This window comes from Delphinus delphis, chromosome 19 (genome assembly GCF_949987515.2).
Source record: "Delphinus delphis chromosome 19, mDelDel1.2, whole genome shotgun sequence".
In the NCBI taxonomy this organism is placed as follows: Eukaryota; Metazoa; Chordata; class Mammalia; order Artiodactyla; family Delphinidae; genus Delphinus; species Delphinus delphis.
The window spans coordinates 49,218,097-49,289,106 of NC_082701.1; the positions used below are offsets into that span (position 1 = coordinate 49,218,097).

General features: G+C 52.9%; 1 protein-coding gene across 1 annotated transcript; it reads right to left on the bottom strand.

Annotated features, from left to right (window-relative positions):
- Nucleotides 1–18,106: 18,106 nt before the first annotated feature.
- On the bottom strand, nt 18,107–55,555 carry WSCD1 (WSC domain containing 1). Its single transcript, XM_059998453.1, has 9 exons — nt 55,440–55,555; nt 45,630–46,330; nt 39,110–39,224; nt 38,584–38,768; nt 34,272–34,393; nt 24,442–24,601; nt 23,570–23,734; nt 20,745–20,945; nt 18,107–19,330 (listed from the first exon to the last, which is right to left on the bottom strand). Exons 2-9 carry the CDS (start codon nt 46,054–46,056, stop codon nt 18,978–18,980), a joined length of 1,728 nt encoding a protein of 575 aa, XP_059854436.1. The 5' UTR covers nt 46,057–46,330; nt 55,440–55,555; the 3' UTR covers nt 18,107–18,977.
- Nucleotides 55,556–71,010: the final 15,455 nt, after the last annotated feature.

Below are 71,010 nucleotides of genomic sequence, written 5' to 3' on the forward strand. Positions count from 1 at the left end.
GCAAGTGTCCAAGGATATCATTTGGAAGTCAAGTTCCTTCCCGATTTCTGCTCCACCATCCCAAGCATGTAGTTTCATCCTCAGAGTCTCAAAGTGGTTGGATGTTCCATATATGTGTTTCTAACAAGAAGATGAATGAAAAGTGTCTCTCATGAAACTTTGTCCTAATTATTCAGGAAGGAATGCCCTTGCCAAGACTTCTGTCTACTTCTCACTGGCTAGAACTGAGGCACATGCTACCATAGCTGCAAGGGAGGCTGAAAAGTTGAGTATTTTGGCAGGATGCCTCATCATTCCAACAAAATCATGGTTCTCTTAGCAAAAAAAGAAGGGGATCATGAATATTGGGTAGGCAACTGGCTGCGTCTGCCATACCATGTACTAATTTCTTTAATTCTCACAATAATCCCATGATGTACTTTTTGTAATTTTATTATTTTTAATTATTATTTTTGTAATTTTATGGATGAGGAAGTTGAGGGACTGGGAAGTTAGGTGAATTTTTTTTAAGATTACACAGTTAGTAGGAGGAGCTGGAAATGGTAAACTCCTATGAGACTGTAAGTGACCCAAGGACAGGACCGTGTATTTATTCTTTTACTTGCATTACTTTATCCCCATCACCTGACAGAGTATTAATTGGTTTGATGACTGACTGGGTGCTTTATTGACAACCTAAAAGAAGTCTGTACTCATTTCATAGCTGGCTTCCCTGTCTTCCATCTCATGACAATGCAAAGAGAGATCAGAAAGAAACTCCATCCTGACATGCTTTCCTCTTGGCCAAGGTCAGCTCAGATTTGGTACAAGGACTGAGGTCTGCCGGCTGCCAGCCCGTGCTTGGCTGACCACACCAGGACTTAACGAGGTCTGAATTGTTTCGAGGAGTGTTTTTAACAAGTTGTAAATGTATTTCACCAAGTCCCATTGCTGTATATAATTGATGCAGCTGATGGAAAGCAATCATGATCCTGTGAATCATTTGTGTCTGTCTACAAGTACATTTCATTCCCCATCTTCCAGAGCAGATGTGCAAAGCGAACGTTAAAGGGAATGTATTTGGTATTGACATATGGTCGGACTGTCTTGCATTCCACTCCCTCACTGGCTCATGTGAAATGTGAAAAACAAAAAGGCAAACTCAAAATTACTATCGATTTTATTTTTTTAAATACCCACAGATAATTGCTTTTAAGTATAAGCAAGGGCATTTGCAGCAATGATTACTTTATCCCCACTTGGTTTGTTTTAGGATAAATATGGCCAACACCTTGGGATGTAATTATTTGCTTTCATGTCTGTCTCTCTCACTTAAAGAAATGGAATGCATCTCATTCCAATTTATAACCTCCCCTTACTTGCCCCCCATTGCCCTTGCTAAGACTTAGCACAAGTCTCCATTTATTGAGTGTATGAACAAAATGAATAAAGGAATAAACCTTCTGGAAGAAAAACTGAAAACCCTGAAGGGGAAGATTTTATTGCTTGTAGTGTTTGAGGTTGTCTAACAGTCTATATGGCAGTTGGACTTAAGGAGTGAGAGTAGAGGACTTGAACTAGTGAGGTTGTATCAGTGAGCTAATGGTATAGTAATGCTGCATAACAAACCACCCCAAAACTCAGCGGTTTAAAACAGTAAGTATTTATTTTCACAATCTTGGATCTGCAGATTGATTATAGTATGGCTGATCTAGGGTGGGCTCAGCTCCAGGCTACAGGGTAGACTCAGGTCTTTTTCACATGTGATTCTTCTGGGGCCCAGTCAGAAGTGGCAGCATCTACCTGGCACCTAATCTTCTCAGGTGTATCACTGGAGTACAAAAAAGCAAACTCAGTTACACAAGAACATTTCAGGCCTCTGATTGTGTCACATTACTAACATCTTATTGACAAGTCATATGGTCCACCCAAAGGTCAAGGAGTGAGGAAGAACACGAGGCCATGGAAAGGGCATGCAAGTAAAATTTATTACAGAGCAGTGAAGAGTTAGAACCAAAAATTCAGTCTACCACAATGGAAGCTATAGGAGTAAGGAGGAGAGAACGGATACATGAGGTGATAGGCAGAAAGAATAAATAGAAGTTGGGAGCAGATGGGATGTAAGTGGGGAGAGCAGGGGGAAAGTCTGTGATACATCTAGGTTACTGAGTCAAGATTTTAGTACCATGAAAGGGTAAGAACCACTACGGTAGGCTGGGCATTCCCTAGCTCAGCACACTTCCTAAGGCATCTCAAAGACCTTCCGATGTAAAAATGTCATAGTGCCACATAACTTATTCTGTAAAATTGGAATTTCCTAAGAGTTATTAGGTCTGTTGATGAGAGTAGAGACCAAAAAGCAAAGTGGAGGTAAGATGGTGGTCAGGTCAATAGCCCACCCTGTATCAGCTGTGCGACTCCTTCCCCACACCAGCCAGCTCACTCCTCACGCCCCTGCCACCTGGCTTCTGCTCCCCAGGCCCCACTTTTCTGATGTGACTCTCACCAGCTCATCAGTGATTTTCTCCATGCTAAGTCCAACAGACACCTGCCAGCTCTCCTTTTAATTCTCTACACCATGTGACACTGTCAACAATTCCCTTCCTGAAATTCCCATTCCCTGGGATTCTGCTTTGTGATTCTCATTTGCATTGCTCTCCTATCTCCCTGAACATTTTTTTTCTCACTGTCTTTTCCTGGCTCTTTCAAATTTTCAAGGAGGGAAATTTTGGCGACAGAGATAGAGAAAAGAAGTATTTGGCAGTAAATAGTTCAAAAATTTTTTGCCTTGGAAGCAACTAGAACCTGACGCTACCAATGCCTGCTGTGCTGTGGAGCTGGACGGGTGGTAGGCTCATCTGGGGCCTCCTGCCTCATTTGAACAGTGACCCCCACCCACACCTCCCGCCACCTCCAATAATAAATTCAGGCGCGAGCTCAGCCAGTATTGGCCACATCAACATGTCTGACCCCCTTCTGAGTTTCTGAGGGGAGGTTTTGTAGCTAAATCGTCTGGGTCTCCCACACAGCCCTAGCGCGGGGTCTGGCACGTAGCGGGTGTGTTCTACCGATTGTGTCAAGTTAATACCTATCACACGTGCAGAGGGGAAGGGGCACAGCCATGAGTTAAAAAGTTAAAAATCTGCTTCTCCCACTTCACGACAACCTTCAACCTATCTTTCCACTCCATCTCTCCTCCCGTCACCTGTCTGTGCTCCACTGAAATTGCTCGCGTGTTTGTCCGAATGGCCGTTCACCTCCCCACCCCCTCCCACCCCTTCAGCATTCAGCTCAAACGCCGCTTCTTCCACGAAGCCTTTGCTGATTTTCCAGCCGGAAGCAAGCGCTTTGCCTCTGAACTCCAGTAGCCCTCTCTCTGCATCTCTTCTGGAGCATTTTTTGACTGTCCACCCTGTGTCATGTTACTTCTGTCTGCTGCTTATGTATTCCCTTACCTGATTGCACATTCCTTGTCATGGGGAATTTGGTCCAAGTTTTGCTTTTCCCCGGTATTTAGCTAATGATTCGAAAAGAGTGGGTCCTCAGTAAATCTTTCGGTAATAAACAAATGGGGGTGGGGGTGGCAATCTGGGGAGAAATCTGATATATTCTTGAAAACTCCTCTCTCAAGCTTGTCGTTTTGGAAGAGAGAAGACTAAAATCCGTTTTTATTGAATCTGTCTCCTGTTTGCAGAATTATTTTGTGGTCTCATTCACTGGGCCAATTATCTTTATGAAGATGAATTACGACAGGCGAGAACCCACTTGCCTGGATTACTGTGTGCTAACTGTGTAATTAGCGGCCGGCGTCTAGGAGGGGAGTTTGTTGGATATTTCCATCAGAAAAAAAAAAAACACATTATGTTCCATAAAAAACAATGAGCAATGATAATTTCATTTTTATTGGTCATTTAAAAACATTCACTGATAATTCTCCCCCTGTTTAATAGGCATATGTTTGCTTCCTTCAAAATATATACATAAAATTGTTGCCAAAAAACTCCCACTCTTACATAATCGTTCAGCCTTCTCCCATTATGAAACCTTAATGAAGGATTTTCAAAGATGGAAAGTGTAGAGTTCAGCAAGGGCATTAAACAAGTGGTCCAAGTTACCCTGAATGAACAGGTCTTTCCCGAGAATCTGGCTCGGGCCAGGCCCCAGATGAACTGCTGCCTTGTCCTCAAGCCAAGAGACTTTTCACACCTGAGAGGGTCTATCCTCTGTTTTGCCTTTGAATTAGACCGAGAAGAGTCCTTGTCACTAGTATCCCTTCCTTTCCATAGATAATCAAGAGGGGACTCCAGGTCCTTTCAGGGTAACTGGACTCCAGGACCAGGCCAAAGATAGACCCAAAACAGGTGATGATAAATGTTAACTGTATGAGCGAATGACCCTAGGCTGGCCGGCTGGATGGATGGATGGATGGATGGATTCCACTGAACTGGATGGGACTTCCCATATCTCATTCCTTGTGGTTCTTGCAGAGACTATATATGTAACTCACTGCCGTTGGTTCCCAGCTCTTACGGAAAGAGAACCAGAATCTTGAGCTCCCAGGGAGCTAGTTACAGCCTCTGGATCCATCTCCCAGGTTCAGAAAGGAAAACGCTTTCGTGTGTTTCCAAAACCACCTTAGGACGTTGTGTCCGTCTTCCTAAGTAGAAATTCAGTCCTCTGCATGAAATGTGTTGTCTTTTCCTCCTTGGTCCTTTTGGCTTTGCACCTTTGTCTTCCGGCCCCTGTCGGATCCTTGGCCTCTAGGTTCACTTTCCTATCATGTGCAAGGCCAGAAAATCGCCATGGATGAAAATGGAGACTGAAAATCCAATTGGCGGCCTCTCAGAGGGAGGAAGCTCAGAGACCTTCCGGACATACTGGTTTCTCTCCAGAAACAAGATCTGCCGACTCGTGCTGTGAAGTGCTGGAAGCCTGACCAGCCTTCCCAGCATGTGTGTTTGTGTGTGTGAGTGAAAGTCTGTGTGCTCCCATGTCTCCAGAATTCTTCCTGTGGGGGGGAAGGTGGGAGAAGGGAGGATGGAGAATGCTCTAGGGCTTGCCCCCCTACTTCTGAGCATCAGGCAGGGCTGGGTGGCCGCCAGCAGGCCAGTGGGCCACACCCCAGTCCGTGTGTTTGCTCCCGGCTGAACCCCAGGTGAATATGGCTCCCCCCGAGCTAAGCTTTTCTGCCGTGTGCCCACCCAGCACTCAAGGTGTCTCTGAGACCAAGGCACAGGGTATCCTTCCCACATTCCTGCACCATGACCTCCGTTTTGCTAGCACCTGTGGTTCCCCACAAGCAAAGCCCCAGCTGCAGCCTGGTGTCTGCTCTGCCCTGGCGGCTCTCCATCTGCCCGCCCTTTTGCTTCCTACATCCCATTTGGCTTTCTTGGGCTCTGCAAACACTTTCTGCCTGTACCACTCTCTGACACCATGTAGCAGTCTTCGAACCACTGTTTGTCCCCGGAGGATCATGGGAGGGGCTGTGAATGAGCCAGAGTCACCCACCCCTCCCGTCCTGGGTGCAGCTCTAAGTTCCTGTCCTCCTGGGATCATCACAGCATTGTCCTCTACCCCGAAAGATGAGACATTCTTCTCTATATCCCTTAGGAATATGTCTGGAATGACACCCACTGGTGTGGCTTCTATAATAAGTGTGTTGATGGAATTTTCCCGAGTGGCAGGGGGGCCACCATTGGATGATGAAGGAAAATGTTTATGATCATTACTTAGATGCTAGGAAATGCCTTGCTTTAGTCAGTGGAGTGGATAATTTTTCTATATTTGTGTGATTTTTCCCCTCATTACTCATTTGCTCATTGATGTGTTTGATTATTCATTCAACAAACATTTCACAAACACCTAATGAAGCCGATGGGTCAGAGAAGTTAGCACGGGAACTGGGCACCCTAGGTTCAAATGCCAGCTCCCTCATTTCCACACCGTTTTTCAAACCCCCAATTCCTTATCTGCTAACTAGGAGTAAATATAGTATCGGCGTCATGAGGTTGTTCTGAGGGATTCAGTAAGATCACGTTTTAAATCCTCCATAAATGTTAGCTACTATTACTGTCATTGATGTTGTCATTGTCACTATTACTTTTAGCCAAATGTCGAGTGGGATGCTGCGGAAACAGAGATAAATAGCATGGCCCCTGCCCCTCAAAAGCTCACAGCCCAGCTGCAAAGGCCGATATGAAAAGTGCCAGTGAGGGTCAGTGGCAGAATGATTGAAGGCGACTGTGGGGACTGCAGAGGAGAGACCTGTGAACTCTGCCTAGGGACACAGAGAAGGCCACTCGGAGGACGCAAGTCCATTCAAGTGGGCCTTTGAAGAGTATTTAAGATGCTAACAGTCAGAGAGTTGAACGAATGACATTCCAGGCAAATGGAAGACCACGAGCATGGGCAAAGGACAGCTAACCATCTAGGGTAGGTGAGCATCCTAGGACGAGGAAGAGGATGGTCATGTGGCCAGGTTACAGAAAGCTTTGAATGCCAAGCCAAGGCAGGGGCTGGGGGCATTTGGGGTTTATTCTGTTGGCCATGGGAAGTGATTCCAGCATCTTAAGCAAAGGAACAATGGGATCTGATCTGGGCCAAGGGTACAACTTGCCATTATAAAAATAAATACGTTCACCTGAGACTCTGAGAAAACTGGCAGGAATAAGCAGCCAGATTTTCAGCGCTTTGCCTGTGTGAGTTAGCTTCCTGCCACAGGCAAGGGGGCCAAGAAGAATGATGTCACGGAGGCTGTGGGATGCCTCGTGTTCAGAGCCGGCAGCCAAATGACGCCTACCAGGCACCGTGAGGCAGGGGAGGTAAACAGGAAGGCATTTAGCGCGACGCCTAGCTTCCTCCAATCCCTGCGGCCCCAGTGGGCCCCTGGCAATCTGGGGAAATTATAGATGGGACACCGAGGGGCAAAGCACATTAGAGCCAGATGGACCTGAGTCTGAATCCTCATTCTGCCACTTAACTAGCTGTGTGACCGTGGGGACCAATTGCTTAACTTTGCCAAGGCTCAGTTTCCTCATCTGTAAAATGGGAATCATGGTGACCATTTCACAAGGTCGTGGTAAGGACTCAGTGGGAGAATGTACGGGAAGTTTTAAGCACATGCCAGGTATGCAGTAAGGGCTCATCAAATGGTAGATGTTAAAAGGGGCTTTGGGGAACTTTGAAAAGACTCAGCACACAGGCCTTCTCCACTTCCCAGCACCCCTTCCTCTGTCAGGTCTTCTTGCAGTTCCTCTCTGCCCAGGCTGCAAACTGCCCCAGGACTGGCTGGAGAGTAGCATGAGTGGGAAAGCACAGCTGTCTGCCCTGGAGGGTTTACGGTCAGAGAAAACAAAGGCATATCATGCATTTTTTCACCACTTTTCTCTTAAGAGGGTAAAATACACGCCATACGTCTTTTTTTCCCCCAGAACCTTACACATTTTAGCTGTAAATGGTAAAACACATCAATGAATTTCCCCATGAATATTTATTGAAATTTCACTTTTAATACAAAGCCATTTGAAAAGTGAAACTCCAAGGAAAACCATTTTGTGCAGCCATTGATCTTAAAATATTTACTATGAATATGCTCATCCTAGAAATATCACACACTGCTTTTTAGTATTTGTTCTGGATGAAATTGCAGGGATTTAGCCTAGTTGGTTTTTACAAGCTGAACAGTGTTGTCAAGATGACCCTCTGGACGGCATTCAGCTAGCTTTCCTTCTAGTCCTGGATTCGTTGGTTTCTAGCAACTGTTCCACAGGTGTCTCTGGGATTCACAAACGGCTAGTCAGTGGGGACTAGAGACACACCTGGAGCAGGTAAGCTCTGAAAACAGATAATTAGAGAAGCATGGACACTTGAGCTGGAAGGAGCTTCGAGGTCATCTCGTCCAATGCCGTCACCTATACCTAATGGGCCCTTAAAGATTGGACGCCAGTTTTTAACCCATCCACTGGACTGGCAAACCCGAGAAAGACTGATAATTCCCAAAGCCCATGAAGACGCAGGGGAATAAGCATTTTATACGTTGCTGATGGGAATATGAATCGTTACAGACTTTTTTGAGAGCAGGCCACCAGTATTGATTAAAATTATAAGTACACACCCCCTTTGAATCAGCAGTTTAACTTTTGGGAATCTGTCCTATAGATCTAAAAGCACTCATATAGAAATGCATAGGTAGAGTGAGGCTTTTTTCAGCGTAGTTTGTAGTGGCCCTAACTAGAAATTGCCTGGATATCCATCAAAAGGGCAATGTGTGGATAAAGTGTTCTCTGATTCTGTAGACTGGTGGTCTCTAAGTATTTTTTTTGTTTGTTTTTGTTTTTGTTTTTGTTTGCGGTATGCGGGCCTCTCACTGTTGTGGCCTCTCCCGCTGCGGAGCACAGGCTCCGGACGCGCAGGCCCAGCGGCCACGGCCCACGGGCCCAGCCGCTCCGCGGCATGTGGGACCTTCCCGGACCGGGGCACGAACCCGTGTCCCCTGCATCGGCAGGCGGACCCTCAACCACTGCGCCACCAGGGAAGCCCTCTAAGGGGCTTTTTTTGGATTGCTCATTTAGTGATAGCATGCACCTCCCAAATATGGATATCTTAACTGTAGGATAAACACATACAAAATAGAAATTTTAAAAAGGTGAGATAAAAATAAAGAGAGCTAAAACTTTGAATAGTTTTTCCTTGTGCCAATGGGGTGTATGCACCCTGTTTTGGAGATCCTTACTAGAGAATATTATGCTACCTTCCTAAAAGAGTGAAATTGAATTTTGGGGGCCATCATTTGATTTTGCAAAAATGTGATTATACAATGCAGATTGTTCTTCCTTTTTATCTTCCACTAAATGATGCACTATGTTCATGGATATAGATATATGGATATAGGTATAGAGACGCACACACACATGCTTTTACATATTCATAGGAATACAGAGAAGGGTCTGAATGGATTACACCAGGCTGTCACTATTGGGACTATATTGGGGACAGGACAGGAAGGTTTGAAAAGAAAGGAAATTGGTGGGGGGGAAGATATAAAAAAGACTATAGCAAAATGGGGAAATTTTCGTAATACAATGCTAAATAAAGAGGAAAGTAAAAGTCTACATTAGTTCACATAGGTAAAAAATTAAATTAGCATATGATAAGGGACTAGAAAACTATATGGACAAATGAGGGTAGTGATTGGATGAGGTGCATAACTTTTGTCTTGTGTTTTGGTTTTCATTTAACCTTAATATTAACAGCTACCGTCTCGTCTCCCTCTGGGGTATTTACTCCTAGGTTCTCCTTCTCCCAGGACAATGACATCACCCATTGTTCTCTCTGCAGAGACCTTGTGCATACTGGTGCCCGTGCTCCATGGACCCCACGCTCCCGTGGTTTCATTTCACACACCTGGCAGACAGGCTTGTGTCTCTCAGGCCCAAGTCCAAGTGACCAAAAGAGAGAATCGGATCACCCCAGCTCAGGTTAGAGAGTCCCAATGAACTGTGGCTGGGAAGACAAGGTCGTGAGGTTAAACCCAGATGTCACCTCCACCGCCATGTGTGAGTGATAGAGAAGGGGACGGAATCTTCCACAGATGCTTGGATGGTTAGTGGCCCAGACAGTTCTGGAGCCCAAATTCTGCAGATCCCAGGTCTGGTGAGCTTTCCTCTCCTCAGAGTTGTCTTATTCTCCACATCCGAGGACTAGCTCAGTGATCTATGGGGTTAGGACATGCAAGAGGTATCAAACAGGGCATTTCTGTGGGAAAATGGCAGAGTAATTCACAGAAACAGCATGTGGGTGTTTAAAGGAGTGAGAATAGCTGAGCGTGTCTCTGGATTATTTCCATCTGTTGTTCTTCTGCAATCAAAAGTCTGCATAAAACGTTTCACTTTTGGAATCCACTGCCCAGCGCAGCTGTCAGATCTGAGGGTTTGCTGGCATCCTTTGCACCCAACATCCTCTTCCTGGCCCCATGACTTGGCCTGACCCTGAGCAGCAAAACAACCTCAGCCCAGTGATGAGAGAGACAGAGAGAGAAAGTCTGGGCAGAGGGTCCTTGGACGGGGCAGCCATGGTTGGATAAGCCCTGCTTGGTGCTCTGAGGGGCAGGAGACGAAGTCAGGTCCAGGAGGCTTCCTCAGTCAGAACTCAGTGGTGCCCGAGATGGTCCCACTGTCCTTGGCTACTGGGCCGTTGGAAGGGAAAATTCAATTATAATCCTAACATGCTTGGTACATCTGAAAATGTGTCATAGTAATTAAATGCTAATAAGGTGAGGGAGAATAAATGGGTAGTTTCCTTAAAGATTACACTCCACCACCCAAGGTCAGGGGGAAATTATAAGTAATGTAGTGGGGTAGTCAGATCACTCCGGCTGAACAAATGTCACAGTGAAGGCAAGGAGTCATTCAGTTTTCTATATTTGAACATCTCATTAGCGTCTGTGTCATTCAAAGACGTATTGGGTGGCAGAAAGGTGACATTTAAGGCCTCTCATGGAAAGCCAAGCCCTTAATTATCTGATGGAGGTTAATGTGGCCGTGGAGCAGGGGAGGCCTGGGCGGAACAGGGAGTAACGGATTATGCTAAGAGCTGGTTTCACGGGTGAGCCCAAGGAGTGGGCCATCCCGTTAGGATGTCTGGCTAGAGTCTTCCTGACTTGTTGGTTCCCTGCCAGGCTGAATGTGGGGACCAGGACAGTTCTCCTTGGTATCAAGAAGTGATGCCTGTGATTATAAGGGAGGAGACGGCAGGAAACGAGCCCTCACCGTTAACAGTGATGTAGGCAGGAGCCCCGCCAGCCTGTGGGTCTGGGGAAGCATTGCTCAGGGTGCTGAGGGCGGTGGTGTGGCTCTGTGCTGGGGAGACACCCAGCGGAAGCAGCCGCGGGGCAGACTGTGAAGGGACTGACTCAACGGTCGAAGGTCCTCCGCTGGAGTTGGCGGGCAGCTACGAAACGGCTCCCAGATGATCTCACCTTTCGGTATTCATGCCCCTATATACTCCCTTCCCCTGGATGTAGGCTGAACCTTCTGACTTGCTTCTAACGAATACAATACAGTAAAAGTGATGGGATGTGATTTCCAAGATTAGGTTACCAAAAAACAGTGGCTTCTATCTTGTTCACACTCTCTTTAGGTCTTCTCACATTCTTACTCTGATGAATCAAGCCTTACGGAGAAGCTCACATGGCAAGGAGCCAAGCGTGGCCTCTGGCCAACAGCCAGTGAGAAACGGAGGTCCTCGATCCAACAGCCCGTGGGAAACTGAATTCTGCCAATGACGACATGAAGGAGCTTGGAACTGAGTCCTGTCCCAGCTGAACCCTCAGATGAGGCTGCAGCCCAGCCAACTTCTTGGGTGCAGCCTCATGAGAGTCCTTGAGTGGGAGGACCCCGTTAAGCGGTGCCCGGATTCCTGATCCAGAGGAACTCTTAGTTAATGAATGTTTCTTTAAAGTTGTGGCTCTAAGCTATGCCTAAATTTGGTGGTAATTTGTCACCTGCTGATAGATAATGGATACAGTGAGCTTTAGACTCTGTGAGGCTGCTGGGTCAAGGAGCTCCAGGCTGCCTAGGAGGCAGACTCTCCTTGCTCTGTCTCTGCATTTCTCACCCTTGCGCCATCTCCTAGAGAGAAAGGCTCTACCTCACCTAACTTGGGAAGTGGGGCTGGGGGAGAAACCTTCCTCATTTCCTGCCTGAGCCAGGGCATGGGAGTCGGTCCAGGGAGGATATCCCCTCCATCCTTCCCTCTCTTGCCACCCATCCAAACTCTCCCTCTTCTATTGCTCTCAGGAGAAAAAGGAAGGGTGAATCGGGTGTTCTGTGTGCTACACCTCGGAGCCTCCAATAGAAAGGAGGTTTTTATTTAGAAGAAAAAAGTTTTGCTAGAGGTTTAATGATTAACTTTAAGGAATGAGCTGCAGATCTGGAGGAGGTAGAGAAGCTACCTGTCCCAAGGCAAACAAGAATGGCGTCCATCGGCAGTGGAGGCTCCCATGGGGAGCAGAGGTGGGGATGACACCATTAGACCATTTACCTGAACATCCAGGGAAGAGCTTTTGACAAGAATCCTGCCAATCTGTCTCCTGTTCTTCTCTATGAGTCAGGAGCAGATGGGTGACTGAGAACTTATGTAACAGTTCAAAACAACTCTCCAGTGGCATTTGGGGGCTGCCATATTTCTTCACTTTTTTTTACCTCTGGCAATGAATGCTTATAGATCAACCCAGTCCCCAGGCGTCTCAACAAACAGGGGATGGAAAAATTCACCAAGTGTCTCAGCAACATCTCCTCAGCTCACAAATACGAAGAAAAAGGTATTATTTTCCAGGAAGACGTTACTTTCCTGGAAACTTTACAAGCCAGGCGATTTAAGATTTTCATGCGTCCTCCTTCCTTCCACTAATGTTTCCTGTGCCTCTTGCATATCAGGTCATGGGCTAAGGGCTGAGGTTACAAAGATAGATACTGTTCCTGTCTTCACTGGTTTAAAAGCCAGTGGAAAAATACATAAATATAGCCTTTCAAGTGAACAAAAAATGTTGGTGAATTGATCATCAAATTTAAAAAAAAGAATGGAAGGAATAAACAAAAATCATTTGATGTTAAGAGGATTTTATTTCTCCTCTTTTCCATTTTGGAGGAGACCTGACGGAGATTGGCTTCTCAGGCATCCAGGCTCTTGTCACCTGTAGTGGTCAGGATGCTGGCATGTGAGTCAAAGGGGCAGCTGTTTGTCAGCAACTGGAGCGCACACCTGCACAAACACATATACATAAACACACAGACTGCTGGGCTCCGGTCCACCAAAGATGCCTATCTATTAATATCTTGGAGGAGCAGGGCCTTTCTGTTGCCTCGGGTGCTGGTAACTTAGGATGAAAACTCTGGGCTCCTATCTTGTGCCAATTACGGTGCCTCTCTTTAACCCCGGTCCTTTGAAAAGTGCTGCTCTGAGCAGATTTTCAAGTACTGGGGGTGCTTGATAAATGGCCCTTAACATTGAACTCAGGTACCCACCAAAAAGCATCTTGGCAAAGAATTAGCAGTGAAACGAATGGAGTCGCTTCCAAATGAGCTGGACGTGCACACGTGCCTCATGTTCAGCAACTTGTTGAAGAGTGATGGGGACGCCGTACAGGGGCAGTCAGGTGGTTCTGGGGAGGGAGCCCACATTCCGGCCCTAGTTCCCCCACCCATTCTCACAGCCGAACCTCGTAGGAAACCCGTTCCCATTCCCAGTCTCATTTTTCTTATCTGTAAAATAAAGGATTTGAACTTCGGGCAACTCGGTCGCAGAAACTAAATTTTTCTTCCCCGCAAACAGAAATAATGTCCACCTCACTGAGGCACATGTGGGGTGACATCTGTGACACTTTCTGACCTGTAAGAACACTATTTACTGTAATTGATCATCACTGGCTACATCATCAAGCCATGGATCTGTCTCAGCCTGAAAAGAATATCGCAGGTACCGAAGACACCTTGGAAAGTTCATTCATTCAGCTCGTGCTTACGCATCCAGCATCAGCTGGAACTGTTTTTTAAAAAAACTCCAAAACTGGAATTGTTTTCATTTTTGTTATCAAGATTCCTCCTTTTATAGAAGCAATTATGTTTGTCATCTGGGTAGATGTGCTCGTATTTCCCACGGCAGGGACCCAGATTTCTGCAATGCTTCTGCATAGTAGAAGTTCTCAGGAGGGCCCCAAATCTATCTTCAGTCACAAAAGGGAGTACTGGGGACAAATGTACTCACATCGATTTCCTGGGACTCCTGACTCCCTCTACATATTTTCTGGACCTCTGTCCTGCACACTGTATCATGGTCAGACTTGCCACGGAGAGTTTGAAGATAAGGGCCACATATAACTCCCTTTGTCCCTCCAATTTTTAGCACACAGTAGGGTTAAAGAGGTTAAAACAGAGGAGGGGACCTCTCAGTGGCATCATCCCACCTCTCCGCCAATGGCAGCGGTTCTGCTTTGCCCCAAGCTTGCGTGTCCAACTCAGCAAAACCGAAGCGGCAGGGCTACGCAGACCTACCCTCCTCCAGGTTACTGCCTCCAGTTTACTGCCCGTCAGCTGTTACCTGAACATGTCCCTCAGAGGGGGTCTCACGCTCAATCCAAGTAACTTGTCAACGCATTCCTTCCAACACGACATCATATTCTCCATGAAAGGAGTTACGGTAAATAGAACAGGACCACGGTTTTATAATCATCACAGATTACTATCCCAGTCCTCTCATCTGTCAAGTGGAGATAATCACATAGCATTGGTTAAGGATTAAAGGAGACAGCTTCTAGTGTGGGCTGGGCAACCAAGAGGAATGATTTTCTCAGGATATGCAGGTGACCTCATAATGTACTGACTTCAAGATGCTACTTGTCCTGGCTGACAGAGCACAGCTTCCTCCTGAGGATTTCACACCCATCCCCCATTCCCGTAAAAAGGAACTTCCTAATCGGACAGCTCATTCTTGTCCAAGCCTCCGTCTTCATCTACTTCAGCCATAGAGACAGAGAATGTCAGAACCCCAGGGCCTCTCAACCCAAGCCCTTTGTACACAGCTCTGGGTTGTAAGTAACAGAAACCAGACTCAACCCAACTTAAACAATAAAGGGACTATATTGGCTCATGTAACAAAACCATCCACGGGCAGGGCCAGTCACAGGCAAAGCTAGATCCTGTACTTAACAGTGTCACCAAGGACCTGGTTTCCTTCCCTCCCGACTCTCCCTTCAGTTATCAGCTTCATGCTGGGAGCGGTTCCTGCCCCAGGATCGCAAGACAGGTACCATCAAGACCCAGGATTACCCACTTCCTCGTTCACATCCAGCAGAGTGCATGAAAACATTCCCAGAAAAAGTCTTGAAATTCCATCTGGTTCCATTGCCTTAGCTCTTATGACCATACCTGAACACATCACTGTAGCCAGAGAGATGGGGGGGTGCTGTGGGCTCAGTCTAGGTCACGCGTCCCACCCCAGAAGTGACGGTAGAGACAGCTCCAGCACATCATAACCCACCCCTGCCAACGGACATCAGGGTCTGCTGGGAAAGGAAATGGGGCAACGAACATTGAGGATGCAACCAACAACCTTGTTCAGGCCAACTCGGCAAATGCTGAGTGGTCATCAACGTGGGTTCAGACCAATCAATTTCTCCCTAAAGGCTAATGAACTACTTCGGAGGCATCACATTTTAAACACCTCCAACAAGTTTCCAGCCAAAAGAAATCAAACTTCAGCCCCAAGAATTCTTGCAACCACAAAGATCAATCCCAGCACTTCCATCTCCCCTCTTGGGACCCCCCTAAGAACCAAGTAGCTCCTGCTACTTTTAAGGGAAAAAAGTGCATTCTGGTATGCAAGCATTATCGCATACTCACGCACTCAAGATCTAATTGTAGCTGTAAGAGACTTCATTATAAGATGCGCACGTAATTAGGCAGCTTTCTAACCAGGGTTTGGAAGCCTGTCTATTCTTCTCTCTCATTTACATATCGCGGGGATTATCAGAATGAGTTTTAGTTTTTTAAAATTATATATTTTGGTTTTTCCAAATCGATCCACAAGGGGAGGTGAAACCCATGAGAATTCCATGTTTTAACACAGGTTTGTGTAACTCCACAGCCTTACTATTAAAGTTGGAATCTGTGGACAGTCGGGGTTTCCCTGTTCTGGTCTGGTTCCTGATGCATTTGTCACGCTTCTAAATACAGAGCCTCTTTTACTCTGCGGCTGGTTGGGACAGTATCTTCTTTATGGAGAAGCTAAGAGCTATAGATGAGACCTAACATGGGGAGAGGCAAGTGGACTTTCCCAAAAGGACAAATTCCTTTCCTGTGTTTCTCGGAAGCTGGGCGACAGCTGCTGAGAACCGTGTACACACAGGACCTTAGCACCTCCACACACAGGGCCTTAGCACCTCCTCACCCAGTGTCTGGGAGCACGTGCCAGGGGTCAGGTGCCTTGCTGGCTGGACTGACTCAACACGACCTGGATGCACCCTGATCCCATCATTCCATCCATCTGTGTGCCTGGCTACGGTGCAAAGGAAACTACAAGGCCGTTTGAGCAGGTGGCCCTCCACCTGGAAGGACAGGAGGTTTCTGGGTACCTGGCAGCAGGGAACGGACTCACGCATCTTCCAGGAAGAACGAGCCGGTGCCGCTGTTCTCCTGACCCCCTGGGGTGATGCGGGAAGCCCAGGGGGCCAGGCCCTGGCTGCAGTCCTGGTCGGTCCTCCAGCTACTCCACTGCCCTTCACAGACTCCTCGGCATATGAGCCTCCTCCCTGGAGGTCGTCTGGGTGGCCAGGATGCCAGTCTCCAGAGGAGGCCAGCTTCCCTATTCTCCATCACTCAGTGCTACGGTCTCCTGTGAGACTTTAGGTTTGCTCTGGGATGCAGGTATCCCCTGGCCCCCCTTCCAAGGCAGTGTGGAAGCTCCTGGTGGGTTTCAATTACACCTACAACTCAGGAGAACTGGCCTCATCAGGGGCCGTCGCAGACTTGGCCACGGAGCCATGCTGTATCAATCATTGTTTACAAAGACCCTGGTGTTTCCAGCTTTGAGCTGAGCCGAGTGATGCTTCAGAAGGATCTAGAACAGCGTCGGCATCGGTGTGGGTTTGGGGGAGCCTCAGGAAGAACCTGGAGGCCACCAGGAACAGATACTCTAGGCCATTCACCGGCAAAACCGAAGGCGTGGGGGGCTTCCCTCTGAAGAAGGGCAGGTCCGCCAGGCCTCCGGGCCCTGCCTTCCCCACTGGGAGTGGCCCTCAGCTCCCACTACCAGCCAGGGAGCAGAGGGTCTGACATACCCATGCCCGGCTTTCCCAAACCCCTCACCCCCTTTTCTCCTGCTGATGCAGAGGTCAGACCAGCAGGCCCAGCGCAGGCCTGGAGAAGCTGCAGAGGGGCTCAGGGGCTGCCCAAGTTCAGGGCCGCCCACATTCCTCCCTCGCAGGGGTCAGTGTGCAGCTGAGCTCTCCACAACCCGCCTTGGGTCTCAGCTGTCCTGGGCTGTGCTCCTGGGCTCGACCCCACCCTCCAGACCTGAGCCCCCTGGTCTCCGCAGCCTCATTTCTGAGCCCAAGACATGTAGCAAAGGGCGACCCAAGAAGGTAATTAGCGGGCTTCCCTGGTGGCGCAGTGGTTGAGAGTCCGCCTGCCGACGCAGGGGACACGGGTTCATGCCCCGGTCCGGGAAGATCCCACGTGCCGCGGAGTGGCTGGGCCCGTGAGCCGTGGCCGCTGAGCCTGCACGTCCGGAGCCTGTGCTCCGCAACGGGAGAGGCCAGGCTGAGCACTAAGTGGCTGCAAGGAGGGTCCCTTTCTGTGTCCCCTCCTCTGTCCTCGCCCACCCACTCCCGTCCTCCTGCTGCACAGACTCAGACAGACACACGCCCCACACCCACTCACCTCTTCTGCAAAACATACAAGGGTTTTCTAAGCCTCTGAGCCTTTGTACATGCTGTTCCCTCTGCCTCAATTACCCTTCCCCTCTGCGTGGCTGGAATAATTCCTACAGGTTCCTCAAGACCAGTTCAAAGCCACTGTGATGCATTCCCTGACCCCCTGGGAGCCCGCACAGCACACACACTCCTCTGTCACCGGGTTTCTCACTCATTTGTGATAACCCCTCCCCAATCCCCACTAGAAAGTGGGGGAGGGGACCTTATGAATCCACCTTCTCAGGAGGCCCGTAGGCTTGTACACAGCAGCAGGCATCAGTGCCCGGGACTTCCCTTCCCCTTCTTGGATGAACGAGTGGGAAAGATAGCTTCACAGAAAACAGAGGGGGTGACAAAGAGGCCCAGTGACAGGAAGTGGTGGGTGAATAACAGAGAGACAAAGAGGGCTGGGCCAGTGGGGATCAGACAGGAGCTGCAGCCTGGTTGACAGGCCATGCCACCCCCCTTCCTCATGAACCCGGGGCAACCCCGTGGAGAGCAGGGGCCCGTCAACATAGGGGGGACAACCAGCGGCACCCAAGACTCATCCCTCCTGGGTCTGCCCATGCCCATCCCTAGCCCCCTTCTGCTGGCATTGCTGGTGTACGGGGCCCCCAGGTCTCGGGCTCCCCTGGAGGCCCAGCCCCTTCCCTGCCCTGCTGTCTCCTCGCCCCCACACCCTGCTTCTGGGACATGGCCCGAGTCCCCAGCGTTATGGGGACAGTCGGAGAAAGAAGCCAGGCAAGGAGGCGCCCACTCCAGGGAGTGCTGATTTTGGACGGGGGGTCGGGGGTGCACAGAACTTGTGGCCGGTCCTGAGGTGCGGGGTTTGTGTGGACAGCTCCGCTCCACCCATGGTGCCACCAGCCCACCCCCAGCGAAGGGAGCGGCAGGGCCGCAGAGCTGGCGGGGCCCGGTCATCACACCACACACACTGTGGGTTGCACGTGCACGGTCAGGGCTGCCCGGCCCGGCGGGCACAGGCTGGGAGCCCATCTCCAGGCCGGGCTCCCGGGTCCTCAGAGCACTAAGCTCGCCCAGCCCAGTATCCCCCAAAGCCCCTGAGCAGCAAGCCTGCACTGGGCTGGAAACAGGAAGCCCGGGGCCTCCGAGAGCCCAGGGTGCACGTGTGTGTCAGTGTGTGGGAGAGACGGACAGGCAGCCCCTAGGAACGTGCAGACGCCACACGCCTGCATCAACGTTCGCGCCTGCAAGTCTGGGAGTGTCTGGCACAGCCGGGGTGGTGGCGTAGGCGCGTTGGGGCACTGTGAGCAGCGAGTGGCAGGTCTAAGCGGGTCTGGCTAGGAGTGCGTGTTCCCTCGCATCCATCCTGTGACATCGGGTCTGCCTGGCCGGGGCTCACGTCCAGTCTCCCCGTGCGGGAGGCAGGCAGCCCTGGGGGCGGGTGGGGAACCTCCTTGCAGGTGGCATCGTCACCCGAGCATCCCGGGGGGCACCCGAGCGTTGGAGCACGTGCGTAGCCCCGCGGGGGCGGCCGGCTCCCAGCCGGGTGGGCAGAGCGGGCCGGGGCCTATCATCTGGGCACGTACTCCCGGGGCAGCCCGGCCCAGTTGTGGTCACGCAGGGCCCGGTCCACCGTCCGGATGTAGCCGTTGATCAGGTCCTTCATCGCGGGGGTGAAGGGCTCGAGGTCGTGCGGGCGCCGGCCACGCCGCCGGAAGCTCCCCTCCTTGTTGTTCTCCACGCAGAGCAGGCGCTCCTCGCTCACGGACACGTTGAGGAAGGCCACCATCTCCCGCAGCGTGGGCACCAGGCTGCGCCGCAGCTGTTCGTAGTGCACCACCAGCAGCCGCTTGCCGTACTTGAGCCAGTCCAGCACGTGCGAGGACCACCATGACGCGTAGCTGTTGACAAAGTCCGGCCACTCTGGGTGGGAGAGAAGGGGCGCCGTGTCAGGGCCCGGGCCCGATGGGGCTGCTGGCCTCCTGGGGGCCAGGATGCGCCATCGTCCACCACCCAGGGCGACCTACCCGATCTCCCACGGAGGAAGGCCCTCTTGGTGACCTCGTGTAGGGAAGGGTTACTGTCAGGCTAGGCTCTGAAGAGCTGCAAGCCCGCCTGGGAGCTGTGACCTCAGGTCCACCTTCCCCCAGCAGTTTCCTTGGAAACACACCAAGTTAAGACGAACGGGGACTGTGCGTTCCAAGAACTGGTTCTCTCTCTGGTGGACCTCGCCCTCTGGGACTGTCCCTGCGTGGCGAGAGCCCAGGGTCTCGGGCTTATGGGACACAGTGGAGTTAAAGATGACCGAGGCAGGGCCTCTCTGTCGAGATGACCCTCGGTTCACCTTGATGTTGCCCTGGCAGCTCTGCACATCCAGTCTGGGTAATGGGGGCCGAGCAGTGTGTGTGGGGGGGCAGTTTCTGTGCCTCCTAGTCAGATGAAGACGCTGTGCAGGCCGGATTTCCTGTCCCAGGGCCTCCTACACAGCTACGTGAATGGGGTGCCTAACTGACGCTTCTTGTGTCTTGTGGGTGCAATCGCCGGTGTAACCAGTGACGTACAAGGAGGCCACAGACGGGGCCGCTGCAATCTCTGGCAGGTGATCTGCTCCATGAGGTTTGTTTTCAGCAAATTTAGAAATTCGGTGGGTCTTTTTTTTAAGTGGGGAGAAGGGTGCAAAGGTCAAGAATCACCCCAACAAAAATCGCTTCCATAACTGGGCTATTAAGACACCTAAAATGCTGTGGGAAGCATCTGCCTTCTCTAACCTTCACAACGACCCTATGAGATGGGACCACCCTTGTTTTTAAGGTGAGAAAACCGAGGCTCAGAAGACAAGGTCTGCAGCTTGCCTGGGGTCACTGGGCTGGTAAGAGACCCAGGAGGGATCAGAGCTCAGCCTGCCTGCATCCTCAAGGGGAGTCAGCAGGAGGGCAGGGGTGGCTGATGGGGGCTGCTCTAGAGGGAGGGTGATAGGGAAAGGCGGGGACACCCACCAGCCTCAGGTGATCCGGAGTCACACAGGGACGGAAGCACAAGGCTGCCCAGCCTCAGGCCCGTGTCGCATCATGCCGCCCACACTGCTGGACACAGCTGTATTTCTGATGGCTTCATTTTATATCACTCGCTATCCTGACTTGTGTCTCTTTAATTCATTGCCCAAAGGCTAGACTGTTCGTGCCTTGAGGGCAGAGACTGTGACCCCTGTAGCCTGGGCTCCTGGCGCCTTGCCCAGTGCCTGGCACATAGTAGGACTTCAGTAAGCGTGTATCAGCAGACTGACCCCACGAATAAAGTTGCAACGGTTCCCCCCACCCCGCCGGCCCCTTCTGCTCACCTTTGCTCTTCCAGTTGCGGTCAGCTGCGTAGCCCAGGTGGCCGGCACATTTCCTGTTGAACTCGGCCACCAGGGACCTGTACGGGTTCCGGATCAGCAGGATGGCCGAGTCGAACATCTCGATTTCCCTCCTGCCACTCTCGTGGGTCTTCACGCAGATGGTGCGCCGGCTCCTCCAGTGGTCCTTCTCGCCCTTGAACCCTGCCCGGGAGAAAGGCATCGTGGAGCCCCCGCTGCCACTGCAGCAGACGGGTCTGAACGCTAACCTGCACCCCTGAGGGAGAGCCGACATTGGGGGCACGGCAGAGGGCACTGGGATGGCCTGTGGATGGCCGATAGGGCCTGACCCTGCCCAAGAGACAGTGAGGGCAGGAGGCATCTAAGTGGGGAAAGATGGCGTCTGCAGGAGAAAGAAGGTAAGGCACCTCCCATAGATCCCAGCAGTCAGCAGGCAGAGCCGATCATGCCCTCTCTCTAGACACTGCAGTGTATCCATCTGGGCATCTGCGTGGCTATGTCACACGAGCACCGCAAATAACCCTGTGCGTTGACCACAGCGGGAGGCACAGCCAGATGAAGAGACTGGGGCTCAGAGTGGGTGTGTGACTGGCTCAAGATCACACAGCACCACAGCGTCAGAGCCAGGGCTCTCTCCACGTGGCTCTGTGTGTCCCTGCGAGGCCTCCCCACAGAAGGGGCAGGGTCCCCATCATCAGGCCGAAGGGCAGTCAGCAGCTGTGGCCCCACCCCCTGACCTTACGCCACAGTCCTACCCTCTGACCTTACGCCACAGTCCTACCCTCTGACCTTACGCCACAGTCCTGTAACTGGGCTCCAGTCTTGCGTCTGTGGAGACTCTACCCATCCCTACACAGAGTCACACATTTATCAACAAATATCATCGTGTGCCCCTTCTGTGTTGGACTTTACACTGGACAAAGGGGTAACACTCAGACCCCGTCTTTAAGCTTACAGTCTAGTGGGGGGGGGCAGCCCAAGTGTAATACAAAGCATAGGGGCTCATGGGAACAAAGAGTAAGGCGGACTAGTTTGGGAGTGTAGTGGGATGTCACAGAAGGCTTCCTGGAAAGATGTCCCCTGAACCTGGTCTCCAGGCCACATCTCAACGTAGCCCGTGCCATCCAGCTCTGGTGACAAGCTCCAAAATTGCCCGTGAGCTTGCCTCGGGCTCTTGGAAACATAAATGAGTCCCCCCCCACCCCCCCACCCCCCTTCACGAATGGTTGCGAAGTATTCATATCTACAGCAAGTCTTTGATGCCTGGAAAATGCAAGTGTCCTTTGAGTCTGTAAGTCTGGGGTCACCAGCTGAAACTCAATACATGTTTCAAATTCATCTCTGCCACGGGCCGAACACCAAAAGTCTTTGCTTTGATTCATTCTGTCCAACAGCTGGGAAGTTCCAGGAAAGAATGAGTCAAACCACGAGCCAAGTAAACATGAGATCTGGTCTTTGACACCCTGCGGCCCAGGGTGCCTTTTGTACTGCCTTCGCCTATTTCAACAGGTACCACTTTTCCGCGTAACTCAGACCACGCTCGCCCGTGACGGTCTGGCATTTTGGCATTGGAGCTTCCTTGCGAATTTCACGTGTGTGTGTGTGTGTGTGTGTGTGTGTGTGTGTGTGACTGCTCTGACAGTGCTCTGAGGCCAGTGGCTACATCTAGCCAGTCTCGTAAGGCTCAAAGATGCTTCGGGAATCTCTAAAGCCATTCTGAGGCAGTGTCGACCCAATCCTTATTATGCCCAGCTATCGAGCCATTGGGCCACTTAGCCATTTGTAGACTGAGACAGCCAGCTGTTTGAATAAGGGAAAGGCCTTCTTTCTAGATGAATACGGTGGGTAGCTGCAGCCTGTACACGTTAGGTGGTTCCCAGGGGACTAGGCCGGAGTGGGCAGGTCCATGTGCTTCATCTGGTCACTTCACCTGTAGCTGCCGTAACACTCAAGACTCCCGGGGGTGATGAAACTGGGTTACATGCACACCCTTGGCTTTTTCCCAACCAGACCAAGATGGCTGTGGGTGATTCCAGAACCCGCTGCCCACTCAGGAAGTTTGTGTTTTCTCCAGGCTGTTAGATAGTATCCTCATTTCCTCAACCAAACTCTAAGAATCCCAGAGAAACTGTTGTTAACACTTGACAACAGAGGAATATATTTCCCCAAATATAGATCCCACTTGGCTTATCTGAGGTTCTTAGTCTTAAACAGTGCACAGATTCGAGCCATTTTAAAGTTCATTTACTTGACATAATGAGGCCTCTTATTTCTACAACAGAAATATTAGAAATCATTAAACTCTTGAAGATTTTTGGACCTCGTTTTAAAAAATCCTATTTTGATAAGCTACACTTGCCTCAAAAAAAAAAAAAAAGAAAAAAGAAATGAACACATGAAGTCAGTTTCCCCTAATTATTGAGGGTTCTAAACATTAAGGAAAACTCAAGAAATGTTTACAGAGAGGGAATCTAAGCTACTAGGCTTTCCCTTTGAATCCAGAACAGATCTTGTGAATTTTCTCTCCAAGTGTGGTCCCAGGGCTGGCTGTGTCAGCACCACCTAGGAGCTTGTTAGAAATGCCAATTCCTAGGCCCCATCTCAGATCGACTAAGTCACACTCTCTTGGTGGAGGGGGGCATGCAAACCAGGAAGCTATGTTGAATTCATAAGCCCTCAAGGTGACACTTACGCGCGTTCGAGTTTGAGAAGCACAGCTCCAGTGCTCCAAGGAGGACCCGGGCTGGAGAAGCTGCAGGCTGGGCGCTGGGAACCGCCTTCCTCCCTGCCCTGCAGCCGGCACTAACCTTTGTTGTAGAGCGTTCCATCGAAGTAGTAGCTGCCCGTGTAGAAGCCGGTGGCGTGCTCAATGAGGTGCCGCGCCCATGTGTTCCCGGCTCCCGGGAAGCTCGACAGAGCCACGAACACTTTGGATTTGGTGGGCAGGAACCTCCGGTCTGTGCACCGGGTATCTGAAAGCCCAGAAGTCATCTCAGGGTTACCCACCTCCACTGCGACTCCCAGACTCTCTCAGACCTCCCTAGATAGGAAATGCCAACCCACGACTCCCACTGGGAGATGAATGGGAAAACTGAGGCCCCAAAAGGGGAAGGGATTTGCCACCTGGACCTTGCCTGCACAGGCCCACGGCTGGCCAGAGAAAGCCCCAGTGACGACGAGACCTCCCCGTGTAAGAGTCTGGTGGGAATCAGCGTCCTGCAGACTCCCAAGGTCAGCTGGGGGCAGACCTGCTTCTCACACAAGGAAGATGCTGGAGCCTGGGCACACAGCCTGGGGGACTTACTGGTCCCCAGGTCCTGGACTGGCTCAGGGAGGCCCCCGTGGCCACTGGGCTGCCATGTCACCCAGCCCCACCACCCTGCCACTGCTATCCCTCTAGACCCTGCCTCTCTGCTCATCCTCAAACCACCTTCATCCCCAGAGAGACTCAGATAAAGGTCAGGTGCTCTTCAAACCGAGCCCCGCATCCTGTGTCCTGCCTCCAGGGATGGTGGAGGCCTCCTGTTCCCGTTATCCCAAGATAGGACCACCCACCAAGACACCTTCCCCGCCCCAGGACCGCATACTCAGTTCAAACCCCCAGACCAAGTGCCACAACCAGTGGCAGACACAGGAGGAGGGCCCTGCACGCCTGTACACCTCCGGGGGCAGAACTCACCCTGCACGGGCGTCTGGTAGACCTCACAGTACTCCGCTAGCCTTTGGGCCTCAGACTCCTGGCCACACAGCGAGCTGTCCACAGCATCCCGCAGGTTGAACTGGGGGGTGGGGTAAGCACAGTAGCACTCCCAGCCCCTGAGGATGGCCAAGGGGAACTCCTGCCAGGGAAGGAGAGAAAGAGAAGCATCTTGGGTGAATGCAGGGGCCACGCCCCCGCTGCTCAGGGACCAGGGTGAGCACGGGGGATGTCCTGCCAGCTGCATGGGATCTACAGGGGTGTCTGTCCATCCTTCCAGCGCTGGGCTCTGGGCCCAAACCCAGGGGAGACAAAGCTCAATGAGACAGGACCTCTGCCCTCTAGCAGCTCATCCCTGGCCGGTGACGAGTCCACTGTTTTTTGTTTGTTTGTCTGTTTGGTTTTGTTTTTTATGATAATTACAGTCTTTATTTATGTAACTGGTCACATAGTCATAGCTGGTATTTATAACTACCTTCTTCTATTACCCATTCTTTATATATGTGTGTGTGTGTGTATAAATTTTTTTTTTTTGCCACACCACATGACATGCAGAACTTCCCTGACCAGGGATCAAACCCGTGCCCCCTGCAGTGGAGTCTTAATCACTGGACCACCAGGGAAGTCCAGAAAAGTCCACTGTTAATAGCACCGGTGCTATTACAGAGGGGTGACTCCACTGGGGGGACTGGACCTGGATTTTGGAGACATCTAGGGGGTCGTCAGGAGTGCCAGGGAGGGAACAGCGTTCCAGGTGGGGAAACCACATGTGTCTGGGTTAGAATGGGACAGAAAGGCCCACCCAGGGCAGCTCAGCATTCAACATCTTTAACCAACAGACTGTGAGCCCCCAGTGAGGTCTGGAATTCCCACCAGCCCTCCCTGGAAAGAGACAGACCTAACCCCTGCTTCTGCAGTCCTGCTGCGGGGTGGGGTGCAGGGCCGGTGACAGATTCCCACACAGCATCTCTCCAGGACAGGAGGGGTGGGCAAGGTCAGATGTGCTCAGGCTGATGGGGGCTTCCTTAAATCGCAGGGGCCCTGCCAGGGTTAGAAGGCCAAGCCAATTCCTGGCGGTTTTTTACATATGTTTTCTTGGTTCCGTCTGGGGAGGAGAATGCACCCACCGCACAGCAGCGAGAGCTGGGGCGCTGGCATTGGGAAGGCCTGAATGTGAATTCACGTTCACAGCCTGGGTAACCTTGAACCTTTCTGAATTTCACCATTGAACAAAAGGAATAAAACCCACCTTGCACATCGGTTATGAAAACTAGATGAGAAAGGTCCAAATTGCCCAGCGCTGGGCCCAGCACACAGTAGGTGCTTTCTTCACAGAGGAGCAGGCCATCCTCGGCCTCCTTTCCCTGGTGGGCAATTCCTCCACTCACCTCTCCCAAACATTTTACTTGAGCACCTACTATGTGCCAGGCACCAGGTAGGACACTCAGCCCCATTTCCACTCTGCCTCTCCCTGCATCTTGCAAACAGGAGATGAAGGCCCCCTGGAGCACAGAGAGAGGAGAGGAGTCAATCGGGTGTGTGCTTGGGGGCGAGGGAAGCAGTGGGCAGAGAAAACTTCTCGCTAAGGGAAACGCTGAACAAACCTTTTTATTTTTTGCCCACAGCAAAAAAATCTCATAAATAAATAAATAAAGGAAAATCAATAGTGTCTTCTGAGCGTGGCTTGGCGAGCCCAGGATCTTGGCACTCAGAAAAGACAGTGGATGGTGTCCCAGCCGGGGGAGGGCGATGCAGAGCCTGGGGCCGGGTGGTCCCTTAGGAGGTAGGAGGGGAGGCTGCCACCAGTGGAGGGCTGTTCTCCTAAGCGTAGGTGGGATGCTCTCCCAGAGGCCTCACAGCCCCCACGAAGGCCTCTCCCCATCCCCCTCCTCCTTCATCAAGGCTCAGGGGCAGCTTTGCCTCTGCCAGCCCCATGTCCCTCTCTCAGGGCTGAGCTGCCATGTGGGGACAGGAGAGGATGCTTTCACTATTCTTACACTACACACCCCTACACACACACACACACACACAAAATCTGCTTCCAGAGCTCAGTGCTCGCTTTGGCATTAGAAATGCCCTTAAACATTTTATGGGACCATAAGCAAATCACCTCCCCTTTTGGAGCCTTAGTTTCTCCATCTGTAAAATGGACATATTCCTTGAGTTGTCCTGCCTGGAAGAGTCGGAGGATCTCATTTCTCTCCCTCTGATCCACCGTGAGGGCCAGTGAGACTAGGACATTTACCCCCATGCCTTTCCTGGATGAGGCTTGAGTTGCAAATTTCTCCCAGGACAGGGGGCTAGCGGTAGGCAGTCATTCTGGGTGTCCATGGACTCATGTCCAGAGGCACCAGGGAGGAAGCACCCGGTAGGAGAAAAAGCACCAGGTTTACAATCCAACAGACCTGGACTCGAATCCCGGGGCCACGGTTGAATATCTGTATGACCTTGGACCAATCACTACCTGTCCCTCAAGTCTTGGCTGTCTCATCTGTCATCTGGGGGCAATAATATTCACACCATAGAGTGCTGGGAGAGTGAAGGGAGGATGATGCATGAAAAGGACCCAGCACATAGTAAGGGCTCCCTTACTCTTAACTCTTAAGACCTTTAATTGTACTAGAGGCGGGCCCCAGACCACCCTCCTGACACGCAGAGTACCTGAGAGTTTGGTTCCTAAAATTCCTCTTTTTGGCTCCCCCTCCAAGGCCCCAAAAGCTCAGGATCAAGCAAAGCTTGGAAGTCCCTCCCCCAAGCAGCACTTGTGATCCTTAATCTCGATCAGACACATAAAGAAAAGAATCGCTGGGACTTCCCTGGTGGTTCAGTGGTTAAGAATCTGCCTGCCAATGCAGGGGACACGGGTTTGATCCCTGGTCCGGGAAGATCCCACATGCCGCGGAGCAACCAAGCCCATGCGCCACAACTACTGAGCCTGCGCTCTAGAGCCTGCGAGCCACAACTACTGAAGCCTGCGTGCCTAGAGCCTGTGCACTGCAACAAGAGAAGCCACCGCAATGAGAAGCCCATGCACCGCAACGAAGAGTAGCCCCTGCTCACTGCAACTAGAGAAAGCCTGTGCACAGCAACGAAGACCCAATGCAGCCAAAAAATACATTTTAAAAATATATTAAAAAAAAGAAAAGAATTGCTTTGAGGGCTCAGTGGCCACAATGGGGCCCTAACCCTAGAACCAGGACCCACTCAGCCACAGCTGCCGTCACTGTCAGAACTGCAGTGATGTCCAGCACAGGCAGCTGGGGCCGCTGGGCTTGGAGTGAGGGGACAAAAGGCTGGACAAACCCCATCAGTACCTCTGGCTAGACTCCACCCACCCTGGGGCCCCCATGTCATTTCTCAACAGAAAGCAAATCTGTGTCCTGACCCTCAATGAGAATGTCGTTGGCTTTCTGGAAGCAAGTTCTCCTGCTGATGTGAGTTAGTGAAAAGCCATCACAAGAACTGCAACCTCTGGCCTCTCCCACTGCTATCCATCCTCTCCCGAAAAGCCCTCATCCCATCTCGTCCCAGCTCAATACCTTCATCACAGCGAGCAGAGGGAACAAGCAGCCTGGGTACCACGGCGGCAGCAGAGAGCACGCAGCTGTCTGCGTCTGTGTCTCCCACACTTCTATCCACGCTGGCTGTTACGGGCTGAATTGTGTCCCCTAAAATTCATATGTTGATGCCTTAACCCCCAGCACTTCAGAATATGACTGTATTTGGAGACAGGGCCTTTAAAGAGGCAATTAGGTTAAACTGGGGCCATTAGGATGGGCCCCCATCGAATCTGACTGGTGTCGTTATGAGAAAAGATTAGGACCCAGACACACAGAGACGGAGGAGGAGGCCATTGTCAAGCCAGAGAGACAGGCCTCAGAAGAAACCAACCGTGCCAACACTTTGATCTTGGACTTCTAGCCTCCATAACTGAGAGAAAATAAATTTCTATTGTTGAAGCCACCCAGCAGTCTGTGGGAATTTGTTATGACAGGCCGAGCAAACTAACACTAGCTTTCTTACCAGTCCTTGGCCACTGCAGTCTCGCTCCCACCTCAGGGCCTTTGCACTTGCTGTGCCCTCTGCCTGGAATGTCCTTTCCCAGATACCCTCACCGCTTTCTTTTTTTTAATTAATTAATTTATTTATTTTTGGCTGCACTGGGTCTTCGTTGCTGCACACGGGCTTTCTCTAGTTGCGGCGAGCGGGGGCTACTCTTCGTTGCGGAGTGTGGGCTTCTCATTGCAGTGTCTTCTCTTGTTGCAGAGCACGGGCTCTAGGCACACGGGCTCCATAGTTGTGGCTCGTGGGCTCTAGAACACAGGCTCAGCAGTTGTGGCGCACGGGCTTAGTTGCTCCGCAGCATGTGGGATCTTCCCGGACCAGGGCTCGAACCTGTGTCCCCTGCATTGGCAGGTGGATTCATAACCACTGTGCCACCAGGGAAGCCCCCAGATACCCTCATGGTTTTCTCCCTCACCTTCTGCAAGACCTCTTCTTTGAGGCCTTCCTGGCCACCCCATTTCGAGTTGCAACGTCCCTCCTGCTATCACCGATACACCCAATCCCTTGCTGTGTTTTTACTTTTGTTTCAGTGGCATAACTTACCTCGATGGGACACTCTGACCCTGAATGTACCACCCAGTCTGTTTTGATGAACGCCTAGCAGGATACACAGCATTTCCCCCCCACCCGTTTCCTCGGCCCCTTCCCAGTCATACCCCCCTCCCCCAAAGCAACCCCTAGTCTGACTTCCATCATCACAGATGAGTTTTGTCTATTCTAGAATGGCCTATACACAGAATCACTCAGCACATATTTTTGTGAGCCTGGTTTCTTTCAGAAGAATATTTGTGAAGTCCACCCATGTTGTTCTGTCTGGCAGTGGACCGTTACTTTTCATCGCTGAGTATCGTTCCGTGCGTGGACATAACAAGCTGTGGACTCCTTCACTTGGCGGATCCCTGGGCTGTTTTCAGTTTTTACCTGTTACGAATAATGCTGCTACGCACATCCTTGGGCAAGACTTTCAGTGGATACACGTCTTCATTTCCGACGGGGACATATGTAAGGTTCCTGCTTCATTTTTCTCCACGGTGCTTGTCCCCATTCAACATACTATATATCTTACCTGGTTTACTATCTGCCTTTGCCCACAGAATATAAGCCGGGATTTGTGTGTGTCTGGGGTGCCTTGCTGCATTCTCAGTACCTAGAACGAAGTCTAGAACGTGGTGGATGCTAATGGATGTTGGATGGATGAACCAACGAACAAATGGATGTCCTCTCCAGATCCCAACTCCCCCCAGAGTGGTTGGCAACAGACTCGGACGTGAGCCTTCTGTTGGTCACTTGTGCCACGAGGAAAGAGAACAAAGCCAGCTCCATCTGAGCAAACCCTCCCTGACAACAGGAGCCCCACGGGACTCCGCCACCCTGAGATTCCTGTCCGGACAAGAACATTTCACCAACACGGTTTAAAAAAAAAAAAGTCTGCTCAGGGCAGGCTGGGTCTGTCTCCCTCCCCGGAGGTAACGGCTGATGTCGATGCCTCACGATCCTGTATCCCAGGGCTGTGGGGCCAGGCTGCCCCCACCAGTGACCCGAACCCTTTTGCTTCCTTGAGTGGATTAAACTGTCAAGTTCCCGGGTGTTTGCAGAGCCACGGGAGAGCTGCAGACAGTAATGTGGTTTTATTTACAACATAACCTCTTCGGCAACGTCATTGGATTCTGAAAACACAGAACGATTTTCAGCCCCTTGGGGATTTCTAAGACATGATTTCCTTAAAAATTAAATATTGATGAATCTTATCTCTCTGCCAACCTTGCTGCTCCCCGGCACCTCCACGTCAAGCTGCAGGGAGAGACAGAGAGAGAGAGAGAGAGAGAGAGAGAGAGAGAGAGAACAAAAGCAAGAGCGAAAGCACAGAGAGAGAGAAGAGGAGACAATGAACCAAGACTAGCAGCAGGAGGAGAAGCGAGGAAGGGACATCCTGGGAACTGGCGGCTCACTCCGTCAGGCAGATGGTGGTCTTACTTCCAAGCATGACATCTGGGGCCTCATCCTCGCCCTACCTGGAATCCCTAATTCCAGAGCCGGGTCACAGGTGGACTTCAGCCACAGTTTTGGCAAGGCATCTCCGGGGGTGGCCCCAAGGACTGCTGTCTCCCAAAGGGATCCACAGAGAACACCCCTCACCCCGGAGCATCCTACCCACAGCTATGAAGCCCCACGCCAGTCACACCGCCCCCTCCCTGCCACACCATCCGTAGCTCCCTCCTACCCACCGAAAAACATCTGGACTTGGAGGCGGGCATTGCAGCCTGTCCCTGTCCTACCTTTCACATGGCACCGTGGAGCCCTGCGCTCTGGGCAGGCTGGCTGCCTTCCCACTACCTCACCCCTGCCCAGCCACTGCCTGGTTTTATGATGCACTCCTCACGCCCCTCCCCTGCCTGCCAACGCCGCCCCACACCCTCCAGCTCTAACCCTTCCAAAAAGCTGCAGCCCTCCTACTGAAGCCTCCCTCCAAGCCTCCTTCATCCCCAGCAGGCACTGACCTTCCTCTGCTGTAGGTCAGAATCACCCAGTTCCTGTCTTAGCCCTTCTTCAGGGGTGAGCTCTATCTCCTGGGGCAGCTGGCATCCCCCCCATAAGCGTCAGTGTATGTGTTTGGCCCCTGTCCCACAGGTATGTCCTGCCAAGACCTGCTTTCAACTTGAAAGCTGGAAATGGTGACTCTGATCCTCACAGCTGCAACGTTCCGTGGATCGAAACAATGGGATTCAAGGAAACAGCCACTGTCCCTGCCCCATCTGACAATACAGGGGAGGCCAGGATATGAGCCAAGCTGTCAGCACAGATTCTGACGCCTGTAGGGCAAAGGCCATTTCTGAGAACCCTGGACGCCCTTTCATCCTTGTCCTGACCTCAACAATTCGCAGCATCGCTGCTCAGAGCCAAGCAAGTAACCAGCCCTTGAAACGCATCTCGAGGGGAGACGTACAAAAGGCAAAGGTGCAAAACGGCATAAGCGATCGACAACCCTCGGGTATCTTTTGGCGCACGTTGCAATGTGAGATTGCAGCGACCTGGATTTCTGTCAGTAAACATGAAGAATGGCTGGAAATGGGAGCTGAAGAGTTTAAAATCTTCAAGTTCTGTGTCTGTAACCACAAGGCAGAATTCTCTGGGCCCCTGTGGGCTGCCCCAGGGGAGGAATCCCCAGAATACCGGGCCGTCGACCTGGGATGCTGCTTTGAAGTTATCTTCTCCAAAAGAAGAGGCACAAGGATGCCTTGCTTCCCTCTCATGCAGAGCTGGTGGGGCGTAAAATTAACACAACCTTTGCCGAGGGCAGCATGGCAACGTTTACCCACAGGACAAGGACAGGCAGCCTTTGGCCTGGCACCTCCTAAGAATTTCATCTGGCAGGTCCACCACCGACACAAAACGACCCACCTACAAGGATAGTCATCAGAGCCTTGTTTGTAAAAGCAAAAGACTGGAAACAACCTAAATGCTTAATAGCGGGGCGTTGGTTAGATAAGTTATAGGACATCCATGTAATTGAATAAAGGAGTGGGAAAGCGCTTTCTGTGCCAATGTGGAGCAATGTCTAAGAGAGAGGAGGGGATCGTGGGGCAGAGCAGTGTGTGTGGCTCGTTACCATCTGTGGGGTTTGTAAAGGCATCGTGACTCTGTAAAGGAACAACCACTTGAATATTCATAGAATCTCTCCAAGAGTGGCTGGCCGAGGTCAGGTCCGTCAGCTGCGTCCAAGGAAGGACACTGAGTGGACGACACACAGGGGTGAGAGGAAGACTTTCCCCTCGACCCCCTTTGGTGTCTTTTTACTGTGTTCCACGTGAGCATGTTATCTATTGAAAATAATTTAAAACATCAAAGAGGCAGAGCCGTGATGCTGCCCGCTCCCTTTCCTCTTGTTTCTTTTCCTGTCTCCTGTCTCCTCCGGCTAACTCGCCTGTCCCCTTCCCCCGCCGATATCACACCGAGAGGCGGCAGCAGCGTGAAAAGCACGGGGCATGGTGTCGAGAGTGGGATGTAAAGCCCCGTCGCTCTGTGCCTGCGTGTGAGAGCTCTCACTCCTGCAAACCTGCACTAGCTCCGCAGCAAGCAGGGGTCAGACTATCCCCGCTCACGGAGCACTGAGAGCCGTGAGCCGACCACCGGTGGGAAGGCTGCAACCCAACGCCTGGCACACAGGAAGACGCCTCTATGTCTGCTGACCGGGAGGCTGGCCTTCAGCAGGCCCAGATCAGCTGAGTTCCTCTGATTCCAGTGCGCGGCCCTCCAGGGAGCCGCTCTGAACTGCAGGTGTGAAGGAAGCCCAGAGAGGGCGGCTTGCTCCCCTGCTGGGCGAGCAGGTGTCCCTGCCATCTCTACTGGCTCTGATCCCACCAGGGGGAGAGGGGCGGAAGGGGTCCCCAGGCCAGATGTCTGTGAATCAACAAACAGTCTTTTCGGCTCCCAGAATTGTGTCTCATGAGCCCTGATGCCTAAGACATCCTTGGCAGTGGCTTTGGAAATGCCAGAGTTGTCAGAGAGCCACTTCAAAGGCCGCGACTGTGCAAGAGGGAAGCGAGTAGGAAAAAGGTTTTGTCTCCCCCCACCTCCAAGGGAAGCATCTCAATAGGGCTGAGAGCGCGGCAGCTCCCTGTGGGTCGGGGCCCCCTGCAGGGAGTGCTTCTTTGTGTCCAACTACGTGTGCTTTGGCTGAGGCCCACGCCCTATACCCTTCTAACAACCAGCAGGCTACGGAGCTAGGCGGAGTTCAAATCCTGGATCTCCCCCTTCCTGGCCGTGTGACCTCGGGCAGGATGCCCGAGCTCTCTGTTTCCTCACCTGCAAAATGCAGTTAATCAGAGCACCTACGGTTGTCAGGAGGATTCAATGGGTTAACACGTGCAAAGTTGGAACAGAACCTGGAATAAACGATCAATACCTGTTAGCTTCTGTTGGTAAAGACCATCATCGTTGCCAAGGCCCTCCTCTCTCCTAGCCCTACTCTGTTACACGGCCACGTATCACAGTCCCGTCAAGGCTACTGAACCCCAGCACATCGGAGCAGCCCCAAACCCCAGCCTCCTGCCACCTGGGGCTATTTCCAGGGCCACGGCCTCCAGCCCAATCTGGAGACCACGGGTCTCCAGCCCCAGCTCTCAAAGCCCTTTGGGCGGCCCGCCGGTCCCGCCAGCCTCGCTTCACACCCCGTCCCCGGTCCTGCTTTGTGCAAGCCCCACGTGGCCTTGATCAACATTTCCCACCCTGGAGCTGGCATGCAATGCAGGGACAGTGGGCTTTGGTGCCCAGCCCAGCCCCTGCACAGAGCCACACTCCAGTCCTCAGCCCAGGCTGAACCAAAGGTACATGAGTGACTACAGCCCCCGGAAGTCAGATTCGTGGCCCAACGCCATCAGCGCAAATAACAGAAAATCTGCACTCCCCAAGTCCCAAGCCAGCATCTTCCTGTTTCCAAACCAAGTCAACTTAACATCTGACACTCGTGCCAAGAGCTCACGTCGGGAAAGGCACGATTCTTTCAGCTTTACAACCTTCTCTGACAATTCCCCACCCAGCCCCGGATCACCTCGTTAGCGGGCTTCCTGCCGGCATCCTCGGCGACTCTGCTGCGTCATCGCCCGCCCTCCCGGACCTCCCTCCTCAGCTCCCACCCAGGCTCCGAGGACGGACAGCCGCAGCCCCGCACGGGCACCTGCCCCTCCCCGAGACCACCACTCAGGCTGGACGGTTAAAGGACAGGGCTGTGAGATCACAATTGCTCTTACTTTCTGGGAACAAAATCCTGAACACGTCTCCACGGTCACGTTGGCCTGTACCAGGGAGTCGGGGAAGGCGTGGGTGACGTTCTCCAGCAGTCGGAAGCAGCCCCGGTACGTGACGGTCCTTCCTGCGGGGAAGGAAATGGGGTTCCGGTGAGAAATGGTGCCCACCATTCTTGGGGCCTGTCACAGAGGAAAACAGTGGCTTCAGAGGCCGAAACAGGTAGAAATACACTCAGGAAAGGGAGATTTCCAATCAGAGAGGGCAAACTGCCCGTAGAGGCTGTGGTCAAGCCAAGCTCCTGAGAGAAACCAGGCACCAGAACCTTCGTTAGCCTGGGTCGCCGGGGTCACCGACAAGGGACCATTTGCTGAAGCTTCTGCACTCATGTCTTGCTTCTCCTGCCAGCCCTCGGGGGACAGTGTGCGTCCTCTCCTCCTCCTTCCCTTCCTTCCTTCCACAGATCGGGATCGTGCATCCATTCCGTACTAGATTCTGCACTAGGTGACCCAAGAGATTGACACTCTGGAAAACTCTGTCCTACCCACGCACGCGCGAAAAGAAAAGTCGCTTTGGAAACCTGAAATCCTGCCACACTCCCTCTTGCTGTGCCGTCGAGTCACACCACTACTTTGCTTTCTCTGGTCTTGAACTCCCGCCAAATTCTAGGAATACTCCTCAAGCCCGTGGTACACAGGCTGCCAAGTTGTTCTACAGACCTTCTGGTGGGGAAGTTCAGCTCCCTAGTTGGCTTCCTTGGTGTGGGGACAAACCTTCTGGAATGTTCCGGCACCAACTGTTCCTATTTCCTCCAGACTCCTCAGAGTTTCTCTGGATGGCGTCCTGATTCTCATCCCATGCTCCTTTTAACACAACATCTCCCGGGGCTCAGCACCTCTCCCGGTTCTCTCCGCCTGCCACACCTCTTAGAGAGAGCAGAAACCCTCTAGCCAGCGGCACCATGGCGGGAGGCTCTCTCCATGCAAAACGACAAAGCAGGACCAAACTCTGGGTCTGGAAGCCCATCCTATCGACCATGGCACCAGTGGTCTGGGCGTCAGGGCACGCACCTATCAGGGCACGCACCTATCAGGGCACAGATGAAGGAAAGCAGCCTGGTGCTGGGAAAAGAGTCCACGCAGAGCATCCTAACGACGGCCTGGGATCAAGCCCCGGCACCGCCAGGGACTCAGTCAGCAATCTGGGCGTGTCATGGACTCAGAGACTCTCCATTTTCTCACCTAAGGAACGCCTGGCGGCTAGAGTTGTTCTGAGGGATGACATGCACCCACATGCCAGCCCCCGTGGGGCTGCATCTCCCAGAGCCACTTTCCTGCCCTGGATTTTGGTGCAAGGGCCTGGGGTGATGACTTGTGCAGGACCCACAGAACTCCGTCCTGTCCTGTGGCATGACTGGGCCCCCAAAGGACAAAATATCTAGACGGACTGGGCTGTGGTCCTCGGTCAGCTGCACTGGGGTGGGACAGGCTCCAGGGAGGCAGGCTTCGGGCCACATGGCAAGGGAGGGTGAGCAGTGTTCCGGTGAGTACCTCCCTGCGGCCTGGGAGGAGGCTGCATCTGGGTCACCCCAATGCTCCCCACACCCGGCCCAGGGCCTGACACACAGCAGGTGACCAGTATGTGCCGACAGAATAAGGAATTGGACACGACAGGGCAGGTGAGGGCGCGGCACAAGCTGGAACAGGTCAGTGACACAGGATGCTGCTAGAAGTGCAGTATCAGCTGCCTCTAGACTTCGCCGCTGTGACTGTCGGGGAAGAGGCTGTGACCCAGGGCAGCCCATTCCACACCCTTCTCTCCCGCTCCCCAGGTGACAGCTCCAGGGGTGCCTGGGGCAGAAGGACGCCTCCAAGATGGAGCCACTGATGACCTGCTCTGCCCCTCCCCCTGATCCCACCCCGGGGGGCACCTTCACGGCTCTTACTCCTGTGAGAGCTCCTTGCCAGTGAGAAGCTGAAATTTCAGATGGCCGGTCACCTGGTCACCTCTTGACAGAGATCCTGTCGGTTCATGCCCTTGAGAGGGGAGCAGGCCGGCAAAGGCCAGCCATGCAGGCTCCCCAGCCTGCCGGAAGGGGTGGCTGTCCCACCGTTTCAACATTAACTGTGACAACAAGTCTAGCCAGCTTGAGATCTGAGGCTGGCTTGAATGACTGGACCATCTGACCCTTAACCAGTGGGCAACCTAGAGCCAAGTACTGATCTCTGAGGGTCAGTGGCTGAGCAGGCAGGACGAGCTGCCAGGGCAGCCCAGAGCCCACGTACAGACCTGATCCTCCTGGGGGGAAGGGCTGAGGAGTCAGGGGGGCTAATGTTGTTTGAACCCAGGAAAATCAAAGGTCCAAGAAGCCCTCCTGGAGCAGTTTGGTCCTCAGGAAGCCCATGTGGATGCCCAGATGACAGGGCGGGACTTGGTACATCCATGTACCATGGCAAACTGCTGAGCCAGGACAGGGCCTGCCACGGAGTAGGTGTCAATGAGCATCTGTTGAGGTAATGGCTCATTGGTGAATCGCAGAGTGCACTGTCAGGGTCTCCACCCCGTCCCCATTCCCCCATCCGGAGCCCTGGTTCCCCGACAATCCTGTCTGAATATAGAAAGCATTGGAATAGCCTAGCTGGCCGGGTCTGAGCACTGAGCCACTCTCCCCATCACTCCGACCCCATAGATGGTAGCCAGTGTTGGCTTTGCAGCTCACCCATGCTCCTCTGAGCTGGGCTTCCGGACTGCTTAGCAAACTCCTTCGTCACTCGGAAAGCTCTCCCAGAAACCCCTCTGCAGTCTTCGCGTCTGACCTGACCCCTTTCTCTGAGCTCTGTCCAGTTCTCGAACTAATCCATCAGCTCTCCCGGAGCCCTGGTCCATGGCCAGAGGTGGCTGAGTTCATGAGTTGATGCTCCTGGATGCTGGGCTGTGCTTCCATCACCTGCAGTCTCACACTCGCCAGCGGTGGGGGGAGGTCTCCCACGCTCTGACTGTTTCCCAGCCTGGCCCCTCCCCGTCAGGAAGAGGACGGCCCCCCAAATGTGCAAATGTACACAGCCATATTAATTTATAGAAGGGCCTTTTATAATTACAGCAAGTGGATCTGCAGCTCATCTTGCAATGAGGACAGATCCGAGTTTCACCAACGCCTAGCTGGGCCCCCTCAGTGGTCATCTCTGTTGAGATGACATCTCTGCACTTTCAGGTGAAATTCCGGGAGGTTCAGTCTTGCTGTTTGATGTATCAGTTTACTCTCCCTGTGGTCGATTATTTCCCCCTGGGTTCTATAATTTTGAATTGTAAACTCATCTTCAGTGGGAATTCAGCTACGGGAACCCTTTACACCTGGGTTGGTGGCAGACATCCCAAGAGAGAATTTTGCACGTGCCTCTGTTGGTACCTCCAGATGGCCCAGAGCCAAACTTCATGTTGGAGCTTTCAGGACCAGGCAGACGGCACAAATCTGAACCTTAAAACGCAGACAAACGCAGGCCTGCAATTATAAACTCTTAGGTTATAAATTCTTAGGAAAATTGCTTTTCACCCAAAGCTCAGGTCAAAACAGACAAGTTTTTCTATTTCTGGCAGGTTGTTTTTTTTTTTTAATGTAAAATTTCACTGATTTATACTTCAGTGAAATTGGATCCAACTTTATACAGAAGTTTCAATCCAACTCCCTACCCTGACAGGCTCAAAGCCTCCTTTTCTGTCCTCTGTGGACATGAAAACCTAAGCCGTGTGATCACCAAGATGAACAACTTCCCCTGGCGGAGACCCAGAGCTGCACAGCGTCCTTGATTACCTTCATCTCACCACTGTGACTCCTACTTCCCACTTCTTTCCTGGAGCCAGGGATTTCCTTACTTTCTTGTTAGTTCAGCTGTGCATTTAAGACAATTTTACCCAGCATTTCTAGGTGTTTCATAGCTAGGAAACGTTCAGACTACCTGGTCTGCCCCATTGCTAGAAATCAAAGTCTGCCTCTGCACTTCACAAACTAGACTGGAAACCAGAGAGGGGAAGCAAACTGCCTGAGGCCACACAGCATGTCTGAGACACACCTAGACCTAGGCCCTGGGCCTCCTGATCAGTTTCTCTCTCCTGTAGAGGATAAGGAAAGATGTGCCTCGGTCATGAACTCGAGCGAACTTAGGCTAACCCCACACCCCTGCCGCGAGCCTGTCTGGGGAAGGTGGTGAGGAAGGCGGAGCACAGGTTCGGTCCCATGTGGTTTGGATGAGGGGCTGCAGATGCGGGGGTGGTGGCAGAGCAGGGGACAGACGGAACTCAGGGACAGACTGGCACACTCACGCTTCCTGGAGCCGGGCTGCAGCTGCTCCACGCGGTACACGGAGAGACGGCCCACACCCCCGCACACGGAGCTCTTCTCCCCTTTGCATTCATGGTTACACTCCTCTGGCCCCATGCTCATTGCTGGGAGCCGGTTTCCACAGTAGCATTCGGCCCCGGCCTCCAAACCGGCATAGACGTAGGACCTGCAGGCAGAGCGGGGCCTGGGGTGAGTCCTGACCTTGGCCCAGGGCACTGAGGTCTGGTTCCAGGAATGGCAGCTGGGTCTGGGGCCAGGCTAAGGGTGAGTCCTGGCATTGCAGGAAGTGAACCCCGGCTCTCCTGACACTGAGCCCAGAGCTCTTTCCATAACCCCCTGCCGTCCCGTCAGTAAACTTTCTTTGTTCCGGACAACTGGGATCTGATCAGTCGAGCTCTGCTTACACTATGACAGCCAACTGGAAGCGGACGCATCTCCTCAGGGACACCACTTCCACTTTCTGGACCTTATTTCCAGTGGAGCTGATGGTCAGGGTCCCACACTTACCGCTCAGCGCACGCATTCTGGCAGTGGGAGACGGTCATCTTTCTCAAGTCAAAAAACACAGCCCCCTTCAGAGTTCTCTCCTGGCCGTCGTCACTGAAGCATCCCATGTATGTGCCTGCAGGCGGGGAAGAACAGCAGAGACTCAGAGGCCCCGGAGAGAGGGGAGATTACCTGGCTCCACCCTTGGCATTGCCCTTCCTGGCTAAGGCTCTTCTCAGAGAAGCCCAGGGGATGAGGCTGTGGTCCAACCCTCCCTGAAGCGCCTCTGGACACTTCCACATTGTTCTCGTCCTCCCCCTTTTCCTAGTTAATGGCCCACTGTCCCTCCAGACACCCTGCCAGGAGCCTGGCATCAGACAGAATACAACTTTCTTCCACTGACCCTCACCCACTGAGTCTGGCTCGTTTAATTTCTTCCCCTGGACCCCTCTCCTCTCCATCCCTACCCTTCCTAGGCTGCAAAAGCCCTCTCTGCCTCCAAAAATGTCTCGATAGGCAGGTCCTGTCACCTCCTCGTGATCCAGAGGGAAGAAATGAGTTATGGAAAGTCTGATCTTAGCTAACACAAAGATCTTGCAAACAGGGAGAGTTATATCAAGAAGAAAATCTGCCACCCCAGGAGGAAGTAAGCCCCCATCCCTGCAGGTGTGTAAGCAGATGCTGCTTACACACCTGTTAACATGTAAGAGAGCTGTCCTGTGTGGGAATCATTAGGACCAAGGGACAGCTGAGCCCTCCCCAGGGAGGGCATCTGTGGCACATTCCTGCAAAGGGACACTAGGGGACAAGACTCTACAAAGCAGCGACAGTGCTGACCCAACCGTGCACATGTCAATGGGAAACAGCCCTGACCTGTCACCTCAAGAGAGGGAGCTGCCTCCCAGAAATGCACAGCAAAGCCTGGAGAACTCGAGCACTAAGCAGGTGTGTCAGGTGTGTAAATGTCATGTGCATCGCAGCGCGCTGAAGGAACTGTGCATTGGGAGTTTGCAAACACGCCATCACGTAGTCCGAGCTGTGAATGCACACCCTCAATAGCTGAGCCCAGATCTGGACCAGGCACCCGTGATAAAGATGCTTCTCGTCTCCAGGGCAACGCCTACACTCAGTTCCAGGATGTCTCAGGTGGCGCCTGAGCGGTACGCTGCAGCCTCCGGAAATTAGGCTGTCTCTGGGAAGCCGCACACCCAAGGCCTCCCAACAGCCTGCCAGCTCCCAGACGGCTTTGCGGGGAGGAGTAGCGATCTCATCCACCAGTCCAGGAGCTCCCTGTTCAGGCCAGACTGGCTTTTGCTGCTGCCAAGAACCTGGCCCAGAGCAGCAGCTCAGGGCCGCCTGCTGAGTGGTTTGGAGGAGTGGGTCTGCCAGCCTTCATTCCTGGGGCCCAAATCAGGGAGTGATTTTCCCGGGTGTGAACAGCACACTTAAATCCATCTCTGACCTTGACTAAATCACTTCAACATTCTGTGCCTCAGTTTCCTCCACTTTCAAATGCATAAATGCAACCCACCACCCCACCCAAGCTCATCCCTCTTGCCACATTTGGACATGTCCCTGCTCCCTCCCGCATGTCCACACTTTACTTCCTACCTGTCCTTGACAACTTACAGCCCTGACCACTCCAGCCCACTACGGCCTCTCCTTTCTCTGAATTGTCACACTGAGTGTCTGAAAACCTTGCTGTCACCCAAATCCTTATCGTTAACTGTTGTTGTTAAAAATCGTGTACACCTGTGTATCCTGTCTCTGTACCATGACTTAAGGCTCATTGAGGGCAGGGACCACACCTTCCCCTTAGCTGGTGACTCACCACACAGGGTCAGGCACGATGCCAACAGTGGGTCAGAGCTCCTAAAACCCACACTGACATCCTGCGAGGGTGCGAGAGGGGGAGCAGAGAGCCCAGATGCAAGGAGGGGCTGGTCCCATTGGCTGCACCAATGTGCGATTCCCAGGGCCCCAGGTTAAGAAAGGTAAGGCAAGAGGAAGATGATCAAGATGGGGGAAGATGGGACTCTCCGCCATGCCAGGAATGGTTGAAGACCCAGAGACCTCAGGTTAGAGGACCTGGGGCTGAGACAGCAACAGTCACCTTCTCAGTGTCTGCCAAAGGGTCTCCCCCCCTTCCAGGCTATGAACCTCTTGAGGTCACCTTCATTGCGGATGCCCAGCAGCGCACACGTGGCCACACCCAGTGTCTGTCCATGGACACAGGCTCCACTCCTCTACTCGGGACCCCAGACACCCAGTCCCCACAAGCTTCTCTCTCTTTATATAAATCTCAGGACTACCAAGACCAGAAAGCTCTCACCCAGGTCAGTGAGAATCAATCGCTCTCCTTAGCCTGCCTACTTAGTAAAAAAAAAAAAAAAAAACTAGTATTTAAGAAATTTCTGATGTGTGTTGCTCAGCAAAGAAGAAATTCTATTATAGCTTTCAAGTAAACATCCAAAACAAGCTCAGGGGTTGCTAAACATTTATCACCGTTGATGGGAAATTAACCAGAAGGTTCTAAAGGTACCTGGGCTCAAGACCCCTGAAGGCTGAGACCGGTGCATACACATGTTGAGGGGAGAGTGGGGAAACAGCCTTAGGGAATGGGCTGCCTTAGATTCAAATCCAGGTTCCACTACTATCTGACTGCGTGATCTGGCATGTGCAGCTTCCCCTTCCTGAGCCTCCACTTTCCCATCTGTAAAATGGGGATATGGTCTCCTGGAATTCATGGGGTGGTTGTGAGAATTCCACGAGATAACACAGAAGGTGTCTAATGCAGGCGTGGCATGTAGTACGGGCTCAGCGGTGACTGCTTTTATTGTTTATATGTCATTATTAACAATAAATATTTTTACATGACTATACTTCCCTGAAATGCAAAATCCTTCGTCATTAAAACGGTGATAGCACCGCTGACATCATAAGGCTGTTCAAAGATTACATTAAATGAAATAACAGATGTACATCTAGGCACGTCACAGATGCTCAGATAAGTGACAGCTATAATTATTCTGATCCTACACTCTAACCTGGGGGCCGAGTGTGACAATGGCTCCGTATATTTTTTTTTTAATTTATTTATTTTTGGCTGTGTTGGGTCTTTGTTGCTGCACGCGGGCTTCCTCTAGTTGAGGTGAGCGGGGGCTACTCTTCACTGCGGTGCGCGGGCTTCTTATTGCGGTGGCTTCTCTTGCTGCAGAGCACAGGCTCTAGGCATGTGGGCTTCAGTAGCTGTGGCTCCCGGGCTCTAGAGCACAGGCTCAGTAGTTGTGGCTCACGGACATAGTTGCTCCGCGGCATGTGGGATCTTCCCGGACCAGGGCTCGAACCCGTGTCCCCTGCATTGGCAGGCGGATTCTTAACCACTGCGCCACCAGGGAAGTCCCGGCTCCGTAAATATTAGCGGAACACATTAATAAGAGAGAAAGAAATGGTTTTGAGCAGTCAGGCTTGGGTTCTTCAAAAACAAGAAGAGGCTAACCAGCTACCAGCTGGCCATCGGGTGGAACTGACCGGTCTGGAGGGGACGCCCATGCCCCGCTGGTCCCATCTCAGTTTGTAGCAAAGGCCTGAGACGCAGGCGCCTCCCCCTCTGCTTGTGAGGAGGAGAGGAGCCCCTTCTCTTGGAAAAATAATGAATGGCTTTTCTAACTCCCTGACAGAGTTAGAAAGAGAGAATGTGCAAAAAGAAAGGACTTCCCAGGGATGCACTGGGACACATTCTGAGACAGATTTATTACTTTCGGCTGAAACGGAGGCGATATATTATTGTCTGTGACTCCGCATCTGCTCATTTGCACATCAAAATGGACATGCCGTGAGGCTATTAACGATGGCTTTGGAGATATTGCAATGTCTTTGCAAATTACTATCAATAAAAAACAAACTGGCTATGGAGAAGTTACTATTTTTCCCCTAGTAAACTTACTGACATTTTATTCCATTATGGATGTTGTCCAAGGTATAATGAAATGCTCAGTGATTGATGGGACCTCCTGCAGCTTCCAAGGCTTGCCTGCCGGATCCCCTTACAGGGGGATGGCAGGCTGCCTGGGCCGCAAAGAGACGCTCTCTTTGTCTGCAACCCCAGCAGCTGTCCCGAGGGCTGGCCTGCGAGCTAGCCTCCACCAGGGAGGCCCCCCTGGCTGTGCGGGGCCCACAGAGCCCCAAGAAGGGAAGGGGGCTCCCAGAGGATCCTCAGGCCAGTGCCTGCCTCTCCCCACTTTCTCTGAAGATCTCCAGCCAGGATACCACAGCCTTTCCCAGAGGGCGAATTCTTCCTCCAATCCTGGGGGATATTCAAAATACTGAATAACCTATTGGGGCGGGGCACCAACCTGTCAGAATTATCACCATTCAACACCAGAACCTGACAGTTCCCGCTGTACCAGGCATTAACCCTTCACTTGCTAGGTTTGGGGGTCACCAGGGAGGGTCAGCCAGAGCATCAGAGTGTGGAGGGCACTCAGGGGCTCAGGGCAGAAACTGGTGGTGTATAACGGTGACGATCGGTCCTGTTTGCATCTCACCACGATCTCCTCAGCGTTCACGGCAGCCTCTTCCATCGCCTCTCTAAATGATGACTTAAGGGGTACCCACTGGTTCTCCTGGATATACGTATTCTATACACAGGGCTATAACCAGGTCACCCTGAGTCCTCTCCTCTGCTGCCCAGTCACCCTGAAGCCAGGTTACAAAGAACTTGTCACTTCTGTCTAATGAGCCCCAAGCCCTTGGCACGTGCCTCTATGATGCCTCAGTCACACTGTGGGGTAATCATTTGGGTGCACATCTGATTCCACCACCAGACTGAGCTCCTCAAGTGCACAGTGAATAGCACACGTGGAGACTCATACGTGGGTCCTCAGTAAGTGTGGACTGAGAGAAATAAAAAGAGGAATCATGGCTAATTTGCCCCAGCTCATAGAGCCAATAACTGGCGATACCAAGAGAGAAACCCAGGTCTGTTTTCAAAACTTGTGCTCTTTCCATGCCTTCTTTCCAAGAAATCCATGGCAACTTTGTTTAGTCACTTACACTTTAGTCTAAAGGAGTTACACTGGTATAGCCTGCATAGAGACCCAGCTTCTAGATGTGTTGGGCAGAGTTTACAGAAATTGTATCTATATGAAATGAGCTACAGAACCAGTTCCTCAATTCTCCCTCATTCTTACATGGAAGCCTTGCTGAGGAATCCCACGCAAGGGCTATGACCTAGAGGATTTCAGATGAAACTTCATTCCATGGAAGTTTCTTTCTTGTAGAAGGCAGAGTTCTCCAGTCTTCACTGTACTGGGCCACCAGACTCATCCTCTAAGGCTCTTGCCTCATCTTCTTCTATATCCTGCCACTGAGGACTCTAAGCTCCAACTCCACTTCTTATACTCAGGATAGCAGTTCTCCTGTGATTTGTGGTACAGGACCAAATGGGGTGGTGACAGGGATGCTGGGACACTGACTGAGATCAGTCCCCACCCAACAATAGCTGTGACACTCCGTGGGTGCTCACGTCACACAGGCTCAGTTAACTGGGCCCTGCACAGTCTGGATAACTTGGTGTAAAGAGTCCCGGCCTGGAACCAGGCTGATCCCATGATGGAGTCCCAGCTGCATGACTCTGGCGGTCTGATCAGCGTCCCGCCCGTGTCCCCGCGGCCTTGCTGCCTCCAGGCTGCACCCTAAGATGCATGTTCTAGCCTCGCTCCAAGCCCCCACTTGCTCCATAACGTACCCTTTACTGACCACCTTCTCTTCCCTGCCTCACTTCCCACTCCCCTACCAGTGTTCCTTGGATCACATCCCAAATTAACCAAGTCCATTTAAATCCCGATTTCAGGGTTTGCTTCCGGGGAACCCAGACTAAGAGAATGACCTTGGGGGAGTTTAAATAATAAGAGCTGCCAGTTCCTGAGTGCCAGCGAATACGTCAGGACGCCTAGCCCAGCGGCCCTCAGCTTTTGCGTGCACGAGGGCCACCTGGAGACCCTGCTGCTCCAGACTGCCGGCCCCCGCCCCAGAGTCTGGGACTTGGTAGGTCTGAGAACCTGCACTTGCAACAAGCTCCCAGGTGATGCTGAGGCTGCTGGTCTGGGACCCTGCTTTGCAAACTGCTGCTCTATATGATCACATTTAATCCTCACCATAACCCTGGGGCAGGTATCTCAACCTCCATTTCCGAGGAGCCCATAGAAATTAAGAGACGTGGTCACCCAATAAACTTGGAGCTGAGCCAGGATTCAAGCCGAGGTCTGTCTCAGCTCCAAGATGCTCGCACATCTCAACCTCCAGCCACGTGCGAGCCCAGCTGGGGAGCGAGCAAAACTCCAGAGGGCTTCCCCTCCCAGGCCCCTCCTGTCTGCCTCGGAGCCGGGGGAGGGGCGGTGTGGGAAGGCCCTGGGCTCTCGGCGCCTACTTCTCGGGCTGCCGCCAGGGCCAGGGAGAGGGGACCCCAGTCCTGTGCCCCGAATGGGGCCCCTGGGAGTAGCTCCCATACAGGCAAGGAGACCCGGGGCTGAGGACCTACCTTGGCTGCTGGCGGCTGGCCTGGGGGCCTCGGGGCCCAGGGCGGGCGGCCCCTGGGGGTCCCCCTTGAAGTGGTGGAACCAGCGGCGCCGCAGCTGGCGCAGCTCTGAGTTGCGGCTGCGGAGCCAGCGGGGGCCGGGCCGGGGCCGGGCCAGGGGGCCCCGCAGCACGTCCACGCCGAGCAGCAGCTCTGGGCTGACCCGGGGGTCGTGCAGGGCTCGGCTGTCCAGCAGGCCCACGCCCAGCGCCACGGCGGCCACTGGCAGGGCCTGCAGGGGGCCGGGGGCCCGGGGGCCCGGCGGGAGGCCCACGCGGGCCCGCTGCAGCAGCAGCAGGCTGCCGGTCATCAGGTAGGCGGCTGTGAGGAAGAAGAGCAGGAACTGCGTCCGGCGGAGAAACTTCTGGAGTCGGAAGAAAGGTTTGGCCATGCCCCTGGGCGGCAGGGCTCCCGGCTGGAGCCCAGGGACGGCTCCTAGCACCCAGGCGGGAGGGAGGCTGGGGCCTGCGGAGGCGTCATCCCTGCATCCCGGCAGCAGCCTGTGCTCTCCTGGGGTTACTGTTCCTCCCGCCTGGTTTTCAGCAGGTGCTCACGTGACACCATCACTTAACTCCGGCCCGGACCCTGCAGCTGCAGCTTCTGCCCAAGTGTCACAAACTCTGCCATCCCTGGGCTCTAGCGACCCTCATCTCCAGCTTATAAATCTGGAAAAGAAGAGAAAGGGCACTTAGATGCAATAGGAGGGTCCACTTCTCCCACTGCCCCAGGGTCAGGCACCCTGCCCTCCGGGGCTCTGTTTACCAAAGGGAACCGCCGTGTTGCAAGAACACATGACAGAGAGCTGGGTTCCAGTCCCAGCTCTGCCACTGCATGACTGTGTGACATCAGGTGGGTTACTTCACCTCACTGGACCTCAGCTTCCTCACCTGTAAAAGGGGGCTAACACTCTATCCCGGAGCGGCAGGAAGATCCAATAACGATAGCGGTAAGGAGGAAAAACAGTAGCAGATATATTTAAAAAGGATAACCAACAAGGGTCTACTGAACAGCACAGGGAACTCTGCTCAATGTTATGTGGCAGCCTGGATGGGAGGGGAGTCGGGGGAGAAAAAAAGAAAGAAATAAACACCTTCCACTCCCATCAAAAAAAACCCAAAAAACCCCAAAACCCCACAGCAGTGTCTTTGTACTGAATCCTTACTTCATGCCAGGCACTGAGCTAAACCCTGTATGTATCATCTCATTTAATCCTCACACCAACCCAGTGAGGTAGATATTGTACAGTACTATCCGCATTTTACAGATGAGGAAACTGGGGCAAAAGAAGGCAACGTAACGTTCCCAAAGTCACACAGCTGGTGAGCAGAGGGGCTGAGGTTTGGAACAGCCTGTATTCAGAGCCTGGACTCTGAACTGACACATGGCCCAGCCTATAATGAGACCCCATCACCTACGTGTGCACCCAGCCCAAGGCATGAGTATACAGCAGGAGCTCAATACATGCGTGCTGACTCCCCGGGTGCCTTGGGGCTGCAAACTGTCTTTTGGAAATGCTTCTGCAGACGTGGGTCGGTTTTAACACAGGAGAGGGCACACGGAGAGAGAGTGGGCTTGCATAGTCTCCTAAAGGGAGGAGGCCAGAGCAGGAGAGTGCCCCAGGCCATGCACCTGCCAGCGGGGCTGGACACCTGATGAGGTGAAGCGGGGAGGGCTCTCAGAGCAGCCGTCCCGGGTGCCCCTCTGCTCCCCAGGACTCAGCTCTCACGCTGGGCTTTGGTTTCCTTTGGCGGCGCCTCTGAAGTGCACTGTCACGGGTTCGCAGAGGGTCCCGCAGCTGCTGTGAGCCGGGCTGCTGGGTGAGGACGGCCCTTAACACAAGGACAGGCTTGTCCCGGGGAGAAAGACTCCTAGGAGCGTGACTAAGCCGCTGCCTGTAACAGGGCCCGGTACCTCCGCCAGGGCCCCACGGCCCCTCAATGGCTGCTCTGTGCCCTACGGACGGCGGCTGGGTGTGAGAGGAAAGACAATGTTTGGGCTCTTGCGGCCTGGCACTCCAGGGTCCCGGGAGGGGCCCAGACCAGCATGACCGTCTTTGATCCAATGCTGAGAGCTGCCAGGTCCTGAGGCTTCTGGGGAGGGCAGGATCTGGGAATATGGGGGTCCGGTGGGTCCTTCAGGCTGGGGCAGGGGTGGCAGGCTAGGGAATCAGCAAATGAAGGTGGAATTAAACCCTGAGTCTGGGAGCCCTTCCAGACGGGTCTCCAGAGCTTTTATTTCCTCTCTAAGCTGGTGTGTGCCAGGCCCACCCCAGCCAGCCTCGTCAGATTTGTAGAACTGCAGAGAAAATGCCAAGAAGTCCTGACTGATCTCCCTGCCTCTAGCTTTGGCCCCTCCAATCCATCCTCTGCAAGGCCGCCAGGGTGATTCCACTAACACACAAATCTGATCATGGCACTCCCCTGCTTAAAACCCTTTTCAGTGGCTCCCCATGGCTTTGGGCTAAACTCCAAGCTCCTTAGCAGGACATACGAGGCCCCCTTCCTGATCCAGCCCAACCAGCTCACCTCTCACCAGGCCCTTTCCTTCTGCTTCCCCATGACGTGTGCACATGTGCGTGTACACACACACACACACACACACAGAGTCCAGCAGAGCGACCACACAGCACATCTGCCCTGGTGCCTTTATACACAATGCATTTGATGTCTTTTTCTCCCTCTTTGCCTGGTGAATCCTTGTGTATCTTCCGAGAATCAGCCCAGGTGCCACTTCCTCCAAGAAGCTCTCCCTGACTACCACCTACCCACTGGTGTAGACTTCTCTGTCTTCCCACAGCCCGTGCTGACCCCCATCCCAGCATTCACCACCCCGAGATAATTTTAATTGTCCCCGTACTTGTCAATCATCCCTGCAGGACTCTGACTGACTCAAGCCTAGAGGTCATGCCCCATGCATTTTAGTAACCCTGGCCCCCAGCATGAGCCCCAGCAGCATAGATGCTCAGCCATCTCTGTTTCTGAATACATTTTTTAAAAATGAATGAGAAGATATGTTAATAGGCGAATCATGATATCAGAAACCTCCTCCTGTGGGTGTCAGGGCAATGAAATCTCAAATTCCGGTTATTCAGAGCTGTGGGAGCCTCACTGGAAACACGGGAGATGGAGTAATACGTAAGCGCAGAGGACGCCGCTTCACCAGTTCAGGTCTTACAGATACATGGAAATTAATAAGGGTGCCTGAGCTTTATGTTATCCTTCCTGTGTCATGCTACGAAGAGAGGTTTCCGGATCTGCTTGCAAAAGGCTTCTGGTTACAAGATTGGGATTCTATCAGTGAAAAATCCTATAGAACTAAAATATAAGGGGAGAGAGGACGCCTGCTGTGGGGAGAAAGGTTCTGATGAGTTGGAGCCACAAGGTGGGCAATGGATCAGCAGTTCAGAATTTTGAAGCCAAGACCCGGCCAGAACTCCATACACATTTGTATACAGGCTCTGGGAGCACCCTACAAAGGGCACAGTGGGATGCGGCACTGTCAGGGCCAAGCCCCACCCCCCAACCAAGTCCTCTCTAGAGCCACCCCTTCCCAGAGGGGCCTCCCCTGGTCTGGGGAGGTGGGCACTGGACGTGGGGGCAGGGGGCAGCTACTTTCACGCCAGCGCTCTACGACCCTGGCCTCCTATAAGGCAGGCTGCCGCTCTGAACTTGCAACGTCGCGAAGCCGATTCCCAGCCCAGAACACCTGCCACAACAGGAACCCGTCCCCCTGCCCAGACTTCCAGCCCACTTCCCACTGATATTACGTTCGTCAGTCGTCCCCCACTCTCTGCCACGCTCACCTCTCCCCCAGGGCACAGATGACACCCGATCTCACATTCTCGCCACATCCCCAGATCCTAGCACACATCCGGCAGGGCAGTGCCCGTAAAAGTGTTTGTTGAGTGACTGAACCTGAAAGAGGCCTGGGTTGGGGGTGGGGGGCTGGGCTACTGCAGCATCTGCACAAGGGCTCACAGCCAAGCCACAGGGCAGCTGCACAGCGGGAGCGGCCAGCGCCTGGGGCGCGTATGTAGCCGCTGCCCGTCAGCTGTGCCCGCTGTACCCCAAGGCCGGGAGGCCCTCCATTAGAGCAAATCCACCTTGATCAAGTCACCGCACAGGGCAGAGCCTCAGGCTCCTCATGTTAAATGGGGGTAAGTACGCGTTGTCCTGGGATCGAATCAGGGAGTAAGCCTTCCGTTACCTACAGCCTTCAGCTTACCAGCGCAAAAGAGGCAAACGTGGAGACGCTGGAGGAGGGGCCTGCAGCAGCTGAGCTGTGGGGGGAATCAGCCACCCACACCTCCTCTCAGCCTCCAACTCCCTGGGGTGGGCGCACTAGCCCAGGCTTACTTGAAGCTGCCCCCATGCTAAGACAGCTGTTAGCGATTGCTTGCTTTTTCAATGCCACCATTTATGAAGCACTTGGCAGCGTTGAATAATCCAACTAGACTGGGTTGTGTATTTCACCTGCACCATGTCGTTTACTCCCATCTCCCTCCGAGGCAGATGCCCTGATCACCCCCATCTGAGAGCCCCGGTCTCTAAAGCTCAGCTGGGTGAAGCCCCTTGGCCGAGGCCAGACAAACCAGGACCGGAATTCAGACCCGGCTCCCTGCTCCCAGAGCCCACCCCACGCCCACTAAGCTTCCCGCCTCTCTCCCCACACCAGCTTCACACGAGGCAAGATTGAATCCTGAAAGGGGGTTAGCGTGTCTCCATCACCACCTTTTTGAAAACATGCCAGGATGACGCCCCCAGACATGGTGCCTCACACGGTGTCACCCCCCCTCGCCCCACCCCTGTCAGACCTCCCAGATGCTGCCATGTGGTCAGCGTCCCAGCCTCCTGGGCCCCTCCCCTCTGCTGCAGGTCTGGACCATTCTTCCCCCAGGCATGCTTCCCATGTGACACCACCTGTCTGGGAATCATGCAAAGTGCTTCAGGGGGACGATGGGGGGCAGGGGGCCCACCCCTACCCGAGGCTCCGGCCGTGTCGGGAGGGGGGAGGCACCAGGGAGGCACGAGCCTCAGGCTGGACAGGTGGACGCCAGCTGTCCTGCCTGGCGGCCTGCCAGAGGCCCAGGTGTCACCCCAGAGGAGCCCAGGGCCCAGGGGAGGGAGCCCCTCAGTTTCTTCCCAGGAATGAGAGGAGAGTATTGGGACAGAGGGGCTTCTGGGGGTCTCAGCTGGGGACTTAGACAACTGAGCCCTTGGCTGTTACTCTGTTGTTATCTGGGCCCCAGGTGGCAGCTGCGGCTCAGCCCGAAGGGACGAGGGTTGGGCAGATGACTCCAGGCTGGGGTTTCCAAGGGACTGAACAGGAGAGGGGTGGCGACAGCCGGGAGAGGAGAGGAGGCAGACCCTCGGGCCTGGGGGCTGGAGAAAGAGGTCAGAGACGGCCTGGGCCTCACCAGCGGCCACTGGGGTTCAGTCATGTGACTCCATCACCCTTCACCGCCCCCTGCCAGAGAGGACAGGCAGGCGAGGGGAGAACAACTCCAGCTGCCCCAGAAGCATTTCGGCCACTGCGGCCACTGCGGTGAGGGCTGCAACCCTCTGGGGATCCAGAGCGGTGCACTCTTAGCAGGGTGATTGCCCTAAGCTCAAGGGACAGGGACCGCCGTGTTGCTCCCCAGACAAGGAGGTGGGCATTCGTGCTCTAGCAGTTCGGAGCCCCAGCCTGCGTGACCGGCGGCTGGGGTCGGGGCAGGCGGCTGTCTCAGCCTCAGGACCTCGGCAAAGCCACACCGGCGAGCTTCCAGCTGGGCTCAGCGCTCTGAATTAGCCCTCCCCTGTCTCTTCCCACCCTCAACCCCTGCCTCTGCCCTGCTCAGGCTCAGTGCCTGTCCTCTGGACCCCGCCCCCTCTCCGAGACGCTGTCCCCTCCCAGCATCCTAACAAAGAGATCTTTCTAACACCAAGAACGAGCAATGCTATAGCCTGCAGTGGCTCCCCAGGACTCAGACGGCCAAGTTCAAGCGCCTCAGCCTGGCATTCAGTGGCCCTTCCTGGTTCAGTCTCCCAGCAACTTCCCTTCAGTATTCCTTCCAGAACTCGACGCCCCACTGGCCAGCGTGCAATCCTTCATGCCCCCTTACACATACTCTTCCGCCGGCCAGGGATGCCAACGTGGGCCCCACCTTGTGGCTCTGAAAGGCTTTGTGGCTACCAAGGCTCAGCTCTAATGCCACCCCCTCCAAGAAGGTTTCCTGATCCCCAGAGCAGAGCCACTCCCCAGCACTCGACGGCGAGGCTGGATGCTCTGGGCGACGTGTCCTGCCTTGAGTCCCGGCTACGCTGCCCACTTCTCCTCCCAGCCTATGAGCCCCTCCTAGACACAGGCAGTGCCTCTGTCCACCTCTGGGTGGGGCACAGGGCAGACCCCAGAACTCTGTGCCCACTGGCCACCCTCCAAGGCTCAGGGCCATGCTGCCCTCATCCCAGGGTCTCACGCCTCTGGCTCTTGGAGATTCAGAAAGAGAGCAAAGGGCCCACTAAATACAGATCTGCGGGGCCCTGGGGTGGGACAAGGTCTGGGAAATGGGAATGGGGTGGGGTCCCTGCCTCTGAGGAGGCAAATCTTTTGATCTTCTGAACTTCAGAACTTAAAAGGTCCAAAATAAGAAATATTGCTAAAAAGGTATAAAACATAACAGTAAGGCTGAAACGCCATTCAATGCAAAGGAGGTGGGGGGAGGGGGGAATCCTCCAGCAAACCAAAGTGCTGGGGTTCATATAAATAAGAATAAATCTTTATGGACCATATTAGAGATTGCAAGGTACTTTCACACACTCTCAAGTGTGCTGAATGAATCAACAGATCATCAAATGAATGAATGATCTTCCCATAAACTGGTGAAGTCAAATCATTATCATCTCCGTCGTGGAGATGCAGAATTTGAGGAAGACAGAGGGCAAATTAACTTGACCAAAGACAAATAGCTATTGCTAGACTGAACTCAAGTTTGTGGATTCCAGGTCTGTGGCATCATCTACCATATCACATGGTCTTCATCTGTTCAACTCCAGGGATGGAGATGCCTCCAGGCACCCCTCTAGGGGCCAGGGCTGCAAAGACAGACAGAATACGACCAAACGCGCTAAAAGGCATTTCGCCTTTTTAGTTGCTTGATGTGGAGCCCAACCCACTCTTGCAAGAGCCAATCACAGACGCTTTTAGGCTATCTCTGGGCCACCTCTTTAGTAGAACCCGATTTTGTTCATGTGTTCGTATGTTTCTCCCATTGAGTGGCAAACTCTCGAGGTTTGTGCAAACCCCACTGAGTGATTTGGATAAATCTGGGCAAGTGGGTGGAGTACCCAGCCAAAGTGAACCTCGCCCTTCTCTGGCTCTGTGCCCGCCGTGCCTCAGGTCACTGGGATGGGGGACTTATGCCGGGGGTGGGGGAGGCCAAGACACCTCGCGCCTTCCTGTCCTCAGCACCCTCCTGGCCCCCTCATGAGTTTCCAGGAGCAAGAAAAAGAGAATCAAAGTGGAGGAGGAAAGGCTTAACAGCTACCAAGAGGCACACAGTGTTTTACGATGTACACAATTAATTCACCCCGTTCTTCCAACTACTCTCAGCTCTGCATTGGGAGATAGAGTTCCTCCCTAAATACGTTCTCCAAAAGTGCCACCCTTCCAACAACTTTCCAGGTGATACGTCAACGTGCTGTTTGTCAAAACCACGAGGAAGAGAGATTAAAAGCCGCAGTGTGAAAAGAGGCCCAGGGAGAAGGTAGTCCAAAGCCACGTTCAAGCACTCACGCCTCAGATGAGCAGGGCTTGCCTCCAACCCAGTTCCGCCCCTGTTGGTGGGTCTGATCATCACTCACATCCTATGGATAAAGACCCCGAAGGTCTATAACACTGAGCTCTGCCCTGGCCTCAGTGTAGCTCCGGAGGGAGAGTCCGGGGCACTGGTCTCACTACGGCTGACTTGGGTCTGAGCCAGATAGGATCTCAAGCCGGGCGTGTCTACAAAGAGAAACACGCCCTCCTGAGAGGCGCTGCTCGGACATGGTTCAGTCCTGGTCTAGAGGCTCTGGGTTGCCTGTTCAGGCAGACTGTACGGGCAAGCAGCTCTGCAACTCACTGCCCAGCGCTCAGAGGCTCAGGCTTAGCAGCCGACCAACGGGTGGCCCACAATATCCACTTCTGCCTGGTTAGGCAGACGGGAAGAAAGGGGCAGGGGTCTGGCCTTCTGCCTAATCCTAGCGTCTCTTCACTCCTAGCCAGACATGCTGCAGGCCACAGGACCGTGCCCCGCAGGGCTCCAACGTCCACCGAATGAGGGATCCCCTCCCCCCCAAATAAGGCATTCTTCCAGAGGAGCTGTGGCAATGGTCCTGCTGAAGACAGGGGGATGCAGCTGCGGGTGAGGGCCAGGGGGCTTCTCCTGGGGGAAGATGAGGCTGCCGGGCTCAGCACACCAGCCCAGCTGCCTGCCACGCTTCCTTCAGCGAGTGTGCATCAGAGATGAACACGGCTGCTCCTCCCCATGGAACTGCTGGGCTCTGATGGCCCACCGGGGCATCTTCTCCAAGGGACTGGTGAGGCCAGAGCTAAGGGTATGGCGTGGGGCTGGGGGCGGTGAGGGGAATACTCGAGGGAAACCTCCCTGCTGCCCTCTCTCCAGCCCTTGCAACCAGCAGGCAGGGGCGGCTGCAGGCAGAGCGGAGCCAGCCAGCTTTCTCTGCCTCCTGTATTCCACTCACCACGAGCCCTCACTCTCTGTGCCCGATAACCTAGGCTATTCAGAGGAGAGAAGGAAAAGGCCCCCCCAGCTCCTGTTCCCAATCACGGCGTCCCAACATGGGATAACCCGAGTGCTCCACAAACTGAAGCACGCCCTTCCAGCGGCAAGAGGGAGGACAGCGTCTAACGCTGTTAGAAAAGTAGAGAGGAGTTCCGAGTCTGTCCATCTTGGGAGCAGGTGGGGAGCAGGCGAGCGTGGGCAGCAGCGGGATCCCAGGGCAGGACGGGGTGGGGGGCTGGAACCCTTACAACCAGCCCTCCCACTGCTCAGAGAAGGGTCAGAGGTCTCCCTCTCCGCCCCCGCCCTCCCCACGGGCGAACCAGCACCGAGCAGGCATCATCGGTGGGCACAGATGCTCAGGAAAACAGACCCCCGGGAGGTTGGTTACCCTGAGGCAGAAGACCCCCCTGGAGGCTTCGCATGAGAAACGAAAAACGCAATTAGTAGCCTCCAGTCGTGAGTTTCCGTCTACTCTTAGGAAAATGCAGAGCTCTCCTTGGAGTAATTTTTCTGGACGAAATACGTGCGTTTCGCCTTTGCCCGTGCCTCAAGTTCACCAAGAGACAGAGAAAACCCTCCGCTGACCGGAAGCCTGGCGTGGTGGCGGAACAAGAGCGAGCTGCCACTGTCTCCTCTTAGAAGAGGCAGTGCGCACCCCAAAGCCTGTCCTCGCCCCCTCCCCAGATCCACGGCTCCCTCCGGGGAAACGGAGGGTCTCTGAGGATTCCAGGAGGCGGACGCGGCTTGGGAAACTGCTTTGCGCACCCCCGCCCCATCCCGCTCGTGCCGAAGCAGCCCCCCAGCCCGGCTCCACGCGCACACACTCCCGGGCGAAGCCGCCGTGGCCCGGCGAGAGGCGTCCCCCCGCCAGCGCGCCCCGGAGCCGGAGCAGGTGCAGCCCCGCCGCGCTCCCGGCCGCGTCTACACAAACTTGTTGGCCCGCGGCTGGGGGAACCCTGCCCGCAGCCCGCGCGGGGGTCCCGGCTGGGGCACCCGGAGATCGCACTCACCCCGCAATCGCGACCAGCTGGGGCGGCCGCTCCGGCGGCCACGCGCCCGCCTCCCTGGGGCGCCGAGCCCGCAACCCCGCAGTGCCCGGAGCCTAGGCGCCCTTGGCGCCCGCACGCCCCCGGGCGGCCCGCGGCGAGGAGCGGCCCGACGCGCCCCGGGCACAAGGCGCCGCCACCTGGCTCCCTGGGCTGCGGACGTCCGGGCTGAGCCGCGGCGGCGGAGCAAGCGGGCGCCGAGCGGGCGGCGGGCGGCGGGCGGCGGGCGAGCGGGCGCCCGGCTCTGCACATGCTCACTCGCGCGGCCCGGGGACAGCGGCCGGCCGCCGCCGGGTCCTAGAGGCGGCCGTCCTACCGCCACCCTCAGCCCGCCGCACGTGGGAGGGGTCGCGGCTGGGGGGGCGGGGCGGCGCCCACCCCCAGCCCAGGTCCTGGGGACCAGCCCACTCGCGCTGCTGGGGAGCAGAGACGCTGACACTCACTCCCATACACACACACACACACACACACACACACACACAGCCTCGCTCTCCGTAAAATACACACACCGGGCGAATGCATTGGCGCTCACACCAACACGCGTCTACACAAGCACACAGGGCACGAGCACGCCGCCACACTCGCTCAAACCCTTGGGGACACACGCACACTGATTCAAACACACTGAATCACTGCTTCACAGACACCCTGACCCCTACACTCACTCACACACACACACACACACACACACACACACACTGGGCTCTGTTTTGCTGGGGCACTGTGACAGGCACACCTGTACCTCCAGCCACCCAGTTTGTAACGCTCTGATACCAACTCACAGAAGCAGACACACGCTGGATCACTGTCCCATGCAGAGCTAGACACTGACACCCACATCCTTATGCGTGCACACACAAACGCACACACACACCGCTGTCTGAGACAGTCACCCACAGAATCACTACCCCACAGACAAATACACTGACACTATCTCCTATGCCTACACACTCAGGACCCTACCGCCAGCTACTACACTGCCCCACACAGACCTACGGGGACAAATCCACACCTAGGTATAGCCGTCCACGCACCGGAGTCCACTGACAGACACACTGTTGTACAGAGAGTCATACTGGGCATTGGTCTGCAGGCATACACAGAGACACACACACACTGAGGCGGACAGGCACTGATACAGACACACAGGTGTACAACCACACTGCTGTACACAATCTCCTTCTTAAAATAAGGGCTGGATCCAACCTTGAGGATTTCCCCTCCACGCCCCACCCCTGCTCCCCGGAAGCCCCCAAGCCACAGTGCTACCCCTGCCCTGCCAGGTGCATCAGCGGCCCCTGCCCTCACCCAGGGCTGGCTGCGGAGATGCTCCGGAGGCTGTGGACCAGCAGGGGCTGCGAGAGCAGGATGCGATGGCACGGCTCGAAACCGGTCTTCCTGAAAGGGAGTTTCATGCCTCCGACGCCCGCTAGGGGCAGCGCAGCTTGGCAAGGCTCAGAGGAGCCCATTTTCAACAGGTGGAGGGCGGGCCGGGAAAGGATTAGCCTGGAGACCAGTTGGAGCTCCGCTTTATGTAGATCAGTCAAGGGGCACCCAGAAGGGAAAGGGACGCGCTTAAGTTTTTCAGGCCAAGTGCCGGAATTAGGAGAATCAGCCCTCCTCCTTGGGACGAAGGTGGGGAGCTCTGGAGTCCTTGGGGGAACTGGGAGAGGGCACAGGGAGTGCGGGGTGTCACTGGCTTGCAGAAAACCCCCCATGCACGTCCCTGTCGGAGTGTGAATGGGTGTGTTGCTATTATTACCAACAACAATAACCCACTGTACATTTTTGATTTTTGCAGTCCTCTCCAGGACCAGCTACATAATTTGTGGGACCCAATGCAGAATGAAAATGTGGGCCCTTTGATCAAGAATGAATAAGAACGTCAAGAAACAAGAACAGAACATTAAACCCAGTGCGGAACCCTTCTGAGCACGGGCGCCATGCTCTGCACAGTTCTTGTGCTGGTGAAGCTGGCCCTGAACTCTTTCATGCCGGTGGTCTCACTTAAAACTCACAATAAGTGGTGTGTGCCTTCACCACCTTTATCTGCAAATTAGAGAAAATACACCCATTCTTGGGCTTTTGTGACAATCAAAGAAAATGCCTGGTGGGTTCATAGCACACTGTCTGCTGCAGGGTACACAAGTAACGCCTTTTAGTAAACATGATAGGAAGAGCTTTCTCCCAAGGCTTTGCTACAATCCAGAAATACCACCTGTGCAATGCTCTCTCGATCCACAGGCTTGTGGTGATTTCTTGTCCTTCAAATGTCGCCTCCCCAGAGGCCTGCCCAGACGTCCCAGCTGAAGCCCCCGCCTCTCTGTCCACTTCCCAGGCTGCATAAAGCATACTGCCCCATCCTCACCTTGTGGATTTATTTGTTTATTGTCTGTCTTCTCTTCCCAGCCCCCTCTCAGCTCCCACAAAGCCACGCGAATTTCTATCTCATTCAGAACTGTTTCCTCCGTGCCTAGCTTATTCTGGGCACATCGGCATGCCCACTAAATATTTATTAAATAAATAATTAATTGGGTTTTTTTTAAAAAAATGCAATGTGCCTAGCATGACACATTTTTAATGAACTCCAGCAGTTTCCCAGTGGTCACCATGTGTCTTCCCAAGAACTCAGAGACTGCTTCCTCCAGTTCGGGTCCACAGACAGATCCATGTTTGTGCCTGGCCATCTTACAATGGCCCAGCGGGTTCTACCGACCATCAGGGAGACCAGGAGGGAGAGTGTGGAGGGCTCATGGAACCGCGTCCCCCTGCCAGGAGCCTGTGGTGGGAAACGGAAGCAGGTGCCCCGCCGATACCCGCAGACGTCTGCATCCAAGCTTCCTCGTCCTTTGACTACCTAGCTCTTGGCTTCTGCTCCATCAATACCCTGGCAGGGTGACACGGACTTGACTGTCCCAGAGTAGCCTGTGGAGGTTGCCTTTCACTCCTGGTGGAACCCTGCATCATTGGAGCAAGCATCGTTCAGAGAGTGAGAGAACCTCTGGCAACATCTGAAAAGAAGGGGATGCAGTTTCTTCTTTCTTCCTTTGCTTTCTTCCCCTGTAGTAGTGCTGTGACTTACTGGTGCCCCCTCCGTGCGCTCAGACCTGCAGCTGGCTACAACACTTTGCTCTGCTGCCCATTTAGTTGCTCTCTCCCATGAGTACTGCAGAGACTTAAATATGCCTTTGTGAAGACTCCAGCCACACAGATGGTAATTGTACCCCCTGCTAAGCCGTGCCTGCAGATACCAGACCAGGCGGGTGGGGGGGGGGGGGATTCTGTACCTTCCTGGGAGGGATGACTGGTCTGGTCTGGGACCATCTGGACTTCCTAGGCATGGACCAGAGGTGCCCTGAAAGTTTCAGGAATTCAGAGGTAGCGGAGAGAGACTGGGATTAGTACGAGGAGGAAGGCTGAGTTTCTTTTCTGACTAGCCCAGAATAGGCTGTGTGGCCTCATGCAAAACTTACCTTTCTATGTCCTGGTTTGCCTTTCTGTAAAATGGGCAGGTTGTTTAATTGATATTCAAGGGCCTTTCTTCAAGAGAGGCAGGGGAACGAAATGAGGGTGCTTTGAGGTCAGTTCTGCTTCTCTAGTTGGGCAAATTAAATCCTTTTCCCCAGATGTAGTTTTTTTAATCTGCAAAATGCGGAAAGGGTCTTCCTTCCAGTGCAGAGTTCCTGGCACACAGTATATATTCAGGAAGTGACCGCAAGGATGATTCAACTCTAACTGGCTCTGGTGTGGGGTCTGATGTGGCAGGAACAGGCAAAGAGTTTGTGGGATTCAGTTGAGAACTGCCTGACCCCGCCACCCTTCCTATCTGCACAGAGGCAGCAACGAGCTGGGGCTGAGGAACAGAAAGCACTGAGGCACTGCCAGCCGAGTGCAGAAGTATGTTGGGTTAGACGCAGAGCTTCTGGGCTCAGTCATCAGCTGGAAGGTGTAGGGGTGCAGGGACTGCAAGTAGGCTCTGGAGGAGAGGGTGGCAGAGTGGACCCCTGCTCTGCTCCTCCTGTCTGCCTGGTGTGCACGTGTGTGCTTAGCAGAAGAAACACCTCATCTTTGTTCCATTTTTACGAACTTCCCTGGAAGTCATTCATCAAAGACCTTGAACCTGCATGTTGTCATTTCAGTGAAGCTGCTGGAGCACCTCAAGCAGATGGCAGTGATTAAAGAGGAGATGGGTTCACTTTAATAAACTTCTTATTTCGGAATAACTTTAGATTTCCAGAAAAGTTGCAAAGATAGCAGAGCGTTCGTGTGAACCCCTCACTCAAGTTTTCCCCGGTGTTAACATCTTATATGACCAGGGTACCTTTGTCAAAGCTGAGAAACTCACATAGGCACACTCCTATTGACCAGATTCCAGACTTCATTTGTATTTCACCAGTTTTTCCATTCATGTCCTCTTTCTGTTCCAGGATCCACTCCAGGGTCCAGGTTACCACATTGCGTTTAGTTATCCCACCTCCCCAGTCTCTTCTGCTCTGTGACAGTTACTCATTCTTTCCTTGCCTTTCCTGAGAAGTACTGGCCAGGTATCCCGTGGAACGTCCAGGCGGCTCATTTCAAACAACTAGACGTCTCAGACTAGAGGAGTTTTTAAACCTGGTGACGTCATGTGACTACTGATGCTGTCTCTGTGTGTGAGCCTACTCACCAAGATCACCTGGTCTGCATCCTAAGGAAAGGGGACAAGAAAGAGAGGCCACCATGGAGGAAATTCCAACAGCACAGGGGTTGTCAGATGGCTAGTGGCTGAAATGAAATTCTGGAGGAAATGAAAATGTCAAGTTCCAAGTTCCAGATGTAATAATGGCCGATTCCCAGAGGCTCACCTGCTATGCAGGGTCTGCTCATTACCTGTGTTCTTCCTCACCCCAGGTATCCTGGCCACACAGGAAGGGTCACTGGAGAAGGAGCGCGGCTCCCCCGGAACTCCCACCTCCAGCCCTACCCCTTCCGTCCCCCACCCTGTGTGGAGTCCCAGATACATCCACTTACACGGTTGGCCCTCTCCCCTCACTTCAGCCTGATAGAAAACAGCACACCGATGGCGGTGGGCACAATAAAGTCTCCCTAAACATCTTCATCAGGGGAAATGAATCCTTTGTTTGGAAGTATTTTTAAGACAGAGAAACAGGTTTGGTTTTTTCTAATCCCCTTCCTCTCCCTCCCCTTTGTAGGGATTTCTACTACAGCGCCTTAAACACAGCTGTGCTGCTGTGCTGGGAAGTGGACTGGCCACTTTGGGACCATGAGATGACAAGCCAGCCCTCTATGCGGGACAGAGCACAAAGACAGAAGAGGCCTGGGTCTGAACCAACGGAGGACCCCCTTTCCTCTGGCCTCATGTTAGAAAACTAAGATCTACTTGTACAGAGACAACTCCTGCTCACTTTTGCCCTTTTATATGGCTTCCTTCCTCCAGATTGTGAGTCCTCAATGTCCGGCGTAGGATCAGCAAAGTCCTGATAACCGAGTCTGCTCACCAAGTGAGTGGAACTCCAAACATCCTGCATAGCTTGAGTTTCTGCCTTCTGGGAGGTTGGGTGTACAAGCAAGTGGATGAGTGGAAAGTGGATGGAAGGGCTGTGGGTGTGCAGCTGGACATAAGGAGTTGTGGGCAGACAGAGGGCAGATGCCCAGGAGGAGGGTTTGAACGTATAGATGGTTAGCTCCACGAGAGCAGGAAGCTTGTTTGTCTCCAAGGTCACGGCTGTCACCAGCACCCTCCTCTCCCCTGCCCTGAATAGCCTTACCTCCTAGAAGCCCAGTCACATGGTAGCCCCTCCCCTACCTTGCCCAGGTTCCCATCCACCCCTCTCCACCCTCCTCTCACACTGCCTGGCCCCTCCCCCTATAGGTCTCCCTCTGGGCGTTCCCATGCTCTCTGTCATCTCCCCCCATCAGCCTGTGTCACTCCATCTCTGGAGTTTGCCCATTCTGTTTCCTTTGCCTGGAATGCCCCTCGCCTCACAATCTGTCACTCTCTCAGGGCCTGGGACAAACTCTCCCTCCTCCCTGAAGTCTTCCCAGATTTCATGTCCAAATTTAATCTCCTACCCCCATCAGTGTTCCCACAGTTTTGTGCTTGGGATAAAAGCCAGGATGGGGAAACACAGGAGCCAAATAGGAGGAAAACGCGTGTGTGTATATATGTGGGGGGGGGGGGAGGGGGCGTGTAGAATTGTTCAGAGCTTTACTGCCCCAGAAAGTACTTATGTCACCACCTGTCTGCCCCAGGGGAGCATGGCAGGAGAAGGTGCTGTCACTTAGGAAGAATCCGCGGTTTGCTGGGTCCTACGCTAGGCATTTTACGTTTCTTAATTTAAGTAATCCTCCTCACAACCCTATGAAGTCTGTACTGTTTTAGTTCCATTTTACAGACGAGAAAACTGAGGCTCAGAAGAGTGAAGTGACTGAGCCAAAAATCACACACCCAGAAAGTGGAAAACCTGAGCTGGAGCTCAGATCTGGTTGGCCTCAACGGGACCCATTCCAGTGGGCTCTAACTTGGTCACTCATGTCGACCCACCTGTCCACCCGCCCCATGCCACCCGCGAGGCACACAGGGACAGCCTCTGGCCTCCTTCCCTTTCACAGCCATCCCAAGGCCAACACACACATGCTTGTCTTCCATCTCAGATTGTGAAGGAATTCTATGGAAAGGATGCTTGCTGAGTTGTTACTAACAGAGGACATGGCCAATGTCATTGCCAGAGCCCAGGGGATCATGGGAGGGAGGGAGGGAGAGATGTTATTCTCTTCGAGGTTCTTGAGCTGTGTCAAGGGATCCTCTCGGGAGAAGGAGAGAAAAGAGCTGCAGAGGAAAGGAATTCTCAGCCCTGCCCTGCATGTACCCTAGTGCCAGGTGCCCCAAGCATGTGGGCTCCTCCTCAGGAGAAATCTATTCTATTACAGGACACACATGGGAGAGGAGCAAAGTCGCTTGGGTGAGTAAAGTGTTCCCCCACGTTCCATCTAGTTCCTTCTGCTTCCTTTTATGCGTGTTCCCTGAGGGGAGCTGAGGGATAGAGGTGCTAAGAAGGACCGGAAATGACTGGATCAAGAAACTCACTATTCTCTGGAAGTTCATCAGAGCAGACAGACTCTGCCATTCACTAATCACGTGACTGTGTGTCCTTGAGCAGCACCCTTCACCTCTCGGAGCCTCAGTTTTCTCATCTGAAAAATGGGGAGAATGAGAATGAGAGGAGATAAAGTGTTGGGGGGGCCTCAGGACTGTGCTTCCCACCTTACATGCACGAAGTTAATTATTTCTTTTCCTCCCGATGTGTTCCCACAATCTGCTGTTATATTTTCTTTTGGGTACCTATTGGGTTAATGTCTGCTTCTGAGACTAGACTTCGAAACCCGAAGGCAGAGATCATTCTAGAGTTCATGAAGGCTGCTTCCCCAGGAGTAGGACAGCGGCTGTCATGGGGCGGGGCTTGGGAAAGATGAGAACAGTGAGTGATGCGGGCGAGCTCCCTCTCCATTCTTGCTTTGTCCACCCCTGCAGGGATTGTGCCTGAGGCTGGGGCATGCACTGGTGCCTGGGGGTGGGGTAGAGCGCTGGAAGATGGTGGGTGAGGGCTGGGTGCCGGTGGGGACCTGGGGATTCGGAGACTGTCTGTCTAATTCAGATGGGCCCTGCCAACCCTGCTTTCACCAGTTTGGGCAGCTCAGGAGAGCAAGGAATATGCTTTGGAGGAACAGGCGTAGAGATTGAGAAGACTTCAAAGAAGAAATGTTGGTGGATGGAGGGGAAAGATACTTTAGGATGAGGAGTGGCCAGTGCAAGTCGGCAGAGACGAGGGCAGCAAACATACCTGGAGTGCTCAGGGGAAGGTGAGAAATTTTCTGTGGTTGGCAGGCAGGTGGAGGCAGGAGGCTAGAAGTGTATTAGGAAAGCCCGCGGGATTTGGCCTTTATGCTGGAGCTAGGTGACGGAGAGCCAAAGAAAGTTTTCCACCCATGGGTAGAAACAGTGGGGTATGGGGAAGGGAGGGGAATAGTGGGTCCTGACCATCCCGGCCATCATCCCCAGGCCTGCCTGTTACCATGGCAACCAATGGCGGGTGGGGGGGCACGTGAGAGGGATCTTCCTGTTTCTGTATGTATGAGTTTGACCCTCAGCATCTCAGGCCGAGTCTAAGACAAATAGCCGTGGCCACCTACTCCCCTTAGAGTCCCCAGGTGAGGAAGCCGTTTGAGTACTGTCCCAGCGAGCAAAGGCCTGGCCTGTGGCCCCTGTGCCCCTCTTGGCCCCCCCTCCCTGCCCACCTGAGGGATGGCAGGGCTCAGGTGTGCGTCAGGCTCTCTGACCAGCTTCCAGCCAGTCCTGACCAGGCTCTGAGGAGCAGGGAAATGGGAAGTGACAGCAAATGCCAGGAGTCACTAAGTCTCTGTCGCCTCGATTTCCAGGCAGATGCAGTTGGTGCTGAGCAAATGCAGCACTTCAGAGACACCCCTGTCCCCGCAGGAGCCACCTGAGCCAAGCTGAGGCCTGGCCGCACCCCATGCTACCCTACCCCTCCCTCAAACCGGCCTCCCTGCCCCAGACCCTGGACCCCTGTGTCCAGCCACAGCCCAGCCCTGGCCCAGAACCATCTTTTATAAATCAGATCTGGGTCCTCCACACCCAGCCACAAGCTGGTGGGCTTATCTTGCCCATCATTAGGACTGTCTCCTCAGAAGAAACGACCTTCCTCGGTACTTTTTAAAGATAACCTCCGTGGGAGTTCCCTGGTGGTCTAGGAGTTAGGATTCCAGACTTTCACTGCAACAGTCCAGGTTCAATCCCTGGTTGAGGAACTGAGATCCTGCAAGCCATGCGGCGGGGGCAAAAATAAAATAAAGATAACCTTTGAAAGGTTTTCTTACGATAACATCCAACAATACTGGAGTCAGACTCCCAGGAATAATTAATTACTCCATCTGTGTTCAATGTCTTTGTCTTTTTTTATTTGTACAGGCAGATTGAAGGGTTTCTGGCTACCACGTCTTTCCCCAAACAGCCCTGCATTTTTTTTTTTTTTGCGGTACGCGGGCCTCTCACTGCTGTGGTCTCTCCCGTTGCGGAGCACAGGCTCCGGACGCGCAGGCTCAGCGACCATGGCTCACGGGCCCAGCTGCTCTGCAGCATGTGGGATCTTCCCGGACCGGGGCACGAACCCGTGTCCCCTGCATCGGCAGGCGGACTCTCAACCACTGTGCCACCAGGGAAGCCCCAGCCCCGCTTTTTGAAACAATCTAGACAGTGTCCTGTTTGTTACATGACAGACTTCGGAAGGAATCTTTTCTGAGGGAAATACTGGAGAAAAATAATCGCATCTTACACGCAGGCATTTACAGTCTCTAAAATGCAAATCTGGCCAAGTCACCCTCCTCCTTAGGATCCTTCAAGGCTCTGCAAGATCAGGTGGGAACTCCTTCACCAGTCCAGTCCTGATCCAGCCAAACGTGCCAGCCACATTTTGCCAGCCTTCGCCCCAAACTTGACCTTCAGCCCCTGCATTAAATTTTCTGACTCCCCCAGGTGGGGTTAGGTGTCCCCAATCCCCACACAGATACACGTGTGCACAAACAGGCGTGACACACATATCCATGCACACAGGTGCAAACACGGATACACGCACACCTGCAAACAGTGCACACCTGCGCGCATGAACATGTGGGCACGGTAACACATGCACACACAAGTACATGCGTACACACAGATGCGCACACACACACACATAAATGCGCGTGTGTGTGTGTGTTTGTTTCTATCATAACGCTGATCGTTGGTTCTTTCCACAGTGCGTTTGGGTCCTCCCATACTGGACCGTCCCTGCTCCTCAGTGCCAGCGCAGCGCCCAGTGAGAGACGAATGAGCACACTAGGCAGTCGGGAGGCATGGCCCTGGGACTGGCTCTGCCATTGCCCTTTAGTGGGACCGTGGACGAGTCTCCATCCTTCCCTGAAACTCAGTTCCCCACAAGGACGATGGGAGGGGTCCATGTGGACCAGGTGGGGTCGGGGGAAGCCGAGAGACCAGTCCACAGTTCCCGCTGCAGCCAGCACAGCCGGCCCAGCCACCCAACCCAGCTTATTTATGATGCTTTTAGCTCCAAGTGGACCCGTTTCCGAAGTCCTCTCCAAGATATGAATTATCTTAAAGAGCTGATTTGTATCACTGTGGTTGGACGGTGCTTAACCAGAAAGCACTCCGGCCTTTCAGCAGTTTCCATCCAGGGAGAGCTATGGATTTTTTTTTCACCCTAATTGAGCACTTCAGAAAGGGGGGTGGGGTGGGTTGAAAAACCTTCAATACGTTGCATTTTTAGGAAAAGCCATTTTGACTTATTAGGTGTTGTTGGCTTCGGAAATATGCTCACTAATGACTTCTATTTAAATATTTTCCTCCAGCTGAGAAAAAAAATACTGTGTTAATGGATTTGACATCCCCTAGATGAGTAGTTTCCCACCTTGGCCTCTGAACTTCCTTGGCCAGATCCTCTCAAATACTCAAGAGGTCCCAAGTAGGCTATGTTAAGAAAACCCCTGTCACAATCACCTATAGAAATGATGATTTCCAGCGCCATCGGTGATCTACTAGGTGTAAGCATAAACTTAGCTGGAATCACTGGTTTCTCAAAATCTTTCACGGGTGCTCCAGCCCTTACAGGATTCAATCCAAAGCTTCTAGTCTTGCACAAAAGGCCCACCCTGCCCACATCTGACACCACGATACCCACCCTGCTCCCTTTTGAACCCCAGGCAGGAAATTCTAGGTGAGCGAGTGGCCTGTGTAGACACACACGGCGCAGCATCTAGAAGGGCTGCATCTGCCTTAAGGCTTTGCGGTTGCCATCTAGAAATTCTTAATAATTTTTGAGCGAGGAGCCCCCATGTTCTCATTTTGAGCTGGGCCTTGCAAATTATGTAGCAGATCGTGCCCAGATTCACCACACTCTCCCACTCCTCTCTACCTTTTTTTTTTTTTTTGCGGTACGCGGGCCTCTCACTGTTGTAGCCTCTCCCGTTGCGGAGCACAGGCTCCGGATGCGCAGGCTCAGCGGCCATGGCTCACGGGCCCAGCCGCTCCGCGGCATGTGGGATCCTCCCGGACCGGGGCACGAACACGCGTCCCCTGCATCGGCAGGCGGACTCTCAACCACTGCGCCACCAGGGAAGCCCCCATTCTCTTTTTTTCATAAATTATTTTTTATTCATTTACTTTTGGTTGCATTGGGTCTTCGTTGCTGCGCGCGGGTTTTCTCTAGTTGCCGTGAGCGGGGGCTACTCTTTGTTGCGGTGCGCGGGCTTCTCATTGCAGTTCACGGGCTCTAGGGCGCAGACTCAGTAGTTGTGGCGCACGGGCTTAGCTGCTCCGCGGCATGTGGGATCTTCCCCGACCAGGGCTCGGACCCGTGTCCCCTGCATTGGCAGGTGAATTCTTAAGCACCGTGCCACCAGGGAAGTCCCTGAATTCCAGTCCTTTTAAAAACTAATTCCGCATTGCACCAAATATTGAGAATCTTTGAGGGGGCCCCTAATAAATGGTACCCCTCCAGGTTTTGAACAAACTGAGAAATAAAATAAAAAGTAAAGACAGAGGGCCAAAGTATCAGGTTTACTACTGCTAAAGATGAGGTAGAAAATGTGGCTTTAGGCCAGTTAGGCAAGTGGCTTGCTGGTACTGAACTCCCAAACCTGACAGCTGAGTCCATCCAGACTCAGACAGTATCAGACTATAGCAGGCTTCCCACATGGACGGTCCTGCCCAAGTGAGGCTTAGGTCTTGGAGGAGCAGAGGAGAGCTTTTTTTTTTAAAAGAAAAATAGACTTTAATGTTTAGAGGAGTTTTAGGTTCACAGCATAATTGAACAGAAGGCACAGAGAGTTTTCTGATACTCCCTGCCCCCTCCATATGCATAGCCTCCCCCACTATCAACGTACCCTATCAGAGTGGCAGGAACCTGCATTGATACAGCATTATTACCTCCCAGAGTCCATAGTTTATATTAGGGTTCACTCCTGGTATTGTACATTCTGTGGGTTTGGACAAATGTATAATGACATGTTTCCACCATTATAGTATCATAAGAGTAGTTTCACGATCCTAAAAACTCCTCCGTGTTCCATTTACTCACTTCCCACTTCCCCCAACCCCTGGCAACCACTGATTTTTTTTACTACCTCCATAGTTTTGCCCTTTCCGGAATGTCATATAGTTGGAATCATACAGTACGTAACCTTTTCAGATTGGCTTCTTTCACTTAGTCATATGCATTTAAGGTTCCTCTATGTCCTTCCATGACATGAGAGCTGATTTCTTTTCTTTTCTTTTTTTCTTCTGGTTGTGTTAACTGCTTTTTAAAAAATTGAGGTATGATCGACATATAAGATTACGTTCATTTCATGTGTACAACATAACGATTTGATACTTGTACATATTGTGAAATGATCACTACAATAAGTCTAGTTAACATTGGTCACTAGACATAGTCACAACATTTTTTTCCTTGTGATGAGAGCTTTTAAGATCTACTTGCTTAGCAACTTTCATATGTGCAGTACAGTATTTTTCATATAGTCACTACGTTACATCATCTCTTTTTTGTCCTGAATAATATTCCGCTGTCTGGATGTACCACAGTTGATTTATCCATTCACCTACTGAAGGACATCTTGGTTGCTTCTAGGTTTTGGCAATTATGAATAAAGTTGCTATAAACATCCGTGTGCAGGTTTTTGTGTAGTTATAAATTGTCAACTTCTATGGGTAAACACCAAGGAGCACAATGTTAGATCATATGTTAAGTGTGTGTCTAGTTTTGTAGGAAACCACCAAAGTGTCTTCCAAAGTGACTGTACCATTTCGCATGCCCACCAGCAGTGAATGAGAGTTCCTGTTGCTCTGCGTCCTCACCAGCATTTGGTATCATATGTGTTCTGGATTTGGGCCATTGTAATCAGAGGAGAACTTCTGCCCTTTGAAGTCTGACTTGACCCCAAGAGTACGTTTAAAGAGTAAGTTTAAAGCAGGTTGCCTCGTTAATCTTCCCAAGTTCACCCATCAGATGAGTCAGCGTGGAAGGAGGTAAAGAAAGGTCGCATGTGCTCAGCGAACACACTTACCTTCATAGCACTTATCCCAGTACTTCCTCCTTATTTTATCTGTCTTCATGTCTGCCTTGCACATATTAGATGCTCAATAAATTAACAAATAATCATTAAGTGGGTGAATGAATGAAAGGTAGGGACCACATCCGTCTCGTTTTCTGCTGCACCTGCAACTTTGGGCAGGGTGATTGACACAAAGATTTGCTGAGTCAGTGAATTAACAAAACAATGCATGAATGACTCAGTGAAGGCCAGGGTCCTGTCTATTGTTGGGTTCATCCACTGTATCCTTTGTTCTTAGCAAAGTGCCTGATACCTGGCAGGTTCAGTGAAGTATCTGTTAAGAGAACAAATATGTGAATGAATGTATGAATGAATGAATGAATGAATAAGTATGGTGCAGAGGAGGGAGATTAGGGTCCCGCCTGCCCAGCAGTGGTCAGCACTAACTCAGGAGTTAGGGCCACACGCTAAGAGCAAGTCCAGAGGAAGTGAGCATTAGATAGAAGATTTCTGAAAATGTTGAAGGAGCTGGAGATGTGACAGTCTGTCGTCAAATGTCTTTAAACATCTGCCAGGCTGTCATGGGCGGAGGAGGCGGGTGTACTCTGGGATCCCCAAGGAACCAGTGGAGGGAGCTTTAATAAGGCACATTTGGGCACAATTTAAAAATGAAAAGAACCTACATACTTTGTGCACAAATCACATACGAGGCATTCTGCAAGTTGTTATTTAACCTGCGTTCAGTTACATTTCACGCCTTCCTAAACCAGGCGTGATTTCCCCATGCTTAGACACAAGAGACAATGTGACTCGTTGAAAGTCGCGCAGTTATAACACGATAAACCAGGATGCAAACTCAGGACCAGCTGATTCCATAGCCTACACTGCTTAGAGGAGACCAAAAAAAAAAAAAAAAGTTTAGGCTGCCTTGTAAGATAGTGAGTTCCCCATCACTGGAGGTGGTCAAGTAGAGGCTTGGTCACTCACTTGGTTAAGCCAAAAGAGACTACACAAAAGAGCTGAAAGGACAGACCAAACTGGAGTCTCTCTGGTTCTCTGGCTGTGGTTTTGCCCACTCTTGTATTGGGCCCACCCTAGCATCATAATGGATTTTGGGACAATGGTTTTGGTCTAGCAAGCTTACTTTAAAGATGATCTACCTGTCCTGTAAGCCACACCTAAGAGGCTTATAGTGCACACCTGACATTGTAAGGATGGCAAGTAGATTTTATTTTATGTTTCAGTTTGATCCAGTTGGTAGTGGCTGCCTGGAGTGCTGTCCAATTCTAAAGCTTTGTTTAGCCTCGGTGGGAACGGTGTTTTGATTGATTAGTGATGTCTGTCCTGGGAACCGGATAGTAGCTGGCAGACATTTGCCACATATATGCCAAAATTACTCCAGGACGTGCAATTGAACTCTGGAGAGCCCAAGTGGTTAATAGTGGTAAAGCCACATTCATCTAAGAAAATACCAATGTACATTGTCTTAGAGCCAGAAAAGGGATTAATTTTCAACACGAAGATTTGAAGCAGTCCATATTCCAATTCCTAAACATCACTCGACTTGCTTTTCTGTGAGCCTGTCCTTTAATTAGGAGGTTCTGCAAACACTTCAAAGCCAAGCAGTTCCCTGGCCAGCCCAGCCCAGTGGCTGTCCCTGCCAGCTCCCCAGTTCCCTGCCAGCCGCAATTTCCCCTGAGCACCACACTGGGTTTTGATCATGCAAATAGAAATCGATGTTTCCCACTGTGCAGTAAATAGCCTGTCTCCATGCTCAACCACATCTTTATCCCCGAAGCCAATTAGAGGCGTGGCTACCTCCCCATGCAGAACCCGGAAAGCACCTCTGTTCATTCCCTTCTTGGATGTTGGGGGGTTGCTGTGGTCCCCCATCCCAGCCTTATCCAGGCCTCCAGAAAATCTGAGAGCCTTTCTTGGACAAGTGACTTAAGGAGGTCTGTGCCAGCCCTGCCTATTCACTGTGCACACACCTTTCTATAGGTGCTGCAGTGGTTAAAAAAGTGGGGGTGGGGCTTCCCTGGTGGGGCAGTGGTTGAGAGTCCGCCTGACCATGCAGGGGACACGGGTTCGTGCCCCGGTCTGGGAGGATCCCACATGCAGTGGAGCGGCTGGGCCCGTGAGCCATGGCCGCTGGGCCTCTGACGTCCGGAGCCTGTGCTCCGCAACGGGAGAGGCCACAACAGTGAGAGGCCCGCGTACTGCAAAAAAAAAAGTGGGGGTGGAGCCTGACCGTTTGGAGCTTGGGTCCAAACCTTGATTCTGCCGTGTACTTGCTGTGTTCCTTTGGGCAAGTCACTCAACCTCTCTGAGCTTCACTTTCCTTGTTTCTAAAATGGGAATAATGATTTTGTCAGGAGGTTTTCCCTGCCTTATTCATTCCACTGTCACT

Bases quoted from the DNA above. Each gene is read 5' to 3' on its own strand.
- WSCD1 (XM_059998453.1), bottom strand. From the start codon at position 46,056: ATGGCCAAACCTTTCTTCCGACTCCAGAAGTTTCTCCGCCGGACGCAG. The intron at 23,735-24,441 runs GTGAGTTCTGCC...CTGGGCTTTCAG, and splicing joins CTACCAGACGCCCGTGCAGG to ATACCCGGTGCACAGACCGG. The intron at 20,946-23,569 runs GTTAGTGCCGGC...TCTCCCGGGCAG, and splicing joins TGGAACGCTCTACAACAAAG to GGTTCAAGGGCGAGAAGGAC.